We start from the raw sequence: 72089 nt of genomic DNA, 5'->3' as shown, positions 1-72089 counted from the left end.
TTTAGAGGAACAGCATTGAAACAGGCACTATGGCTCACCGAGACTGCACTGACCAATGATCGCCCATACAATAGTTCTATCCTACACACATGGTGACAATTTACATGTTAATTAACCTGGAAACCTGCACATCTTTGGAATGTGGGATGAAACTAGAGCACCCAGAGAAAACCCACGTGGTCACAGGGAGAATGTCCAAACTCCGTTCAGACAGTACCCAAGGTCTGGATCGAACCCAAGTCAAGTCAAGAGTGTTTTATTGTCATATGTCCCAGATAAAACAATGAAATTGTACAGAGCCCTAGTGAGACCACACCTATTGTGTGCAGTTTTGGTCCCCTAATTTGAGGAAGGACATTCTTGCTATTGAGGGAGTGCAGCGTAGGTTTACAAGGTTAATTCCCGGGATGGCGGGACTGTCATATGCTGAGAGAATGGAGCAGCTGGGCTTGCACACTCTGGAGTTTAGAAGGATGAGAGGGATTTTCATTGAAACATATAAGATTGTTAAGGGCTTGGACACACTAGAGCCAGGAAACATGTTCCCGATGTTGGGGGAGTCTAGAACCAGGGGCCACAGTTTAAGAATAAGGAGTAAGCCATTTAGAACGGAGATGAGGAAACACTTTTTCTCACAGAGAGTGGTGTGTCTGTGGAATTCTCTGCCTCAGAGGGTGGTGGAGACAGGTTCTCTGGTTACTTTTAAGAGTGAGCTAGATAGGGCTCTTAAAGATAGTGGAGTCGGGGGATATCGGGAGAAGGCAGGAACGGGGTACTGATTGGGGATGATCAGCCATGATCACATTGAACTGGCTCGAAGGGCCGAATGGCCTACACCTGCACCTATCGTCATTTGTCTATTTTCTCCCCGTATTGCCTTACTAGTTACCTTCTGTTGTTCCTTAAAAGCTTCCCAATCCTCTGGCTTCCCACTAATCCTTGCTATGTTGTACATCTTCTCTTTTAGTTTTATACTGTCCTTGACTTCCCTTGTCATCCACGGTCGCCTCCTTCTTTCCTTAGAATCTTTCTTTCTCTTTGGAATGAAACGATCCCGCATCTTCCGGATTATTCCCAGAAATTCCTGCCTTAGCTGTTCCACTTTGGATTCTCATCTGCCAGATATCTCCTTCCTCCTTTTTGCCCTCCTGATTTCCTTCATAAGTATGCTCCTCAGTCCCAGGGATACACTTGGAGACCTCATCACATGACAACCCTTCAAGATTGTGGCCCAGGCTGCTGGTTCAGCATTAAACCTGATTCACTGAGCAGCCTTGGTTCTCATCAGCAAACATCAGCTCAAACACGTTCGACAGGGATTCTGCCCACGGCTTTTTGTAATGTTTCAAAGGCAACTCATGCAACTTTTTAGTTTGTCCTTAGTTTATTGCTTTGATGTTGCCAATTTCCATCTACCCGATCACTTCAACTACAGTTATCAGGGTGGATCTCTATGATCAGCTCGAGCAAACACAGAATAAGTTGCTGGTGGGAGTCTCTCAGCTGCATCAGAACCTAAAATGCAGGTGTACGTACGTCTGGACAGCTCGTTCCCATTACTTAATCAGTGTAAGCATGATCAGTGACAATCACCAGTTCTTTGAGCCCGTTTCTAAACGTGGAGAGGATCTTCATTGCTCATTGGTTTTCATTCTTTCAGCCCCATTTTGTGTGGTAAACATTAACCTGTTGGTGCAAAACACAGCATCAGAATTGTATTTCAATATGTAAAGCAGCTTGTTTATCCTTTTCAGTAACAGCTCTGCTGGGAGGGCCCCCTGTTCAAATTAAACCTGCCTGTGCAACCTGAGAGGAAGTGTAAGGAGAAGGACTGGGTCTAAATGTTCTCAGAGTTTCAGACATCTGGCAGTTATTAATAACAAATGGTTGCAGCGATTCAAGTAAATCAATGGCTGTCTTTGATACCTCATGAAGTTTTCATCCAAGTTTATGCAAATGTTAATGTAATGAAATGTAATGCAGGTTCATGTAATGAAGTGGGTCTCCCTCCTCTTAAAACCCAGAGAAACGTGTGGCAGTCTGTGGCCCATGGGTGGTATTGTGAGGTGTTGATTTGTTCAATGGTTTATTTGGTTTCTGCAGGTTCAATTTGTCTGCCATTAGCAGTCATGATATTGTATTTTAGAATACAATAAAAATGATCTGCAGATGCTGCTTTGTACCAAAGATCGACACAAAATGGTGGAGTAACTCAGCAGGTCAGGCAGCATCTCTGGAGAAAATGGGTAGGGGATGTTTCAGCTCTGGACCCTTCTTCAGTCTGAGGAGAGAGGTGAGAGAGGGAATGCAAGGGTTACTTGAAGTTGGAGAAATCAATATTCATACCACTGGGTTGTGAGCTGCCCAAGCAATATATGAGGTGCTAGTTCTGCAATTTGCATGTGGCCTCAATCTGACAGTGGAGGAGGCCCAGGACAGAAAGGTCAATGTGGGAATGGGAAGGGGAGTTAAAATGTTTTGCAACTGGTAGGTCTCGTAGGCCAAGGCAGACTGAGTGTAGGCATGTCAGCAAAATGATCGCCCAGTCTGTGCTTAGTCTCGCCGATACATTGGTCCACACAGAACAACAGATACAGTAGATGAGGTTGGAGGAGGTGCAAGTGAACCTCTGCCTCACCTAAGAGGACTGTCGGGGTCCCTTGCATTCCCTCTCTCTCTGTCCCTCCACCATCCTAGTCAACTTGCTAGATTCAATGTTTGTATCCCTTTGTTCTCACATCATCCACAGCCAACAATGGACCATTGTGGGCTCCACCTTTCCTGAGTCATCGATGATGGCTCTCATTTATTCTGTACCTTTTCGTATATCTAGTTTCCCTTTCCCCTGACTCAGTCTGAAGAAGGGTCTTGACTCGAAACGTCATCTATTCCTTTTCTCCAGAGATGCTATTTGACCCACTGTGTTACACCAGCATTTTGTGCCTATTTTGGTGTAAACTAGCATCTGCAATTCCTATCAATACTCCCCCTCACCTCTATCCACCTATCACTTGCCAGGTTTTGTCCTACCCCCCCCCCCCATCCCACCACCACCACCACCACAATCAATGATGAAGAATCCCAACCTGAAACATCACGACCATGTTCTCCAGAGATGCTGCCTCACCCATTGTTACTCCAGCACTTTATTTTTTTGCACAGCCTTTAGTATTTTTAGTTTGAAGTAACAAAGGAAAGGTTATTTGTATTGAAAATACCTTTATTTTTTAAAATCCTGTCAGAAAAGTAACTTTCTTATTGCAAATCTGAAACGCTCTCGCCCCAAAACCCCCTTTTCCCCATTGGTATCACTGTCTTTACAACGTGATTGTCTACAACATGAAGCTTGTTCAGAACACGATTATCACATTGGAGCAGATTACAAGTAAACGGTCCTGAACAGTTTCCCATCAGCACTCCATAGCACATGCAGCACAGATCAGTACAGAGAACAGTTTCTGCCATTTTATAACATGATCATCTCCTGGAGATGTGAAGTGTTGGTTAAAATAGCGCAAGCTAATTCATCACCCACACCTCAGCTATGAGATTACACAGAAAACTGCGCACACACAGAGGACTTCATAGAACAATATATAGGGAATCAAGTCTAGGTTTTGGTCTGCAAAAATGTCACGGTTGCAGATTAACAGTTTCTTAGAGCAGGGCCACTCAACCCAACAACAAAGACTTGCATTTGTGTAGCATCTTTTCACAAGAAAACTACCACGATGAGTGTGTAGAAAGTGAGGGGATGCAGGGGATCAGAAATGGTGCAATATGGAATAATTGTAGAGCTGCAAATAATTCCAGGGCTAAGAGTGAAGTCATGGAGTGAGAACTCAATGTGAGGATTCCAGTTATTGGAACAGAGTCACTGATTCGTTGAGAGTCAACATAAACTTAATGTAGGATGAGAGGCAGGCTGGGAATCCACTAGATCAGTTGTGTCTGGGGGTAGCTTAAGGCAGGGTGACGGTACAAGTATCACATCAATGGAGCCGAGGCCACAGATGGTCAATGTTGCGGAGGTGAAGATCAGTCATTGTGATGGAAGGAGGCTGTGGTTGGCAGCTCAGCTGCCGTTCAGATTGGAGGCTGAGAGTGTGGCACCCCCTCCCCATCTCACATTCTCTTTCTGCTTCCCTCCCCACCCCCACATTCCCTCATTCACTCCCTGCTCTTTCTCATCTTTCCCACTCCTTTCCCTCACATACTTTTCCCTTCCTGACTTTCTCCCACACCCAATCTCTCTGTCAGGTGCTGCTGGGTAGCCAGTGGTGAGATTGCCATCTTACAATCGTAAGACTGGGGAGATTTTAAAAAACTGTCTTGAATACAGGCAACAGCTAGGTATGGAGAGGTATATGGATCAACAATGTCACCGGTAACAGGAATGGTGAGGGGAGAAACAGAGGTTGTTTGGTTAGTCACTCACGTCAAATCGAGTCGTCAAGAGAGTTTTATTGTCATGTGTCCCAGATAGGACAATGAACTTCTTGCTTGCTGCAGCACAACAGAATATGTAAACATAATACAGAACAGGAGATAAAAGTTCAGTGTGTCTATAGACCATAGATCATATATATACACGATAAATAAACAGATAGCGTGCAATAGGCTGTTATTGTTCAGAGCTTGCTTGATGGCGTGTTTAATAGCTGATGGCTGTGGGGAAAAAGCTGTTCCTGAACCTGGATGTTCCAGATTTCAAGCTCCTGTACCTTCTTCCCGAGGGTAACGGAGAGATGAGTATGTGGCCAGGATGGTGTGGGTCTTTGATGATGCTGGCAGCCTTTTTGAAGCAGCGACTGCAATAGATCCCTTCGGTGGTGGGGAGGTCAGAGACGATGATGGACTGGGCAATGGTCACAACTTTCTGCATTCTTTCCCGCTCCTGGACGTTCAAGTTGCCGAACCAAGCCACGATGCAACCAGTCAGTATGCTCTCTACTGTGCACCAGTAGAAGTTCGAGAGAGTCCTCCTTGACATACCGACTCTCCGTAAACTTCTCAGGAAGTAGACGCACTGATGTGCCTTCTTTATGATTGCATCAGTGTGCTGGGACCAGGAAAGATCTTCGGAAATATGCACGCCAGCTGTCAGACAGTGATTCCATAAGGACATGACCAATTGCAATGGGCACAAGAGCAAAGCAGGAAGGTTTGCTTTGTGTTGAGAGGCCACTGGTAGGTTTGAAGCTGAGCTTGAATTTAAACCAATGCTCTTGACGTGCCTCCGTTGATGGCAACGCTGGGATACAAAGGGGGTGGGCTTTATGCTGCTGTTTAATAGAGCTCTGGTTAGACCACATCTGGAGCTCTGGGTGTGATTCCAGGCAGCACCACCCATGAAGGATAGACAATAGGTGCAGGAGGAGGCCATTTGGCCTTCGAGCCAGCACCGCCATTCAATGTGATCATGGCTGATCATCCCCAATCAGTACCCCGTTCCTGCCTTCTCCCCATATCCCCTGACTCCACTATCTTTAAGAGCCCTATCAAGCTCACTCTTGAAAGTATCCAGAGAACCTACCTCCACCGCCCTCTGAGGCAGAGAATTCCACACTCACAACTCTCTGTGTGAAAAAATGTTTCCTCATCTCCGTTCTAAACGCCTTACCCCTTATTCTTAAACTGTGGCCCCTGGTTCTGGACTCCCCCAACATCAGGAACATGTTTCCTGCCTCTAGCGTGTCCAAACCCATAATAATCTTATATGTTTCAATTAGATCCCATCTCCTCCTTCTAAATTCCAGAGTATACAAGCCCAGCTGCTCCATTCTCTCAGCATATGACAGTCCCACCATCCTGGGAATTAACCTTGTGCACCTACACACAATAATACTCCAGGTGCAGACTCACCAGGGCCCTGTACAACTGCAGTAGGACCTCCTTGCTCATTTACTCAAATCCTCTCGGTGTGAAGGCCAAAATGCCATTAGCTTTCTTCACTGCCTGCTGTTCCTGCATGCTTACTGTCAGTGATTGATGTACAGGGAAACCCAGGTCTCGCTGCACTTCCTCTTTTCCTCATCTGACACCATTCAGATAATAATCTGCCTTCCTGTTCTTGCCACCAAAGTAGATATCTTCACATTTATCCACATTATACAACATCTGCCCACTCACTCAACCTATCCAAGTCATCCTCCTCGCAACTCACACTGCCACCCAGCTTTGTATCATCCGCAAACGTGGAGATGTTACGTTTGATTCCCTTGTCTAAATCGTTAATATATATATTGTAAATAATTGGGGTCCCAGCACCAACCCCGCTTGTCATTGCCTGCCATTCTGAAAAGGACACGTTAATTCCTACTCTTTGCTTCCTGTCTGCCAACCAGTTCTCTATCCATGTCAATACCCTACCCCCAATACTGTGCTCTCATTTTGCACATGAATCTCTTGTGTGGGACCTTGTTAAAGGCTTTTTGAACGTCCAGATACACCACATCCACTGGCTCTCCCTTATCCATTCTACTTGTTACATCCTCAAAATATTCCAGAAGATTAGTCAAGCATGATTTCCCCTTCATAAATCCATGCTGACTGACCGATCCTGTCACTGCTTTCCAAATGCGCTGCTATCACATATTTAATAATCGACTCGAGCAACTTCCCCACTACCAATGTAAGGCTAACTGGTCTATAATTCCCTGTTTTCTCTCTCCCTTCTTTCTTAACAAGTGGGGTTACATTAGCTACCCTCCAGTCAATAGGAACTGATCCAGAGCCTATAGAACATTGGAAAATGATCATGAATGCACCCACGATTTCTAGGGCCACCTCCTTGAGTACTCTGGGATGCAGACCATCAGGCCCTGGGGATTTATCGGCCTTCAGTCCCAACAGTTTACCCAACACCATTTCATGACTAATGTCAATTTCCTTCAGTACCTCCATCACACCAGATCCTCGATCCCCTAGTATTTCTGGGAGATTGTTTGTGTCTTCCTTAGTGAAGACAGAACCAAAGTACTTGTTTAACTGGTTTACTATTTCCTTGTTTCCCATTATAAATTCATCTGTTTCTGACTGTGAGGGACCTACATTTGTCTCACTAATCTTTTCCTCTTAATTAACCCCTTTGTCCTCCTCTGCTGAATTCTAAATTTCCCCCAGTCCTCCGGTTTGCTGCTTCCTCTATCCAATTTATACGCCTCTTCCTTGGATGTAACACTATCCCTAATATTCCTCGTTAGCCATGGTTGAGCTGCCTTCTTTGGTGATTAAAGGACATAGAACCAAGGTGGATAAATGGAGTTCAAACACAGATCAGCAGAGAGTGGGGATGGGCTGGTGGGCTGAAGAACCTGCTGCTGATCCTCTATGCATGGGACAAATTTAAACACAATCTCTGCGTGCAGCTGTTGATTTACCAGAAACACGTTTCATATTTTGACTGTTGACGGGTGTGTGAAACTGGACAGTGATGTGGGGGCTATTTCCTTCACCTCCGATTTCCTATAGGAGATGGCAACTTGTCTTAATCTGAACAGGGGGCCTCCCACAGGGGAACAGACTTGCTAAAAAGAACAAGCTGGCTGCTTGACATATGGAAATATGTTCCTGACTTACGGCCCAACACCTACAAACAATTCTTACGTTACTGAAAAGATAACCGACCAATAGGACTGAGTCTGAAGACAGAGGACGATGAAGACATGAGCTTCATGCAAGTGTGGAGAACATCAGTCATTTTTAGATAAACAACTCAGCATTTGGTCGGATTAAACCTCATTTTCCATTTCTCTGCCCATTTCTGAGCTGATCTATACCCTCTATACTTTAGAGTGCATCTGCCCACTCACCCAACTTATCCAAGTCACCCTGCAGCCTCATAGCATCCTCCTCGCAGATCTATACTTTAACATCCTTGCTCACTGTCCGCAGATCCCTGTAGCTCAGCTGGTCACATACCTCCAGTCTGAATAATGCCCTTCACCACAACCCTCAGTCTTCTAACAGTAAACCTGTATTGAAGCAGACAACAAAATCACTATGAATGCCGTGCATTTTGACCTTCTTGGGACTCTAGATCTAGAGGAGCAAGATAGACCACTCCTCCGAAATCCAATGGACTGACGTGTAGTACGTAATGGATCGTCACGGCCGCCATTTGTTTATGCCAAACACGACATCTTTGGTAGCGGGGACGGACTCCACAGTTATACAATCTGCTCTTACATCCGGTCGCAGGGAAGAGCAAAGATACTAGAGGCTCCTCTAGTATCTTTGGGGGAAGAGTTTCCTCCACTCCTGAGTTGATCCAGGACGGATTCTCGGTCCCCCCCATACCAGATGAAGGCGGCCGGCACTAGGCTCTCTGTCCGGCGGGAGAGCCTCAAGCGTCTGCTTCGGCTCTCCCGAGGCAGCGGGCAATGCTCCTCTAGTATCTTTGGTGTAATCTGGTCCAAAGATTGATCCACTCTATCATCTTTGGTGTAATCAGTGTTGTAGGGAACAGTGTTTTATACAGCATCCATCACTTCACATATTTAGTTAATATTATTGTAAATTTTATCAATATTATTGTAAATTGCAGCTCAATAAAATGGCGTCATGTTAAACCCATGTCATACTACGTTTTTTTCGCAGAGTGGCGCATCTTGCTCTGCTCGATAATCTTTGCTTGGGACAACCAACCATGGAGAACTTTCACAAATGCCTTACAAAGGTCCATATAGACAACATCCATAGAAACATAGAAACATAGAAAATAGGTGCAGGAGTAGGCCATTCGGCCCTTCGAGCCTGCACCGCCATTCGATATGATCATGGCTGATCATCCAACTCAGTATCCCATCCCTGCCTTCTCTCCATACCCCCTGATCCCTTTACCCACAAGGGCCACATCTAACTCCCTCTTAAATATAGCCAATGAACTGGCCTCAACTACCTTCTGTGGCAGAGAATTCCACAGATTCACCACTCTCTGTGTAAAAAATGATTTTCTCATCTCGGTCCAAAAAGACTTCCCTCTTATCCTTAAACTGTGACCCCTAGTTCTGGACTTCCCCAACATCGGGAATAATCTTCCTGCATCTAGCCTGTCCAACCCCTTAAGAATTTTGTAAGTTTCTATAAGAACCCCCCTCAATCTTCTAAATTCTAGCGTGTACAAGCCGAGTCCATCCAGTCTTTATTCATATGAAAGTCCTGCCATCCCAGGAATCAGTCTGGTGAACCTTCTCTGCACTCCCTCTATGGCAAGAATGTCTTTTCTCAGATTAGGAGACCAAAACTGTACGCAATACTCCAGGTGTGGTCTCACCAAGACCCTGTACAACTGCAGTAGTTCCTCCCTGCTCTTATCCACTGCCCTACCTTCAGCGATCACCTTTATCACCTCCTCAAAAAAATCATTCAAGTTAGTAAGACATGATCTGCGGCGTACAAAGCCATGCTGATGGTCCCTAACTAGCCCATTGTCTTCCAAATGGTAGTAAATCCTATCCCAAAGAATCCTCTCCAATTGCTTCCCTACCACTGATGTGAGGCTCAACGGCAAAGCATTCTTTGGAATACAAGTGGAACCAAAACATTCATACCCCGGGAGAAAGAAAATACTGAATGTCTAATCTATCTCTGTCTTCTGTAAATTAGTACGGCCTGTGTATATGTCTAAATGCCTATAAATAATTGCTGTCATATCTGCTTCCACAACTTCCCCTTGTGATGCATTCCAGACATCAATGTTTTGTAGAATCTTCATAGACATTTATCTACTGTTATACGCCTGAGGACATCGAGCACCTCCATGTCCATAATACGCACCGTCCTCAAGACGTCTCCATTAACTCCACCACCCTCGGAGGCAGAGAATTCCACACTCACCACACTCTGTGAGAAAAAGTGTTTCCTCGTCTCCGTTCTAAATGGCTTACTCCTTATTCTTAAACTGTGGCCCCTGGTTGTGGACTCCCCCAACATCGGGAACATCCCGCCTCTAACGTGTCTCTCCCTGGGATTTCCTGTTATTGACCCGTCCAGCAGCACTTGGCTGCCCCCTTGACTGGGCAGCCTCCCGATTGGACTTGTGGATGGAGAGGAGAGCGGCTGACGTGGATCTGAGGGACCGTGAGGGTTGGTAGGGGGAGAGGAGGTCAGTGAGATATGGGGGGGCCAGATGGTGGAGGGCTTTGTAGGTGAGGATCAGGATTTTGTAGGTGATCCGGTGGGAGATGGGAAGCCAGTGAAGTTGTTTGAGGACTGGAGTGATGTGATGCCAGGATTTGGTGTGGGTGATGAGTCGGGCGGCTGCGTTCTGGACCAGTTGGAGTCGGTTGATGTAGGTGGAGCTGATGCCAAGGAGAAGTGAGTTGCAATAGTCCAGTCGGGAGGAGATGAAGGCATGGATGATAATGTTAAAGGAATCAAGGAATATGGGGAAAAAGCAGGAACGGGGTACTGATTTTAGATGCCATGTTCAGAAGGGCCAAATGGCCTACTCTTGCATCTATTTTTCTATGTTTCTGTTCTACAGTGACCAGTATCTCCCAATCCCTTTCTCTCATGGGGATATCTGTACACTGACCAGTGTCTCTCAGCCCCTCTCTCTTGGCATATTTGTACACTGACAGCTAGTGCTCTCTCCCTCTCCCTCTCCCTCTCCCTCTCCCTCTCCCTCTCCCTCTCCCTCTCCCTCTCCCTCTCCCTCTCCCTCTCCCTCTCCCTCTCCCTCTCCCTCTCCCTCTCCCTCTGCCTCTGCCTCTGCCTCTGCCTCTGCCTCTGCCTCTGCCTCTGCCTCTGCCTCTCCCTCTCCCTCTCCCTCTCCCTCTCCCTCTGCCTCTGCCTCTGCCTCTCCCCCTCTCCCGTCTGTAAACAGATCGCTCTCCCTCGTTCCCTCTCTCTTGGGACATCTACACTGACCAGTGTCCCACTCTCAGGGGTATATCTGTACACTCTTTCATGGGATCTTATAGAAACTTACAAAATTCTTAAGGGGTTGGACAGGCTAGATGCAGGAAGATTGCTCCCGATGTTGGGGAAGTCCAGGACAAGGGGTCACAGCTTAAGGATAAGGGGGAAATCCTTTAAAACCGAGATGAGAAGAACTTTTTTCACACAGAGAGTGGTGAATCTCTGGAACTCTCTGCCACAGAGGGTAGTCGAGGCCAGTTCATTGGCTATATTTAAGAGGGAGTTAGATGTGGCCCTTGTGGCTAAGGGGATCAGAGGGTATGGAGAGAAGGCAGGTACGGGAACTGAGTTGGATGATCAGCCATGATCATATTGAATGGCGGTGCAGGCTCGAAGGGCCGAATGGCCTACTCCTGCACCTAATTTCTATGTTTCTATGTTTCTATATCTACAGTCTGACACCATTATAGCAGCCAAGCTCATCACCAAACTCGAGCGACATGGAGTCATTACTCACCTCTGCAAATGCATCATTGACTTCAGTTCAGTTCAGTTTAGTTTATTCTCATGTGTACCGAGACACAGTGAAAAGCTTTTGTTGTGTGTTAATCTGTCAGCAGAAGGTCGTAGCCTGGTGTAGGTAGTTGCGCCAACTGTCGCCAGCTGTTCTAGCTTGTCGCTGATATGGTCATACATTGTCGTAGATTGTCGCCGATATAGGCCTAGATGGACTTCATTCATAGCATCACGACTGGCTGTTGTAGCTTGACTTCTGTGCTCTATCTACCTCATTGGAGACCCTCCCACTATCTTTGATCGGAATTTACTGGTTTTATCTCGCACTGAACTTTATTCACGTTATTCCCTTCATCATGTTTCTGCTCACTGTGGATGCCTCGATTGTAATCATGTATTGTCTGTCTGTTGTCTGGTTAACTCGCAACTAAAGCTTTTCACTTTACCTCCGTACATGTGACAATAAACTCAACTCAAACTGACCGGTGTCTCTCAGTCCTCTCATTGATGTGGATATCTGCACTAACTGGTGTCTCTCAGTCCCTCTCTCTCACCAGGATATCTGTACACTGACCGGTGAACCTTAGCCCCTCTCTCCCAAGGGGATATCTACATTGACAGGTGTCCCTCTCTCTCAGGGGGATATCTGTACACCGACTTTTAACTCAGCCCCTCACTGGGGTATCTGAGTGTCCTCTTGCTCCACAAAGTGTTCAGCGTTGTAATGAGTGGATGGAGCAGAGTGTGATCAATCTTTAATCCGGATCTCATCATTGCCCCCCCACCCGCCGCCTGTTGTGGAGACAAACATATTTTGGGGAATTGAACTGTGTGCTGTGGGCAGGGACAGGAAGCCTCTGATTTCAGTGGGTGGGAACCTGTTCAAGCCGCGGCTACCTCTCTCACACACACACTCACTCACAGCTCACTTCCCTATTTAAACAACGCTGACTGCGGCTCCGGACAAAGCCGGCCTGAGCTGAAGCCGCCCATTCCTGGAGTGTCCAAGTGTGTGTCAGTGCTCAGAGTGATGGGGGTCGCTGCTTATCTCTGTCTCCTTCTGTCCTGTCTGACAGGTGGGTGTCGACCCCACTCGGGGCCGGGCTGCTTCTCGGACACTCTTTGACCCTCTGCCTCTTCAACTGTTTATTAAACTTGTTTTTCTCTTTTATTGGCAGGCGTTCGATCCGCGGTCGTGCTGGATCAGACCCCGACCGCGGTGGCAAAGGCCGGAGGGTCCCTCACACTGACCTGTGCAACCAGCGGGTTCAATTTCAGCAACTGCGACGTCAACTGGGTGAAACAGGTCTCCGGGAAAGGGCTGGACTGGGTGGGGGTAGTGAAGTACGATGGTGTCAACGTATACGCGCCTGTCTTCAGAGGCCGATTCGAGGTTTCCAGGGAGAGCAGCAACGTCTATCTCCAAATGAACGGCCTGACACTGGGCGACACGGCCACCTATTACTGTTCGGCGTGCAACAATCTTTACAACTGGGGTGCAGGAACTTCGCTGACCGTGACTTCAGGTAAGACCAATTCCTCAATTCCATTTTACCCAGTTGTGTTTTATTAATTCAAGATCTTTGCGAATTCTGTAATTGACCTGAACTCGGTGAGATATTTGGAACAATTGCACGGATTTCCCGGAGATAGGCGGGTTTCTCCAGAGTTAGAATCTACCCAGCAACAGTACATTTCCCACCGCGTTGAACTGCCCCACATGCTGTTCTTTCCCTGAATCTCGCCATCATCTGCCTTCAGTCCATCTTGTGCATGCCGACCAAGCTGGCTTTCTGGGCTCGTCCCATTGGCCACATATTCTTCTCATCCATATACCGGATTTGTTTGATAATCGGAATTCTATCTGCTTTTATAGTTTCCTCTGGCAACTCATTCCAGATACTGCCTACCCAATGTGAATAAATATGCCCCTAAAGTCCCCTTTTAAATCTCTCCCCACTCACCTGCCTGTGCCCTCCTGTTTTAGAAACCTCTATCCTGGGAAAAAGCATATGAGCGTGCACCTTATCCATGCCCCTCATGATCTTGTTCACCTCAATAAGGTTGCTGCCTCGTGTCCTTTGCTCCAAAGGGGAAAAACCCACCTTATCCTCCCTCTCCCTAAAACAGAACCCCCACATGTCCAGACAATATCTTGGTGAATCTTTTCCAAGTCCTTTCCAATATAATGACATCCTGTAGCTGGGTGAGCAGAACTACACACAGTACTTACTCCAAGTGTGGTCTCACCAATGACTTGTACTGCTGCATCATTATGTCCCAACCTTTATACTCAGTGCCCTTCCCATTGAAGGCAGTCTGCTAAAAGCCACCTCAGCTCCCTGTCTACCTAACTCACCACTCTCAGCGAACCATGCCCCTGTATTTCCCCATCTGTCTGTTCTACAACACTCTCCAGGCTCCACCATTTACTGTGTAAGTCCAGCCCTGGTTTGATCTACCAAAGTTCAACACCCCCTCACTTGTCAGAGTTAAATTTCATTTGGCATTCCTTGGTTCCCCTTCCCAACTGATCCAGATCTTCTTGTAAACTTATCCTTCTCACTGTCCAGTCATGCACTGATTTTGGTGTCATCTACAAACTTACTATCAATGTCCACTATATTGTATGGCAAACTGTTAATGTAGATAACCAACAACAATGGTCTCAGCACTGACCCCTGCAGCAGTCCACTTCCTCCAAGCTAATTTAGCTCATGTTGAGTTCCATGTGATCCAACCTTCCACACCAGCCCAACATGCCAGACCTTGTTGAACCCTATCAGGTTCATGAGACACAATTTCCGAAACACAAGCCATGCTGTCCCTAATCCTTGGCCCACCCTCCCAAGTGATCTAGATCTTGTAAATTTAGGACTATCCCTAATCAGTCCGTGCCTATCCAAATACTGGTAGTTCCTGTCCCTAAGGACATTCCCACCAATGACGTTAGGCTCACTGGTGTAGATCCCTGGCTTGGCCCTAATGTCCTTCTTCAATTATGCTTCAGTATCAGCCACCCTCCAGTCTTTTGGAGATTAATCTGCCTGTTTCCACACTATTAATCTATGACTCTATGACTCCAGTACCTGCTCCCACAAAGCGATCCCATCAAACACATCCAGGGCAGACAGAGCACGAGTCAAATACAGAATAAATCTCCCTGTGTCACTGTGCTGTCAGCTACAGATTAGATACAAAATTCCATCTGTCCTGTCCCAACGTTCCCAGGGAAGGGACAGCACAGGTCAGACAAGGAGTGAGGCTCCATCCAACCTGTCCCCACACATACCCAGGGTATGGGTTAGTCACTGAGTGAAGTTCCCTGTACAGTTACATACTCCCAGTGCAGGGACAGAGTGTGTGACAGAGTCAAGCTCCCTCTATATTGCTCTGTCAAACACTCCTTGTGTAAATGCTTCAGAACACAGAACGTTCTCTAGATTGTAAAACAAATTGATGCTGTTTGGTTCAAAAACAAAGGTTGACAATAATTAATGTTTGAACATAATGAGAGAATGTTGTACATGGTTCTAGATGTGGGTTTCAGTACACCAGGTTTTCTTTGCATCTTGTATTGAATTTCAACATTTAGAGATCCATAGTAAGTCAATACCTTTTATTCTTCATTGTGAATTGACTGATGCTCGTAGTTTAGATTCTGAGTCAAGCTGCTTGGTGTTTTTGACGTGAGTTTTGCTGCACAATAGAACTGCTTTTTCCCAGTTCACAGATGGAGGAACGGCTCTAATTTCCTGCCCTCTTCCGTCAGCCGACTGGGTTTGTCCAACAAGTGCTTTGTTCCATTAACCAGGGCTGCTGGTGTCTCAGTGAATCTCAGTGGTCATTCACAGAGCATAGAAACATAGAAACATAGAAATTAGGTGCAGGAGTAGGCCATTCGGCCCTTCGAGCACCTTTCACGGTGTCCCCGAGCCCTTCACAGGCAGTGAGGCATGTTCACAGTAGAGCCGTGTTGTAAAGGAGGGGCTGTGGATCCACTCTGCTCACAGCAGAATCGGCAAACCACTGGTGAGGGGGAAATGTTGTCCGAGACACCACAGATACACTGATCCAATGGACGGGCATCAGGCTGCAATCAGACCCCAGTTTAATTCCGCAACAACTGTGGAATTTAAACTCGGTTCATAATCTGGGACAGATTGGACCTGTGTCAGATTTCCTTTTGTTAGTAACCTGGATTTTGTGCACGAATCCACAGTAATGATGACCTCTCAGTTTTCCTGCTGTCCCTCAGTGGAGGAGATCTGTTGTCCTTACCCAGTCGAGCCTATTTCTGATCCCAGCAACGTAATTGGCACTAAATGCCCCCAGGATGGCAACCCAGTTTATTGCCCCTCCTCATTCCAGCACCCAGCTCCTCACCCCAGCACCCAGCTCCTCACCCCAGCACCCAGCTCCTCACCCCAGCACCCAGCTCCTCACCCCAGCACCCAGCTCCTCACCCCAGCACCCTGCTGCTCCACCCCAGCACCCTGCTGCTCCACCCCAGCACCCTGCTGCTCCACCCCAGCACCCTGCTGCTCCACCCCAGCACCCTGCTGCTCCACCCCAGCACCCTGCTGCTCACCCCAGCTCCGCACCCCAGCACCCTGCTAGACCCAGATCCTCACCCCAGCACCCTGCTGCTCCACCCCAGCACCCTGCTGCTCCTCACCCCAGCACCCTGCTCCTCACCCCAGCACCCAGCTCCTCACCCCAGCACCCAGCTCCGCACCCCAGCACCCAGATACTCACCCCAGTACCCTGCTGCTCCACACAGCTCCTCACCCCAGCACCCAGCTCCTCACCCCAGCACCCTGCTGCTCCACACAGCTCCTCACCCCAGCACCCTGCTCCTCACCCCAGCACCCTGCTGCTCCACACAGCTCCTCACCCCAGCACCCTGCTCCTCATCCCAGCACCCTGCTGCTCCACACAGCTCCTCACCCCAGTACCCTGCTCCTCACCCCAGCACCCTGCTCCTCACCCCAGCACCCTGCTCCTCACCCCAGCACCCAGCTCCTCACCCCAGCACCCAGCTCCGCACCCCAGCACCCTGCTAGACCCAGCTCCTCACTCCAGCACCCTGCTGCCAGTATGATGTGTTTTCTAGTCCCTGACCCACCTCCTGACCACATTAGGAACATTGATACAAATTAAACTGCACTCACCACCTGCTGATCCCGGGATGGAAAACACTGTGAGCTGCAAATCTCACCGCCTGACATTATTGAGCCTCCTGCACGAAACACTCGGCAGCTCAGGCAGCACCTGTGGGGAGAGAAGCAGAATCACTTCAGTGCTCTTTCATCAAACTCTTTCAGTACAGTTTCTGACAACCATACTATTTCCACTTATATTTGATGTTATTTATTTTGTTGGTTTCCACAACCCCATGACATCTCAAAGCATTTCCCAGCCCATTAATAACTCAGAGACATAGAGTCATACAGCACGGAAACAGGCCCTTCAGCTCAGCTCGTGCAAGGCAGCCTGATGCCCCATGTATGCTAGTCCCACTTGCCCATGTTTACCTCATGTCCTCCAATCCTTTCCTATCCATGTATCTGTCCAAGTGTCTTTTAAATGCTGTTATCGTACCCACTTCAACTGTTTCCTCTGGCAGCCTGTTCCATATACCCACCACCCTGTGTGTGAGAAAGTTCCCCACACATTCCCATTAAGTCTTGTTCCTCTCATCAACCTATCTTGATTCCCCTATCCTGTGTAAAAGGCTATGCATTCACCCTATCTATTCCTCTCATGATTTTATACAGCTTTATAGGATCACTCTTCTGCCTTCTAGAGGTATAAAGGAGTAAAGTCCGAGCCTGCCCTACTTTTCCCTCCAGCTCAGGCCCTCGAGTCCTGGCAGCACTCTTCAAGCCTAATGATATATTTCCTCGAGTAGCTTGATGAAAACTCAACCTTGTTTCAGCCGCATCGATTTCTTGTAACACTCTAATATAACATCCAACTTCTGAACTCTCATTTTAACGGACCATGGTGTTGGGGGATTGTATCCGTTATTGCCGAATATCCGCTTTAAACGAGTATGAGTTTTATCCATGTATGTAGTTGAAACAAAGAATGCAGATGCTGGTTAATATACAAAAAGACACAAAGTGCTGGAGTAACTCAACTGTTCAGGGAGCATCTCTGGAGAACATCGATAGGTGAGGTGGGGACTCTTCTTCAGATGGATTCAGTCAGCTGGGTTACTCAAACACTTTGTGTCGTTTCATCTTAAAACCAGGCGCCAATGCCTCTGCTCTGCACCAGCGAGTCCTCCTTCATCCACCGCACGGTCCGGTGACATGGCTGTGGTTGTGGCTCACATTGTAACCTCTGGCTGGCAGTGCTTTCTTCAGGCCGCTGCTATTGACAGGGTGCACGGTCACCATGGGGCACCCTCTCCTCTCACCAGCTGCTGCTTCCAAGGTGGGGTATGTTGGTGACTCCAGGGAGAAGGAGGAGGAGATGGCGGTGGAGGGGGAGGGGGAAAAGGCCGAGTGGACAGAGCGAGGGGAGGACGAGGGGGACATGGCGGTCGAGCAGGGAGTGGACAAAGTGAAGAGCCGACAGGTTGAAGCGGCAGCAGGTGGGAGGGGAGGGAGCCTCATGGTGACCACACATGTCCTGTTGAGGACGGCAGCTTGAAGAAAGCGCTCATCTTGGGGGCTCCTTGAGCTGCAACAACAGCAGCATCACGGACCATACAGTGGGTGAAGAAGGGCTCACTTGTGAGTTGGGGGTGGAGTTGGAAGCCGGGGCTCTAAGCGGTCAGGAGCCATGCGTGGCAGGGTGGTATCGGCAGGTCTGTCCGCTATATCCTAAATCTGTTATAAAGGGGTCCGTTAAAATGAGGGGTTACTGTATGTCAATTCCCTGACTCATGAAGAGCTTTTTTTACCAACCTATTTACCTGTGACAATGCTTCCTGGGATCTGTGTACCTGTACTCCAAGATCCTTTAGTTGTACAACACTCCCTGTGGCCCAGCGTGAGGAAGGTCCACAACAGGCCAGATCCAGCACCATTTGGCCCGGTGGTTGTGGATATGGTCCATCTGGCACCTTACCATGTGCTTCCTGACCTGGGACACATCACCCACAGTACAGGCCGGTTTGTCCCTCTGGGTGGCAGAAGTTGCCTCCACTGTGGCCGGTGTGAGATCAGCATTTCACTACTTGGTCATGCACGTTGTGAAAGGGATTGGGAAATAAACCATTTCTCTGCTCTGCCTGGCTTTCTCTCAGCCTGAATCACCTGCATTTACTCAGCAATCAGCATGAACCTGTTACACGTGCTGGTAATAATCCATTTACTACAGAACCAACTGTTAATTAATTTACATTTCAGAGATTAAGACCTTGCCTTCAGTCCACATCACCTCTTCCTGCAACACAGAATCTGAGCAAGAGATCAGCATACTCTGTCTGGTCAAGGACTACCAGCCTGAGATCATCAGTCAGACATGGTCCACCAGCAGTGGGGACATCACCACTAGAATCACAAAGTACCCACCAGTGTTGGGACAAAACAACAAGTACACGATGAGCAGCTTGCTGCGAGTCCCTGTGGCAGATTGGAACAGGAAAAATGTCTACTACTGCAAGGCAGGATACAAGCCGGACAACATGGTGAAAACGGAGATCCAGAAGCCTCAAGGTTAGTATGAGATTTTGTTGTCTATTTAAAGCTGACGATAGAACTGAAGTGGAAGACTTTGTCGAACAATGAGGGAGGAAGCGAATTAATTATGTTGCTCATTCATTCTCCTCCTATCAGCCAGAGTGCTGCTGCTCAAGGAAAAAGACAGTGAGAATTTATGTGGATGGAGATAATGGTGGGGGGGGGGGATTCACGGAGGAAGCATCTCGTCTTGATCTGCCTCCATTCTATCCACTGCTTTGTCTAATTTCTGCAGCCCTCTACCACCCCAAACACCTCCCTCCAAATCAGCTGCTGTGCACAGAGCCACACCTATTGTGCCCGTGCACAGTGTGGAGATTTAAACCTTCCTCACTCTTCCTGCACTTTCCTCTCAACCCTGCAGCCGACCCCTCACCAAGTGAAATCCAGTCTCCTTGTGGAAATGACATGAATCTGCTTCCACTCACACTTTTAACCACTGCGTTCCAGTTCTGATCAAATCATTGCTGCCACATAACAAAATAAGTTTCTCTTGTCCATCTGACCTCCTTTCCCATTGAACTTAAAGTTGTGTAGGAAGGAACTGCAGTTGCTGGTTTAAAGTGAAGATAGACGGCTAGAGTAACTCAGTGGGTCAGACAGCATCTCTGGAGAAAAGGAGTAGGTGATGTTTCGGGATGAGACCCTTCTTCAGACTGAGAGTCGGTGAAAGGGAATAGAAAGATATAGACGGTGATATAGAGAGATTTAGAACTAATGAATGAAAGATATGCAAAAAAGTAATGCTGATAAAGGAAACAGGCCATTGTTAGCTGTGGGCTAGATGAAAACGAGTTACAGACAAAGTAGAGGTGATGACAACTTAAAGTTGTGATTCCCAAACCTCCTGCCAGTGGAAACAGTTGTCACATCTGTTCCTGCTCACTGGAACCAGTGATGGCCATGCTGTTCCTGTGTCTGCTCCAACACACACTGAGATCACGGATGGTCTGTACACCACTTACCCACCGCCACTTACCACTGCAGAGTGGCCCACATTGCTGTGGAGGCCTTTGTTCTAACCCAGCCTCCCAATCACAGCTCTGACCAGCATCTGACTGTGGGACCCACCGTATAAACACATCACCGGCATATCACCAGCATTGTGGGGAGGGCTGGTACTGGGGCACTTGTCCCAGATGTTGGGAGAGTGGAATCCTACACTGTGGCTGAAGGAATCATGTAATAACAGATATTAAATATGTTACAGCTCCACAGCTCATCCCCCTTGTTCCATCCGCGGAGGTTCTCCACAATCAAACAACTGCTGCCCTGGGCTGCATGATATCTGGATTCTTTCCTGACAATATTAAAGTTTCCTGGAAAAAATCTGGACTTAATCGAGCGGGCGTCGTTCTCCCGTCCACTCAGGGAACTAACGGTAGATTTGAAACAGTTGCTTACCTGCCGTTGCGGGTGGAGGAATGGACCAACAAACAGGAATATACTTGTGAAGTGACTCACGCACCTTCCGGCTTCAGCGACAGGATCAACATGAGATATCAAGAGGGTGAGTGGTGTCTGTTAATTTACTAACAGTATTAAACAATCTTACTGACATTTCCACCAAATTCCTGTCCCTGAGATCAGTCCTGTTGAGCAATGTATTATCTTCAGATTTGGCTTTTTGTAATTTAAACCAATGCTTTCCATCAGTAATTCTAACTCATTCTACAGGACATGTAGACAGGAAGGTGACCAGTGTGTTTACTCTCACTCCTCTAGTCTAGTTGCCTGTGTGTCCAGTGGTAAGAAAAATGGGACAGTGAAACTACCACAGGTCCCATCCGATATCTGGAGAAAATCTCACTTCCCTTCTCACTGTCTTCTTTGTGTTAGTTTATGGAAATCCATCTTTTTCCACTGTTTCCTGAGAGTCTGTTCTGTAAATTTCCACTTTCATTGAAATGTCGGTGCCCTGGATTATTTTTGAACTCATCTCCACCATCTTTAAAGTGTTGTCTGATCCTGGACAAAGTGAAGCAGTTTATCGTGGTCGGCATAAATCTCATGCTGATAAATACTGAGGACACAGACTGGGAATATGTGGATCTCCTGTTTCCTCAACACAGGAGGTGAAAACCTCTTCACATTTAAACCAATGAATTTTCCATTTCCAGGTGGAGAATATCCCGGCTGTTCCAAGTGTCTGCCAAAGTTCATCTACCAGAATAATGTCAATGTGACATTCTCAGATGGTTCTACCCGGCAGTATCATTGTTGGGCAGGAAAGTGTGAAATAAAGTAATTGACTGCGTATGGAATTTGTCATTCTATTATTACAACCCATTTATAAGATTCAAATCCAACCTCTGGTATCCATTGGGATCAAAGTGTACCAGAGTGGGGGGAAATACCCAATTCAAGCTGCCTCCTTCTCCCCTCCACTCGTTGCCTGTATACTCATTCATTTGCAGACATTGCTGCTTCACATCCCAGTGCCACTGGCCAGATTTCTTCATGCTCAGACTCTAGTCAGCAAGGACCACCCAGAGATGTTTAAGGTGAACGGTGTGAAATGTCAAAGTGGTTCAGTAAAAAATTGGGTGACCCTTTAATAAAGGCAAACTGGTGAGGCAAGATCCAGGGCTCTAACTGGTCTCCTGTCCTATACTGGCTTTGGGTGAAAACTGTGGTTAGCACAAATAGCCACAGATTTATTAACCCACCTCCCGGACACAGACCTCAGTCCAAAGGAGAAACTCAGGGAATGCAAGGAATGTTGCAAGGAATGGACATGTTTGGTTATAATCATCCAAGGATAAGCAATACAAAATGTCTCTTGTGGAAGATACCAATATTTGACAGCATGGAGAGTATCCATACTCTGCCAGGTTTCATATGAAGCGATTTCCCCCCAATGGTGGAACTACACGATTGTCACTGATATGGGACGGGATTGAGCATCTTGCAAACACATATGTTTAACAATATCACATTGCTGATTAAAACAAGATTCACAAAGCAAGAACAATGTACACTGTTACACTAGGCTTACAAATTTCTGATGATACTGCAACAACTGTCATCCACACTAATATCACGCACATAACTATTTGTGAAAGGAATTTGTTTGCCATTTTGCTTAAAGGGGTTGTGAAATAGACAACATCGTACATTGGCAAATGTTATGTCTCCTGTCAGACAGACATAGAAACATAGAAAATAGGTGCAGTAGGCCATTCGGCCCTTCGAGCCTGCACCGCCATTCAATATGATCATGGCTGATCATCCAACTCAGTATCCTGTACCTGCCTTCTCTCCATACCCTCTGATCCCTTTAGCCACAAGGGCCATATCTAACTTCCTCTTAAATATAGCCAATGAACTGGCCTCAACTACCTTCTGTGGCAGAGAATTCCACAGATTCACCACTCTCTGTGTGAAAAATGTTTTTCTCATCTCGGCCCTAAAAGACTTCCCCCTTATCCTTAAATTGTGACCCGTTGTTCTGGACTTCCCTAACATCGGGAACAATCTTCCTTCATCTAGCCTGTCCAAGCCCTTAAGAATGTTGTAAGTTTCTATAAGATCTCCCCTCAATCTTTTAAATTCTAGCGAGTACAAGCCGAGTCTATCCAGTCTTTCTTCATATGAAAGTCCTGCCATCCCAGGAATCAGTATGGTGAACCCTCTCTGTACTCCCTCTATGGCAAGAATGGCTTTCCTCAGATTAGTGTATATGACACAGTATATATGACTCTTGTTTAAGAAGGAACTGCAGATGCTGGAAAATTGAAGGTAGACAAAAATGCTGGAGAAACTCAATGGGTGAGGCAGAATCTATGGAGCGAAGGAAATGGGCGACGTTTTGGGTTGAGACTCTGCTTTCTACGCAGCTGAAGGCTTTGACCTCCAGGCTCACTGAAAGTTTCAATTCTGACACAAATGTAATCACCCTCCACATTAAGTATTTGAGAGCAAAAACAGCTCATGTGGCCCAAGTGACTGAGTGTGTAAACAGTGCACACACAAGAGTGAGCTGAGTGGAACTAGACTCATGATGCTTCTTCAGAAGACAAGTGGCAGTGCAGGTCAGTCAGGGGCAATGAATGAATAAATCATTCTCTTCCTTGCCCAATGATTCTGAAGTGAAACGGGAAAATACATCCAATGCAGAATTTCATCCCAATCTGCAGCAGGAGGGGGACCTTGATACTTCAAACCATTTATGATTTGTTCTGCTGTCGCTGGAGAGTCAGTCACTAATTTATTTCAGATAGTTTCTATCAATTACTGAGACGCCTCAAAGTCTTCACTGGAGCACAGTCACACTAAACTGACACTAGTCTGTAGCCATTTTGCTACAGGTGTGGAGTTGCGACTGGCCAGAACAGATATGATGACACAGTCCCTTCCGTGATGTGCAGAAGTGAACTATCGACATGCGTCACCACCAATGGAAGCGTTTTACGTCAGAATACATTTATTAATAGAATTGAAATTCCCAGATCACGGGTTGGAATATTGAGCTCATGTCACCAGATCGACAACTTCTGGATTGACATTTACCGTCACTCTTCATTTCAAGGAGGATTGATGGGGGGAGGGGGGAGGGGGGGGGGGTCTGCTGAGTGAGTTTTGGTCTTCTTCTTGCATATGGCGTGCACATCCTAAAGTTGTAGGATAACTTGTTCTATTTGATCTTATTTGAATGCCAGGTTGATTGCATTTGTTGAAACAGTGCGGATCACGTGAAGGTTGCAATCTCCCCCCCCCCCCCCAGTGAGCTTTGGTGCTTGTGAGCAACACTGCAACGTGACACAGCAAGTGGTACAAAGGTGAAAGGAGTGCGGCCTTACGAGTGCCCAGAGTTGGAAGAATGCCACCTTTACTGAAGGTTGTGTTTGTGGTGAAGGTTTCAGAGATGGTGAGACACATGGTCAGAGTAAGACTGCGATATCAGCATGTGACATTTTAAACTGAGGGAATCCCAGGCTTGGCCCCACTGGCAGAAAAGTTGCTTTTAGTATAGTATAGTATAGTATATCTTTATTGTCATTTTCCTGAGTACTCACATACCCAGAGGAAACAAAAAAATGTTGCTCAACCAGTGTCCAGTCAGTGTGCAATAAAAAATAAATAGAAAAATAAAAACATATATCATGAACAAATTAAACACTCTACTCTCTACTAAACATCAACAGGCGTTCCGATCGGCAGCGGCACGACAGTGGCTCTGCTGCAGTGTGTCCAGGTTGGTGGTTGGTGCGCGATACTTTGGCAGGGGGCAAAGTCCGTTCATCAGTCTTATAGCCTGCGGGAAGAAGCTGAGGAGCATCCTACTGGTTTTGCAGCTAATGCTCCTGTACCTCTTCCCAGATGGCAGGATGGAGAATATGTGATGCGATGGGTGGTAGGTGTCTTTGATGATGGAGATGGCTCTGCTGATACATCTCTTCCTATATATGTCCAGCAGGAAAGGGAGTGGAGCACCAATAATCCTGCTGGCGGTCTTCACAATCCTGTCTAGTTGGTGCCGTTCGTACGCCTTGCAGCTCCCGAACCAGGAAGTGATGCCATAGGTTAATGTGCTCTCGATTGTCCCCCTATAAAAAGTTCGTAGGTGTGTAGTGGGGAGACCTGCTTTCCGTAGTCTTCGGAGAGGGTGTAATCGCTGCTGGGCTCTCTTGACCAGTGCTGTGGTGTTGGTCGTGGACGTCAGGTCATCTGACAGGTGGAGTCCTAGGAACTTCACGCTGCTGACCGTTTCCACATCAGCTCCATCGATGTGCAGAGGTGTATGGTGTTGTTTTCCCGCCCTCCTGAAGTCAACCACCATCTCCTTAGTTTTTCCCACGTTGAGAATGAGGTTGTGGGATTTGCACCATCCTGTGAGCAGCTCCACCTCCATCCTGTACGCCGACTCATCATTGTCACTGATGAGACCCACCACTGTTGTGTCATCAGCGAACCTGTTGATGAAGTTACACAAAATTGCTGGAGAAACTCAGCGGGTGCAGCAGCATCTATGGAGCGAAGGAAATAGGCGACGTTTCGGGCCAAAACCCTTCTTCAGACTGATGGGGGGTGGGGGGGAGAAGGAAGGAAAAGGGGAGGAGGAGGAGGAGCCCGAGGGCGGGCGGATGGGAGGGTGGGAGGAGACAGCTAGAGGGTTAAGGAAGGGGAGGAGACAGCAAGGGCTAGCAAAATTGGGAGAATTCAATGTTAATACCATCCGGACGCAAGGTCCCCAGACGGAATATGAGGTGCTGTTCCTCCAATTTCCGCTGTTGCTCACTCTGGCAATGGAGGAGACCCAGGACAGAGAGGTCGGATTGGGAATGGGAGGGGGAGTTGAAGTGCTGAGCCACCGGGAGTTCAGGTAGGTTATTGCGGACTGAGCGGAGGTGTTCGGTGAAACGATCGCCCAACCTCCGCTTAGTCTCACCGATGTAAATCAGCTGACATCTAGAGCAGCGGATGCAGTAGATGAGGTTGGAGGAGATACAGGTGAATCTTTGTCGCACCTGGAACGACTGCTTGGGTCCTTGAATGGAGTCGAGGGGGGAGGTGAAGGGACAGGTGTTGCATTTCTTGCGGTTGCAACGGAAAGTGCCCGGGGAGGGGGTGGTGCGGGAGGGAAGGGAAGAATTGACGAGGGAGTTGCGGAGGTCCCCGGTGGCTCAGCACTTCAACTCCCCCTCCCATTCCCAATCCGACCTCTCTGTCCTGGGTCTCCTCCATTGCCATGGTGATGGGAAAGAGAATCAAATCCCAGTTTACGGCTCCTTTGTTCTGTTTCTTCAGTCAAAACACCCAACCTGCTATTTAACATGAGTATTTCTGCTATTCTGTTTGCAATAAATCTAGCCAGTGTATCTTTGATCTGTTATTGATCAGTCTTTTATGTGATTACATAAACATCTTAAAGTTCTTTATACGACACCTATTTGGATTTCAGCCCTGGCTTTCCAGAAAGGGCCTGTCCCACTTACGCGACTTTTTTCGGCGAGTTGCCAGCACCCGACAGAGTCGCAGCAGGTCGCCGAAAATATTCAACATGTTGAAAATTCAGCGGCGACCAGAAAGACTCTTTGGGCGACTGAGGAGACTGCTCACGACCATACTGGCGACATGTCGCGGGGTGAAGCCTATATGGTCATGAGTAGTCGCCAATGAGTCGTACCTTGTTCTGGTCGCCGCTGGATTTTCAACGTTGAAATTTTTCAGCGACCTGCAATGACCTACGACAGGTGCCGGCAGTCGCCGAAAAAGTCGCGTAAGTGGGACAGGCCCTTTAGTAACAGATGAGTCTCAACTAAAATTCTGAACTTTTCCATTTCTGATCCACAGAATTGTCCGTCTTCATTCAAAATCCTGGCATGAAAGAGATTTGGATCAACAAGACCGCTACGCTGGTGTGTTTAGTGATCTGTAGTGATCTGAGCCAGGTCCATCTCACCTGGAAGGTGGGAGGAAAGGAGAGAAGTGAAGGAGTTGTGACCCGTACACCGAGCCATGAAGGCACCCGAAACCCAGTGACCAGTGAACTCCGGACCAGCGTGGAGGAGTGGACCAGCGGGGTGGAGTTTGTGTGCTCCGCCCAACAATCTCCATCATCCTCACCAGTGTCAGCGCGGACCAACCATAACAAAGGTGGGCAACAGATCAGTGATTAAATGGCCGTGACAGAGAGAGAGAGGGTACAGAGAGGATTTACAAGGATGTTGCCAGGGCTAGAGAGCTATAGGGAGAGGTTGAGTGCGCTGGGACTCTATTCCTTGGAGAGTAGGAGGATGAGGGAATATCTTATTGAGGTGTATAAAATCATGAGAGAAATAGATTGGATAGATGCACAGTCTCTTGTCCAGAGTAGGTGAATTGAGTACCAGAGGACATAGGTTTAACTTGAAGGGGGAAAGATTGATTAGGAATATGAGGGGTAACTTTTTCATGCAAAGGGTGGTGGTTGTATGAAACAAGCTGCCAGAGGAGGTCGTTGAGGCAGGGACTATCATAACATTAAAACAACAGACAGGTACATGCATAGGACAGGTTTGGAGGGATATGGACCAAACACGGCAGGTGAGACTAGTGTAGCTGGGACATTTTGGCTGGTGTGGGCAAGTTGGGCTGAAGGGCCTGTTTCCACACTGTATCACTCTATGACTCTATGAGAGAAACATAGAAACATAGAAAATAGGTGCAGGAGTAGGCCATTCGGCCCTTCGAGCCTGCACCGCCATTCAATATGATCATGGCTGATTATCCAACTCGGTATCCCATCCCTGCCTTCTCTCCATACACCCTGATCCCTTTAGCCACAAGGGCCACATCTAACTCCCTCTTAAATATAGCCAATGAACTGGCCTCAACTACCTTCTGTGGCAGAGAATAGTAAGATTAAACGAGAACTTACCAGTTTGAAGTTTGAACTGTATTTTATGAGGAGTTACGATGAGGGATTACGTGAAGAACCCCGCCAGGACGCATGCGTGTCATTCTTCAAAGCAGCGGTGTGAAATCACAGATAACAGGGGTTGCGGGTAATGAAGTAGAGTTTCAAAGTCTACAGAGAGATTTATGCCAGTTGGAAGAGTGGGCTGAGAGATGGCAGATGGAGTTTAATGCTGATAAGTGTGAGGTGCTACATCTTGGCAGGACAAATCAAAATAGGACGTACATGGTAAATGGTAGGGAATTGAAGAATGTAGGTGAACAGAGGGATCTGGGAATAACTGTGCACAGTTCCCTGAAAGTGGAATCTCATGTAGATAGGGTGGTAAAGAAAGCTTTTGGTGTGCTGGCCTTTATAAATCAGAGCATTTGAGTATAGAAGTTGGGATTAATGTTAAAATTGTACAAGGCATTGGTGAGGCCAATTTCTGGAGTATGGTGTACAATTTTGGTCGCCTAATTATAGGAAGGATGTCAACAAAATAGAGAGAGTACAGAGGAGATTTACAAGAATGTTGCCTGGGTGTCAGCAACTAAGTTACAAGAGAAAGTTGAACAAGTTAGGGCTTTATTCTTTGGAGCGCAGAAGGTTAAGGGGGGACTTGATAGAGGTTTTTAAAATGATGAGAGGGATAGACAGAGTTGACGTGGAAAGCTTTTCCCACTGAGAGTAGGGAAGATTCAAACAAGGGGACATGACTTGCGAATTAGGGACTGAAGTTTAGGGGTAACATGAGGGGGAACTTCTTTACTCAGAGAGTGGTAGCTGTGTGGAATGAGCTTCCAGTGAAGGTGGTGGAGGCAGGTTCGTTTTTATCATTTAAAAATAAATTGGATAGTTATATGGATGGGAAAGGAATGGAGGGTTATGGTCTGAGCGCAGGTATATGGGACTAGGGGAGATTATGTGTTCGGCACGGACTAGAGGGGTCGAGATGGCCTGTTTCCGTGCTGTAATTGTTATATGGTTATTATATGGTTATAACTGTAATGACTAAACATAGTAAGATTAGAGAAGAGATACCAGTTAAGTATATGATCAAGGGTGGGAGCGGAGGGCACGTAATCCCTCATCGTAACTCCTCATAAAATACAGATCAAACTTCAAACTGGTAAGTTCTCGTTTAATCTTACTATTTTACTTCGGAGTCACGTGAGTGACTACGTGAACATTTTAAAGCTCTGTGATTTCATGCCGTGGAAACGAGTCCATGCATCACGTCTGCCTTGACTGGGAGAAATAGTGTTAACATAATTTGGACATGAATTCGTCATTGAACTCATAAATTTATTAACACAAATTATAACCCCTTTTATGGGTTAAATTAATTTACAGAACTTAAAATTTTTTCTGCAAATGTTCCAGATTTCATCACTGGTTTATTGTAAAATAACTGGAATGTTCTTTCCCCTGACCATCCTGCTGCTTCGAGGACTTGGTCCATGGGCACATCCAGTTGTACTGCTGCCGATGTAGCTGCAGCCCTGGTGGAATGAGATTTAAAAACGTTAGTATCCACCCCAGCCTGTGTCAGCACCTGTTTCAGCCATCTCGAGATGGTCTGGACCGTCACTCTTTTGTGTGGTTGTTTGTGGCTGATCAGAAGTCCCTTCTCATTGCCTCTTAGGATTTTTGTTTTCTCTATGTATAATGACAGGTGTCTAACTATACAGAGACGGTCATCTGAAGGGTATGACCTAAATAGTATATTGAGGCCTGCTGATCCCTGTCTGTCCTGCTTTACTAGTTCGTTGATGTGGAATGTAATATCGTCAGGTGAGGTCATGTTGTCCAGTCTAAGTTTATGCAGTGACTGAACCCTCTGTGCCGTGACCAATGCCATTAACATGACTGTTTTTAAAGTTAGTCTGTGTAGGGACAGAGTTGATGCTGGAGACCAGTTCCGGAGCGTCTTCAGGACAATGCTTACATCCCAAATTTGGGAGTACCTGGTTTTTGGGGGATTTGTATTAAATATTCCCCTCATGAGCTTAGTTACCAGCGGGTGAGTCCCTACAGTGTAACGCTCTGTCCCTTGCCATAGGTAAGTCGACAGGGCACTTCTGGCGCTGTTGATGGCACTGTAGCTGAGCCCCTCATCATAGTGGAGGCCAGCCAGATATTCCAGAACAGACGGGATGTTCATGTTTCTGTTGGTGATGTTGTTCTTTTGGCAGTACATTTCCCACTTCCTGATGTAGACCAGATATTGTTTTTTAGTTGATTGTCTTTGGGCCACCGAGATCATGTTCGCTGTTCGGTCCGTTAGTTCCAGTTGTAGAAGTGGTGTCTTTAAACTCTACAAATTAACAGGTTCAAGCATTTATGGCATGGGTAGCTATCCCCTGTCACAGGATGTAGCAAAAAGTCTGGTCTATGTGGGATGGTAATACATGGTTCTAACACCATGTTTGGTACCACTGGGGACCATGGTTGTGTAGGCCAATCGGGTACTGCCAAAATACCAGACGCAGAGTCTTGTTGTATTTCCCTTAATACCCGACTAATGAGGCAGAAGGAGGAATCCGTAAATAAACAATTTCCCCCCCAATGCAGCGAAAATGCATCTGTTGCTGCTGCCCCAGGGTCTGGTTCCCATGAAACATAGTTTGGTATCTGGTTGTTTAGTCTGGATGCGAATAGATCGATATCTGGTGTTCCATATTTTGCTGTAATATCAGCAAATACTATTTTGTTCAACATCCATTCGGTGTTTTCATTAAATTTGCATGACCTGGTGTCTGCCACTAAATTTAGTCTCCCTGGTAGGTAAGTGGCTGATATCCAAATATCTCTTTCTGGATGCACCATTGCCAAATTGAATTAGCCAGATTGTCACATGATATCGATTTGTTACCACCTATGTGGTTGATGTATGCTACCACGGTGGTATTGTCTATTTGTAATCTAACATGCTGGTGATATGACCCAGTACAATACGACTTAATGCCATGGAATGCACCCAACATTTCCAAGTAGTTTATGCCCAGTGTGAGTAGGAAAGATGCCTCCTGTGCTGTCCATCTACCTCCACAGCTGGTGATGGTATTGGTGGCTCCCCACCCAAGTGCACTGGCATCAGTTTGTAGTACCATGGAAGGGTTACTGACAATGATTGGGTTGGAACAAAGCCAGATGTTATCTATCCACCATTTTAGTTCCATTTTAGCTTGGATTGGTAGTCTCATAGATCTGTCTCAGTGAGATTATTGCAAGCCTCTATTAAATCTCTAGCCTTTCCCTTAGGCAGAGTCACCGACATGTGAACTGAGTCAATGGTGAAACCCTAGATAGTCCATAGTAGTGGAAGGCGTTAGTTTAGATTTAACTGGATGGAAAGTGAATCCCAGTTTTCCAAATAACTTTTTTGTGGCTGTTACAGTTTGTTTGGCCAATTCCAAAGTTTTGCCCACAATGAGTATGTCATCTAAATATGCCATGACCATGTGTGTATGTTTCCGTAGAAACGCTAGGGCTGGTTTCAAATTTTTGTGAACAGCCTGGGGCTGATGATAACCCATTTGGCAGTGCTTTATACTGTCAGAGTTGTCCCATCCAGTTGAATTTTAAGTAACACCTGTGGTCACCTCGTATAGGCACTGAATAGTAAGCAACTTTAAATCGATGCTGGCCATTGAAGTAACCTTTGGAAGTTAATTGTTAAGCAGTAACAAAGGTATCTATTTTGTCAGATCTATGATGATGCGATAACCATCATCTTTTTTGTTTTTGGTAAATATATTGGACACGAATTCTAATGGTTCGTGTTGAGTTTTCTCAATTACACCTTTTATGTAAAGCCGCTTCAGTTCAGCTTGCGCTTTTGATTTCCCTTTATCAGAAGGCACGAAACATTTGGTTCAGTATATTTTGAACTGGAGGGCTGTACTTGTGTTTAAACTCTATTGTATATCCCTGAATACTGCTTAAGATGTAAGTATCGCTTGTTATCATGCTCCATGCATTCAGAAAGAGTGTAATCTCCACCCAACCTCCATGCTCCCTGTATATTATAGGGAACCAGACCCACCTACCTCCATAGTTACCAGTGACAGGTTTACTTTTTGTAGGTTCTTCGCTGCTGTTGTCGCGCTGGGGTCTGGTTTTCAGTTTGGTTGGCGTTGGGGGTCCCCGCATCTACCAAGAAGGCCGGTCTGGGCCATGGCCTAAAAGACTCATGTTTTGGGTACCGGACCTTCGAGCTTTCACCAGTTCTACTGGTGGGTGCGTGGGGGTGCTGTCTTTGGCCGTAGTGGGTTCCAGTAGGTTCTCTTGTTCCTGCACCCCATGCACACTTGTCTTTCCTTCTGCGGACCCGTCTTCCAGGTCAGCCCAGAACTGACCCGCAGTGCTCCCCTCTGATGAGGTAGAAGCTCTGTGCAGCCCTTCAAGAGGTACTGCTGTGGGTTTATCATAGGGCCCACAGTGGCCTGACTCCATCTCCCGGAGTCTGTCACGTTGGAGCAAAGCTCCATACACCGCTCCATCCGGCTCCAGCGCTCTCGGGCGCTGGCCGCCTGCGGTTGTTCAAAGTCGGACTCCTCTGAGTCCACGACCTTGTTTGTTTTGTGTCTAGCCTTTCCGCCCGGCCGCGTGGATCTGGCCGGTGCGGAGGCGACATCGGGCACAGCTGATCCCACTATCGGTGATCCGAGTGCCGCTGGCTGCTGCTGGCTGCCCGCTGCTCCGCGGTCCTCCCTCTCCAGCTTTGTCCTTACTGTCCTTCCGTGGAGTGGATCTGGCCGGTGTGGAGGCGACATCGGGCACAGCTGATCCCATCTAGCCCACCAGCTTTGTCGCAGCCCGTTGGTTTCTCCACCTGTAATTTAGCATGGAAAAACACAAAAAAGATCGCAGCTCTTACCTGCAGGTCCAGGTTAAAATTGTTGCTACGGGTGAACGTCGTTCCACCCCGTCTGCTGCCGTTATTGACTTGTCCAAAAAGTCAACGGCCCCATTTGAATAGTCTCCCACCCGGCCGTGGTGTTCTGGCCGGCGCGGGACCAAAAGTCGGCACAGCTGATCCCTTACTGGGCTTGTGCCTTCAGCTGCTGCTGGCTCCCGCAACTTCGCGGTCCTCCCCAGCCAGCTTCCTAGCAGCACTTGTGGACACTATTTTGTCCAGCTTCCCCCCCCTGTGGAAAAACCAGCGCGGGGAACATTAGTTTTGCTTCCCTCTCCCGCCCGGCCGGGTCCGGTGCGGGAGCGAGTCGGGAGCGAAAGTCGGGCACAGCTGTTCCCATTACGGGAGCTTAGTGTGCCTTTGGCTGCTGCTGCCGGTTGCCCGCAACTCCGCGGTTCTCCCCCGCCAGCTTTCCCGCAGCCTTCGTGGATCCGGCCCATGTCTCCACCTAACAGGTAAGTGGAAGGAACGCAGAGTCTTCTTACCTGCTGCTCCCGACTTTCAATTCTGGAACGCAGAGTCTCCTTACCTGCTGTTCCTGGCTTTAAAATGTTGCCGCTAGGGGAACGTCGTTCCCCCTTGCTGTGATTTGTTGCAATGCGTGTAGCGATATGACACTCATGCGTCCTGGCGGGGTTCTTCACGTAGTCACTCACGTGACTCCGAAGTAAAATTCCACAGATTCACCACTCTCTGTGTAAAAAATGATTTTCTCATCTCGGTCCTAAAAGACTTCCCTCTTATCCTTAAACTGTGACCCCTAGTTATGGACTTCCCCAACATCGGGAATAATCTTCCTGCATCTAGCCTGTCCAACCCCTTAAGAATTTTGTAAGTTTCTATAAGATCCCCCCTCAATCTTTTAAATTCTAGCGTGTACAAGCCGAGTCTATCCAGTCTTTCTTCATATGAAAGTCCTGCCATCCCAGGAGTCAGTCTGGTGAACCTTCTCTGTACTCCCTCTATGGCAAGAATGTCTTTCCTCAGATTAGGAGACCAAAACTGTACACAATACTCCAGGCGTGGTCTCACCAAGACCCTGTACAACTGCAGTATAACCTCTCTGCTGTTATACTCAAATCCTTTTGCTATGAATGCTAACATACCATTTGCTTTCTTCACTGCCTGCTGCACCTGCATGCCTACTTTCAATGACTGGTGTACCATGACACCCAGGTCTCGTTGCATCTCCCCTTTTCCTAATCGGCCACCATTATTCCCGGTGGCCTGAGTCCGGGGTTCGGCCGCGGGCCAGCGGCTGCGACAGCAGGACTGGTGAGCGGCAGCTTCGACCACCCCGGGCCGCGGTGTTTGAGCCGCGGGACAGTTGTAACATCGCCCGGGGGGTATCGCCTCAGCGCAGAAGGAGAAGAGGAGGGAAGAGACTGGAGACCCAAGACTTTTGCCTCCATCACAGTGAGGAGATGTTGGGTGGACTCACTGTGGTGGATGTTAATATGTGTTTATTGTTGTTTTTTATTGTATTGTATGTATGACTGCTTCAATTTCGTTCAGACTTCGGTCTGAATGACAATAAAGGCTATCTAATCTAATCTAATCTAATTCAGGTAATAGTCTACTTTCCTGTTTTTGCCACGAAAATGGATAACCTCACATTTATCCACATTATACTGCATCTGCCATGCATTTGCCCACTCACCCAGCCTATCCAAGTCATCTTGCAGTCTCCTAACATCCTCCTCACAGCTAACACTGCCCCCCCAGCTTCGTGTTATCCGCAAACTTGGAGATGTTGCATTCAATTCCCTCATCCAGATCATTAATATATATTGTAAATAGCTGGGGTCCCAGCACTGAGCCTTGCGGTACCCCACTAGTCACTGCCTGCCATTCTGAAAAGGACCCGTTTACTCCAACTCCAACTTCAACTTCCTGTCTGCCAGCCAGTTCTCTATCCATATCAATACTGAACCCCCAATGCCGTGTGCTTTAAGTTTGCATACTAATCTCTTATGTGGGACCTTGTCGAAAACCTTCTGAAAGTCCAGATATAACACATCCACTGGTTCTCCCTTATCCACTCTACTAGTTACATCCTCGAGAGTTTAACATTTATTTTCCTCTGTTCCAGTTGAGCCAAAAAACCCTGAAGTCAGACTGCTGCTTCCAGCACACGAAGAGACCAAGCGTAGCCACATGGTCACCCTCGAGTGTGTGGTCTCTGGATTCTACCCAGACCTCATCAACGTCACTTGGAGTAAAGACGGTGCCCTGATCTCCAACAACACCAGCGCTGCACCAACTGCTCTGGAGCAGGGGGGCACTTTCAGTGCCAGCCACTTCCTGACCATGAATACAGAGGATTGGAAGTCAGGCTCACACTTCAATTGTACAGTGTATCATGGCGCCTCCAACACCATCATCACGAAGGATGTGAAGAACATCCAAGGTAGGCTCCTGGGATTCACTCCATTCTCCACATTGTAAACTGTGCCACACATGGGCAGCACTGTAACATGGTGTAGTCCTGTTGTGGGCTTGTCAGTGAGTCTGGCCACAGAAATAATTGTATCTTTGACATTGTTTTAAGTTGTGAGATTCAAATTCACAAATGCTCAGTGACAAAGTCAGAGAAACAAGTTTATCTCATTTATTACATTTCTGCGCAGAAAAGGGTGTCTCTCCTCTATCGCCCTCTAGAGACACACTGAGGATGTAGATGCTTTCTATCTTTATACATTTCATTTTTCTATTGTCACACCCTCATCCCTCCCCATTGAGCTTCTTCCAATCATAACATAAAGCCCAGATTCCCACAAGAACGTCAAAGACACCTCCCCTATCATGCATCGCATGTGCATTTAAATTAGGCATCTTGTCATAGTGGGCGTTGTCTTCATATTCATGTAATCTCATTAGGCATGCGTGGATATGTTTGACCTTTTGTACTTTTCCACTCTGCTCTAATTTCTCTTAAAACTCTTGCTGAAGTCTTTCTATTGCTACTTTTTATCTAGAATTTCTCTCTGTTCTTTATATCGTTACTTTCTATTCTACTAGCAGTCTGGCTTCTGCTGACACCTTATTTCTTTCTAAGTTATATTTCAGAGTTCTAGTATAAATCAACCATCTCTATTAACCCTTTTCTCACAGTAACTTGAGGGCAATCCAAGCCAGTCAACAGGCCAGACACGGTGGAGATCCACAATACTCTTCTTCAAAACGGTCTTTCCCTCTGCCTTTGTACTTAATGGCAGTGGGTGCCTCAGCTGTAACAGTGTGTCCAGCAGAGCAGCTCTCTCCCTGCCCCAGCGTGGCAACAGTCAGTCTGGGCAATGTGTAGCAGCCTCTGGAACAGGCCGGCTGCAACACACAACATTCTGACAAAGCAACAGGACAGTTTAGTTACACCTCATGGATACAAACTGCATTCAAACAGTTGTGATTAAATGAAAGGACACAAAGTGCTGGAGTAACTCAGCAGGTCAGGCAGCATCCCTGGAGGACATGGGGAGGTGAGGTTTGGGGACGAGACCCTTCTTCACCCCACTCTGGACCACTCACGACTAAATAAAATATTGCCGCTGCTTCTATTTTATAATATAAAGTGAAGAATTTTCCGCTGACTGGTTAGCACGCAACAAAAGCTTTTCACTGTACCTCGGTACATGTGACAATAAAGTAAACTAAACTGCACATTTTGACCTCGAACATTAGCTCGATTTGCCTCTCCAGAGGGAATTTTATACATTTCATTCAGTAAATAACTGATAACAGGTTCAGTGATCACAAAACTGTCAAATAATGTAAAAGTCAATGTGTTGATTCACATTGTTTAGCAGGGTTTCCTTGTGGGATCAATAGGCCTTTACCACCTCAGGCAGCTGAGGAAATTCAGAGTCTCTCTGAGGATCCTTCAGTGCTTCTACTCTGGGGTTGTAGAAAGCATCTTGTCCGGCAACATCTCAATCTGGTTTGGGAACAGGTCTGCCCAGGACAGGAAGGCTCTGCAGAGTCGTGCGTTCGACCGAACGCACTATGGGAACTACACTCACCCCCCTGCAGGACCTATACACCAGGAGGTGCAGATCCAGGGCCAGCAACATAATGAGGGACCCCTACCACCCCAGCAACGGACTGTTCCAGCTGCTACGGTCAGGCAAACGCCTCCACTGCCACGCTGTGAAAACAGAGAGGATGAGACACAGGCCATCAGGACTAAACTCTCTTCTCACCAGGGACTCATTTACTGTTGTGTTGTGTCTTTTTTTTTAATTTTTCTAAAATGTAAATACTGGTTCTGATCTATTCTGTTCTGTGCTTTGTTGTTTTTGCACAATCCGCAGGCATTGTCACTTTCATTTCACTGCTCATCTTGTATGTGTGTGTGATAAATAAAGTTGACTTGACTTGAGGAAGCTTCATTCCTACACCAATGTAGATAAATCTCACTGATGTTGATGGCACCGGCATATCATTCGGTGGAGATGAGCACAAAATGTTTGAGTGACAAGCTGCCCCATCAGGGAACTATGACATAATAATTGTGATTTCTCCCAGATGAATGTTCACATACCCGCCCCTCGGTCACTTTAAGCAAACCTTCCTTTGAAGAGATCTGGATCAACAAGACAGCCACCGTTCTGTGTAAGGTGGTTCACGGTGATTTAGAGGGATTCAGGGTAACCTGGCAAGTGAATGGAATGAAGAGAGAAGACGGGGTGACAACTCATGGTGCAGAGAGGATCGGAGATGCAAACACCATCACCAGTGAACTGACGGTCCCCGCTGCAGAGTGGGAGAGTGGGGCTCTGTACACCTGTGTGGTGGAGGACAAGAGTTTGCCAACACCGGAGAGGAAATCCTTGGAGAAGCCGACAGGTACGTGTGGACAGAGGTTGGTGCGAGTCTGATCTGAGCAAATGAACAGACTTATCACATCCAGCATAGAAAATAATTGCAGGAGCAGGCCATTCAGCCCTTCAATCCTGCACGGACATTCAATATGAGCACGGCTGATCATCCATATTCAGTACTCACTTCCTGCATTCTCTCCATATCCCTTGATCCCTTTACCCTAAGAACTGGATCCAACTCATTCTTGCATATATTTAATAATTGGGCTTCAGTGCTGTCTGGGGCAGAGAATGCCCAGGTTCACCACTGTCTGGGTGAAGACATTTCTCCCCCTCTCACTCCTACACACCTTCACCTCAGACTGTCAGCTCCTGGTCTGGATTCCCCAATATCTGAAACATTCTTTCTCTGCCTCACCTGTCCAATCCGGTTAAGAATTTAATAGTTTCTCTCAGACTGAGTCAGGACTGGAAGGGCAGGGAGCTTGAGGCAAAGACCAGCAGATCATTTGAGCAGAAGGGGAGATGGAACAGACAGCGCAGGCCAAGGCAGGTCCAAGGACTGAGTACCACTTTGTCTCAGCATTCAGCGGTTCCTGTTGATTAACTAACCAATTTAAACTCACTAGAAGCTATAGTTCAGTTTAGTTTAGAGATACAGCGCAGTAACAGGCCCTTCGGCCCACCAAGTCTGGGCCGACCAGCGATCCCAGCACACTAACACTACCCAGCACACACCAAGGACAATGTACAATTAAACCAAGCCAATTAGCCTACAAACATGTATGTTTTTGGAGGAAACCGGAGCACCCGGAGAAAACCTACACGGTCACGTACAAACTCCATACAGACAGCCCCATAGTCGGGATCAAACCCCATGTCTCTGGCATTGTAAGGCAGCAATTCTACCGCTGTGCCACCATGCTGCCCTGTAAAATGCACTAGAGGCCTGATTTCTATTCCACACATCCCTACAATGAGCAGAAAGGGAAAGCCTTCAGTTTCAGGTGAACTGAGGTCCCTCAGGATGTAAACGTTGTCCATGTCATTATAAGATTGGAATGTATTGGGTAAGTACAGAATTACCGACAGATTCAGTCTAACTCAGGTTCTCTCTGTTCCCAGATGGAAATGAGAGTCGTCCTCAAGTCTACCTCCTCCCCCCTTCATTGGATGAGGTGAAGACGGATGAGACGGCCACCTTGACGTGCCTGGTCACCAGATTCTCTCCTGCAGACATCTATGTGGCCTGGATGGCCAACGACACCCTTCTGAAGACAGGGATCGTGAACCAGCCTGTGACCAAGGACACCAGGAATGGGTGGAACACCATGACCAGTCAGTTGAAGGTTTCTCCAGAGGAGTGGAACAGTGGCACCACCTTCTCCTGTGTTGTGGGACACAGCTCCATCACAACCAATCTATTCAGAAGCATCAATAAATCTCACAGCAAACCCACCCTGGTCAATGTCTCACTTGTTCTGACTGATAGCTTTAAATCTTGTGTATAACATGTTTCATTTCTCAAACATTCGTTTTGTTCATTTCTGGATTTATGAACTGACCCAGAGGATGATGGGTTAGCTCCTTAATACATCATCAAAATGTGAACCTTTGTAAATCATTAAAAACAAAATTCCATACGAGATACAAATTAAGCCGCAGCCATGATTCACCACAAATGTCTGTGCTTCTGGATACATTTACAGAACTTTTACTGCCATGTTTGATCAGATTTCAACCCTGTATGAGATCACACGAGGTATTAAATCTATGTATGTGTCAATGTACCAATACAAGTTCAATAAATATGATGTGAAACAGGTTTTGTGTGCGTGTCCTTGACTGGTGTGTTTTGGCAATAGACAATAGGTGCAGGAGGAGGCCATTCGACCCTTCGAGCCAGCACTGCCATTCAATGTGATCATGGCTGATCATCCCCAATCAGTACCCTGTTCCTGCCTTCTCCCCATATCCCCTGACTCTGCTATCGTTAAGAGCCCTATCTAGCTCTCTCTTGAAAGTATCCAGAATACCGGCCTCCACCGCCCTCTGAGGCAGAGAATTCTACAGACTCACAACTCTCTGTGAGAAAAAGTGTTTCCTCGTCTCCGTTCTAAATGGCTTACCCCTTATTCTTAAACTGTGTTCCGGACTCCCCCACCATCGGGAACATGTTTCCTGCCTCTAGCGTGTCCAAACCCTTAATGATCTTATATGTTTCAATAAGATGATGTTTTGTTCAACAAGATAATGTTTCAATGCAGTACATGAGTAAGTTGGGATGTGAGGTGTGCACATTCTAGCAGAAGCACATTCTGGGAGAAATAGGTGTTGGATCAATGTGTCCAAAACCTTCCACCATTGGGTGTTCTCACACCCACGCCTGGACCAGTTGAAGACAGAGATGGATTGTGGTCGTTGGTTATTAACTCCATTATCACTGTGCCATGCGACTGTCAGGGTGACACAAGGTGAACTTATTAGACCATGGTCTTTCCCAGCCCAGCTGTGACAATGTACCTGATGCAAGCTCCCACACGGCAAACCAAATCTGGCCAGAACTCCTGCGTCAGGTAGCCCTTGCTTTCTCCCTCTTTCCCCTCCTCTTCCCAGCTCTCCCACAGCCCACTGTCTCCGCCTCTTCCTTTATTCTTCCCGCCCCCCCCCCCCCACTCCCCCATCAGTCTGAAGTTGGGTCACCTATTCCTTCACTCCATAGATGCTGCCTCACCCGCGGAGTTTCTCCAGCATTTTTGTCTACCTACGATTTTTCCAGCAACTGCAGTACCTTCTTAAACATCCTCCATTTCGCTGTTTGGTTTCAGGATAAATATTAGCTCAGGACTCTGAGCAGAACTCTTGTGGTCATATCGTGGCATTGCTGACATCTACCTGAGAAGCACCTCCTTAAAGCCTCGGCCCAAAGACAGCAGCTTTCATGAGGTGACATTGCTCACCACTGAGTCACACATGACATCTGTGTCTAACAATGGGGATGGTTGTTTGAGGAGTCTCTGGCCTCAGTGAGTGTGCACGGATGTTGAATAAAGGAGACAACTCATCATTGGTAACTCTTCTATTCCAATGTTACAATTAAACATCTGCCTCTCGGTGCTTAAAGTAAATCTGTTCTTGAATCAGCTGCTACGTGCTTTCAAGCTTCTTGTATCTTCTGGAGAGGGGAGAAGAGACAATGACTGGGATGTGAGGGTTCCTCGATGATGTTGGCTGCTTTCCTGAGGCAGCGTGAAGTGTCGATGGTGAAAGGAGTAATGGTCTAGGGTGGGGGATGCAATGCCCATTGTGTGGGCCGAGGGTTGTTTAGTTTATTGTCACATAGACCGAGGAACAGAGAAAATGCTTTTTGTTGCGTGCTAACGTCAGCGGAAAGACTATATAATTACAGTCAAGCCATCCACAATATACAGACACATGATAAAGGGAATAACGTTTTGTGCAAGGTAATGTCCGCTTAAACATAGTCTCCAGTGAGGTCGATGATAGTTCAGGACAGCCCTCTAGTTGGTAAGTATCTTCTACCTGAAGGTACCAGGGAGATGAGTGTGTGGCCAGGATGGTGTGGGTCCTTGATGATACTGCCAGCCTTTTTGAGGCAACGACTGCGATAGATCCTCTCAATGGAAGGGAGGTCAGAGCCGATGATGTGTTTACTACTTTTTGTAGTCTTTTCCGCACCAGGGCGCTCAAGTTCAGATTCAGATTCAATTTTAATTGTCATTGTCAGTGTACAGTACAGAGACAACGAAATGCATTTAGCATCTCCCTGGAAGAGCGACATAGCAAATGATTTGAATAAATAATAATAAGTGTCCGGGGGGGGGGGGGGGGGGGGGTGATTGGCAGTCACCGAGGTACGTTGTTGAGTAGAGTGACAGCCGCCGGGAAGAAGCTGTTCCTGGACCTGCTGGTTCGGCAACGGAGAGACCTGTAGCGCCTCCCGGATGGTAGGAGGGTAAACAGTCCATGGTTGGGGTGAGAGCAGTCCTTGGCGATGCTGAGCGCCCTCCGCAGACAACGCTTGCTTTGGACAGACTCATTGGAGGGGAGCGAGGAACCGGTGATGCGTTGGGCAATTTTCACCACCCTCTGCAATGCCTTCCGGTCGGAGACAGAGCAGTTGCCATACCATACTGTGATGCAGTTGGTAAGGATACTCTCGATGGTGCAGCGGTAGAAGTTCACCAGGATCTGAGGAGACAGATGGACCTTCTTCAGTCTCCTCAGGAAGAAGAGACGCTGGTGAGCCTTCTTGATCAGAGTTGAGGTATTGTGGGTCCAAGAGAGGTCATCGGAGATGTTGACTCCCAGGAACCTGAAGCTAGAAACACGTTCCACCTCCGTCCCGTTAATGTGGATGGGGGTGTGCGTGCCGCCCCTGGACTTCCTGAAGTCTACAATGAGCTCCTTGGTCTTCTTGGAGTTAAGGGCCAGGTTGTTGTCAGCGCACCATGCTGCTAAGTGCTGGACCTCCTCCCTGTAGACCGACTCATCGTTGTTGCTGATGAGGCCAATCACCGTTGTATCATCTGCATACTTGATGATGGTGTTAGTACCATGTACAGGTGTGCAGTCATAGGTGAAGAGGGAGTAGAGGAAGGGGCTCAGCACACAGCCCTGTGGAACGCCGGTGTTCAGGGTGAGGGTTGAAGAGGTGTGCTTCTCTAACCTAACAGACTGGGGTCTGTTGGTTAGAAAGTCCAGTATCCAGTTGCAGAGGGAGGGGTCGATGCCCAGGTTATCGAGTTTGGTGATCAGTTTTAATGGTATAATGGTGTTGAATGCTGAGTTGTAATCGATGAACAGCATTCTTACGTAAGTGTCTCTGTTGTCGAGGTGGGAGAGGGCGGAGTGAAGTGCCGTTGAGATGGCATCCTCCGTACTCCTGTTCTTGCGGTAGGCAAACTGATAGGGATCCAGTGTGGGGGGTAGGCAGCTTTTGAGGTGTGCCAGGACCAGCCTCTCGAAGCACTTGGTGATGATGGGGGTAAGTGCAACTGGGCGGAAGTCGTTGAGGCTTGCCGCAGTGGAGTGTTTTGGCACTGGCACGATGGAGGTGGTTTTAAGGCACGTGGGAACAACTGCTTGGGCAAGTGACAGGTTGAAGATGTCAGTCCAGACGTCTGTCAGCTGCGCGGCACAGGCCCTGACCGTCTACGCAGTCATGAGTTGCCAAACCAAGTCACGATGCAACAGGTCAGCATGCTCTCTACTGTGCACCTGTAGAAGTTAGATAGAGTCCTCCTTGACAAACCGACTCTCCGTAATCTTCTCAGAAAGTAGAGGCGCTGATGTTCTTTCTTAATAATTGCATCAGTGTTCTCGGACCAGGAAAGATCTTCAGAGATGTGCACGCCCAGGAATTTGAAGCTCTTGACCCTTTCAACCATCGACCCGTTGATATAAACCGGAATGTGGGTCCCCATCCTACTCCTTCCACAATCAGTTCCTTGGTTTTGCTGGTGTTGAGGGCCAGGTTATTGTGCTGGCACCATATGGACAGTCGCGCGATCTCTCTTCTATACTCTGACTCATCCCCATCAGTGATACGTCCCACAACAGTGAACTTGATGATGGAGTTTGCACTATGACCGTCTACGCAGTCATGAGTATAGAGTGAGTATAGCAGGGGGCTGAGCACGCAGCCTTGAGATGCTCCCGTGCTGATTGTTATCGAGTATACAAGCCCAGCTCCATTCTCACCATATGACAGTCCCACCATCCCGGGAATTAACCATGAAAACCTACGCTGCATTCCCTCAATAGCAAGAATGTCCTTCCTCAAATTAGGGGACCAAACTGCACACAATACTCCAAGTGTGGTCTCACTAGGGCCCTGTACAACTGCAGAAGGACCTCTTTGCTCCTATACTCAACTACTCTTGTTAGGAAGGCCAACATGCCATTCGCTTTCTTCACTGCCTGCTGTACCTACCTACATTTTTACTTTCATGATGCTGAATAAGTTGTCATTTAAGAGGCTAATGGAAGATTTGTTCGATGTTTTCACAAAGTAATAGGAGCTAACAGGATGGATTATCCTGGGATGATCTATTTACACACCTCCACATTCAGGGACAGTTTCTTCCCAGCTGTTATCAGACAACTGAATCATCCTACCACAAACAGAGAGCTATCCTGAACTACTATCTACCTCATTGGTGACCCTCGGACTATCTTTGATCGGACTTTACTGGCTTTACCTTGCACTAAACGTTATTCCCTTATCATGTATGTATACACTGTAAATGACTCATTTGTAATCATGTGTTGTCTTTCCGCTGACTGGTTAGCACGCAACAAAAGCTTTTCACTGTACCTCGGTACACGTGACAATAAACTAAACTAACTAGATAGGATGAATTATTTTTTACTTGTGTACAGTGTTCCCTGGGTTACAAATGATCTCCCTGATTTATGGAAATCCAACTTTATACAGAGTTCAGGGTCTAAAAGTAATAATAATAATAATAATAATAATCTTTATTGTCATTGTACAAGACAACGAAATTTTGTTGGAGCAGTCCTCCAGCTGCACAGGAATATGAGTATAAAAAATACGTTTAAAAAAGAACTATTAAAAAATTAGACTATAAACATACAGGAGTATGGGCGGGTGTGTGAGAGAGAGGGGGGGAATCAGTGTGGGAGGGGGATAGAGTTCAGTAGTGTCACAGCTCTATGGTAGAAGCTGTTTTTTAGTCTTGTCGTGCGGGCGCTCAGTGTCCTGTATCGTCTTCCTGAGGGCAGGAGGGTGAAGAGGCAGTGTCCAGGGTGTGTGCTGTCTCTAATGATGCCCTTGACCCTCCGGATGCAGCGGGTCCGGTAGATGTCCTCCAGACTGGGGAGCTGGGTGCCAGTGATCCTCTCAGCAGTTTTAATGACGCGTTGGAGAGCTTTCCTGTTCTCTGCGGTGCAGCCAGAGTACCATACTGTGATGCAGTATGTGAGAACTGACTCGATGGCTGACCTGTAGAAGCTCACCAGCAGCTGTTGTGGGAGACGTGCCCTCTTCAAGCACCTCAGGAAGTGAAGCCTTTGAAGTCCTTTCTTGGCCGTCGCCGTGATGTTGACGGTCCAGGTCAGGTCGTGGCTGATGTTGACCCCGAGGTACCTGATGTTCTGCACAGCCTCCACTGTCTCGCCGTTAATGGTGATGGGCTGATGGACGAAGGTCTTCGGTCTCCTCCTGAAGTCCAGGATCATCTCCTTTGTTTTTGCTGCGTTGAGGATCAGGTTGTTCTCACGGCTCCAGCTCACCAGGTTCTCTACCTCTGTCCTGTAGGCGGCCTCGTTGTTACTCGCGATCCTGCCTACCACGATGGTGTCATCTGCAAACTTTAATATGGTGTTGGCCTCGTGGGTGGGTTTGCAGTCGAGAGTGTAGAGGGAGAAGAGGAAGGGGCTCAACACACAGCCCTGTGGTGCACCGATGTTCAGGGTGATGCTGGAGGAGACCTGCCTCCCCATGTGCACAGTCTGTGGTCGGCCGGTGAGAAAGTCCAGGACCCAGCTGCTCAGGTGTGTGTTGAGGCCCAGGTGGTCCAGCTTAGTGACTAGTTTATGGGGGGGGATGGTGTTAAAGGCGGAGCTATAATCTATGAATAGCATCCGCACATAACTGTCCCGCTGGTCAAGGTGTGTCAGGGTGGAGTGGAGGGCCAGTGATACTGCGTCCTCCGTCGACCTGTTTGCCCTATAGGCAAATTGGTGGTGGTCTAAGGAGGGGGGGATGCTGTTCTTCAAGTGTCCCAGTACCAGACGTTCGAAGCACTTCATCACCACCGGTGCCAGCGCCACTGGCCGATAGTCGTTGAGGGACCTGATGGCTGATTGTTTTGGCACAGGGATGATTGTGGCTGTCTTGAGGCATGTGGGGACGGAGGCCTGCAGCAGGGAGGTGTTAAACAGGTCCATGAGCACCGCAGTCAGCTCCCCTGCGCAGTGCTTCAGAACCCGCCCTGGTACTCCGTCAGGTCCGGTGGCCTTGTTGGGGTTGATGTGCTGCAGGGTCCGTCTCACGTCGTGGGGGCTCAGAGTCAGCACCGGTGGTGAGGGTCCCTGCTGTGCCCGTATGTTGTCACTGCTGTCGACGCAATCAAACCTGGCAAAAAAACAGTTCAGGTCGTCAGGGAGGGATGAGCTTTGTGCGTGTGTGGAGCTGTTGTAGCCGGTGATGGTTCTGATGCCCTGCCACACGCGTCGAGAGTCTGAGCTGTTAAAATGCTCCTCGATACGCTTCGTGTAGCGGTGCTTTGCTTCCCTGATGCCCTTCCTCAGACTGGACCTTGCTGTTCTGTAGGCCTCTGCATCACCTGAGTGGAAAGCTGCATCCCGGGCCTTCAGCAGACCAGTTACAGTGCCATTCATCCATGGCTTATGGTTGGGGAGTGTCAGTATTGTCCTCTGTGTGGTGACACTGTTCATACAGAAGGTGATGTAATCCAATACTGATGAGGTGTAGGTGTTGAGGTCTGTGTGGTTGTTGTGAGCGGCAGCCTGTTTAAAGATGTCCCAATCAGTGTACTCAAAGCAGTTCTGTAGCCTGTCCATGGCTCCTTCTGGCCAGACCATGATGGTGCGAACTGTTGGCTTTGTCCTTGCAATGAGGGGTCTGTATGCAGGTGTTAAGTACAGACTGATGTGATCGGATCGGCCAAGATGGGGGCAGGGGGACGCTTTGTAGCTCTTGGCAATGTTGCAGTAGACCTGGTCCAAGATATTGTTTCCTCTGGTCAGAAAATCAATAAACTGGTGAAATGTTGGCATTACAGTCTTCAGCTTGGCGTGATTGAAGTCTCCTGCTATTAAAAACACGCCGTCTGGGTGGTTGTTTTTCAGCTGGTGGATAGCATCATGCAGACTAGCCAGTGCTAATTTAGCGTTAGCTTGCGGTGGTATGTAAACAGCAGTGAGGAACACCACTGTAAACTCCCTTGGCAGATAAAACGGTCTGCATTTCACTGTAATAAACTCTAAGTCCGGGGAGCAAAAAGTCTCAACAATGTCAGTGGTGGTGCACCATGAGTTACACACATATATGCACACACCACCGCCTTTATCCTTACCGGAGTCAGCTGTTCGGTCTGCTCGATAAACAGTCCGGCCTGCTAGCTCAATAGCAGCGTCAGGGATGTTCGGATTCAGCCAGGTTTCGGTGAAGAAGAAAACACAGCTACTTATCCTGTTTGAGTGAAGCCTCAGTCTGAGTTCGTCGATCTTGTTGACAATGGACTGGGCATTCGCTCGTAAGAGGCAGCCATGCTGCATGGAAGAGGGTCATGGCGTCTGAAGAAGGGTCTCGACCCGAAACCTCACCCATTCCTTCTCTCCAGAGATGCTGCCTGTCCCGCTGAGTTACTCCAGCTTTTCGTGTCTATCAGAGGCTGATGGAAGTTTGGACACAGTTGGCATTTGGTTCCAGGTCTGAAGGTGATTTTAAATCTGAGATTGCAGAGTTTGACTACACGAGATGATAATGGATGTGGGGGAAAGTCAGCTCAGTGGAGCTGGTGATAGATCTCCACATATCATTGAACGGTGGAACTGGCCCGAACCTCCTGTCTTCCTGTCCTCCTGTTGTCTTCATTTTATTCACACGTTGTTGATCTTCACAAAACATCGGCGGCAAACTGACTGTCTCACCTTCTCATTTGTCCTGAAGCCGGCACAGACTTGACAGGAGAGGAAGGGAAGGAGGAACTGGGGGACTTGGATGGAGATGAAAATGTGTTCGCAGTTGCTGTCTTCGCCACTCTGTTCATTATCAGTTTCCTCTACAGTACTTTCGTCACCGTTGTCAAGGTAACGATGACCAACGACAGAGATACTTTGTGACCCCCCCCCACTGTGACCATCCATTCCTCACTACATTGTGTTCTCTGACTGACCAATCCACACCACACCACGGCCCACAAATGATGCAGTCTGGGACCCTTCACATCCCCCTGGTCTTTGAACCTTTCCTCTTTACTCCTGTCCTCTGGCCCTTGATACAGCAAACATTCATAGAGCGTTGGGTATTTGGGGCAATGACCCTGGGCTCAAACTAGGAAATCAAACAAACGTTGTATTCATGTCAAATGTTGGGTGGCACGGTGGCGCAACGATAGAGCTGCTGCCTTACAGCGCCAGAAACCCAGGTTCCATCCTGACTACGGGTGCTGTCTGTACGGAGTTGGTACGTTCTCCCCGTGACCTGCGTGGGTTTTCTCCGACATCTTCGGTTTCCTCCCAAACTCCAAAAATGTACAGGTTTGTAGGTTAATTGGCTTGATGTAAATGTAAAAAATTGTCCCTAGTGTGTGTAGGGTAGTGTTAATGTGCAGTGATCGCTGGTTGGCACAGTCTCGATGGGCTGAAGGGCCTGTTTCCATGCTCTATCACTAAACTACAACTAACAGGGTACTCAGTATATGAAACCTAAGCCCAAGTTCAGGACTTCTCTTCAGCCCACAACTGGTATTCAGACTGTGTATCCCTTAGAGTTGACCTGGGCCACGAATGAAAGACCACCTGTCCATGAGGGTCCAATAGACAATTAGTGCAGGAGTAGGCCATTCGGCCCTTCTAGCTAGCACTGCCATTCACTGTGACCATCCACAATCAATACACCGTTCTTGCCTTCTCCCCATTTCCCTTTCTTTAAGAGCTCTATCTAACTCTCTCTTGAAAGCATCCAGAGAACCGGCCTCCACTGCCTTCTCAGGCAGAGAATTCCACAGATTCACAACTCTCTGGGTTTAAATGTTTGTCCTCATCTCCGTACTAAATAGCCTACCACTTATTCTTAAACTGTGGCCCCCAGTTCTGGACTCCCCCAACATCGGGAACATGTTTCCTGCCTCTAGTGTGTCCAATCCCTTAATAATCTTATATGTTTCAATAGGATCCCCTCTCATCCTAAATTCCAGAGTATACAAGCCCAGCCACTCCGCATATGACAGTCCCGCCATCCCAGGAATTAGAAACATAGAAACATAGAAAATAGGTGCTGGAGGAGGCTATTCGGCCCTTCGAGCCAGCACCGCCATTCATTGTGATCATGGCTGATCGTCCCCTATCAATAACCCGTGCCTGCCTTCTCCCCATTACCCTTGATTCCACAAGCCCCCAGAGCTCTATCTAACTCTCTCTTAAATCCATCCAGTGACTTGGCCTCCACTGCCCTCTGCGGCAGGGAATTCCACAAATTCACAACTGTCTGGGTGATAACGTTTTTTATCACCGTGGATAACCTCACAAAGTGGATAACCTCACATTTATCTATATTATACTGCATCTGCCACGCATCTGCCCACTCACTCAACGTGTCCAGGTCACCCTGCAACCTCCTGATCACCAATGAGTCCACTATTTCTATAGCCACCTCCCTGAGGACCCTGGGGTGCAGGCCATCAGGCCCAGGGGATTTATCATCCTTCAGTCCCATTAGCCTACCTAATACTATTTCTCGCCAAGAAAATTTATTTCTGTTCCTCTACCCCCTTAGATCCTCTGTCCTCCAGTACATCTGGGAGATTGTTTGTGTAAATTAACCTGGTGAACCTACGCTGCACTCCCTCAAATGCAAGAATGTCCTTCCTCAAATTGGGAGACCAAAACTGCACACAATACTCCAGGTGTTGTCTCACTAGGGCCCTGTACAACTGCAGAAGGACCTCTTTGCTGCTATACTCAACTTCTCACATTATGAAGGCCAACATGCCATTGGCTTTCTTCACTGCCTGCTGTACCTGCATGCTTACTTTCAGTAATATCCAACTTTCCTTGTGTATATTACAGGTGCAGCAATGGCCAGCCGACACACGCCACATTCACTCAAGAGATCGCCATGCAGCTGCTGCCATTGGCAAATGAGGTCTCCCTGCCTCTCACTCACTCGGGAATCCGAGGCTACTGCACTGCAAACGCTCATTTGGAAATTTGGAAATGCACCGGGGATGCTGGGGAAGATGCTACTTCCACTGGGTGGCGCCACCAGCACTGGCTGCCTCGCCAACAGTCTGTCTGTCCTTTCTACTGTTTTTATGATTTTAAGTATGTTTTAAAAGTTTTAGTGTTTCTTGGTTTGTTTTATGTGGGGGGTGGGGAGGGGGGAATTGAGGGAAACTTTTTTCAGTCACTTATCTCAACGGCGATTCGGTTTTTCTCCATGACGTATCTCCGTCCCCCCTGCGGCCTAACAATGTGGAGCGGTGCGGCCTTTCCTGAAGACCGGCCCGTGCTTCAAGCCGCGGGCGCGCGGACTTTAACATCGTGGAGCCTGTGATCCTTTGCCGAGGATCGCCTGTGAAGAGCTCCAACCGCGGGGCCTGTGGACTTTAACACCGTGAAGCCCGCGGTCTCCGGTAAGAAGAGGCCGACTCGGGAGCTCCATGCTGCGGAGATTTCCAATCCGTCCCGACGCCGGAGTTTCCATCATCCCGACGCGAGGGCTTCGGACATCGGACCGTCGGCAACGGAGACTGCGGAGGGTTCTACAGCCTCGACCACGGGTGAACAAAGGAGGAAGATGATTGAACTTTATTACCTTCCATCACAGTGAGGAATGTGGATTCTGCTGTGGTGGATGTTGATGTTAAATTTTATTTTATGTGTCTGTGTGTCTTGTTGCTTTTTACATAGTATGGCTGTATAGTAACTCCAATATCACTGTACCTTAATTGGTGCATGTGACAATTAAATTGAACTTGAAACAGGTTGGGACTGAGGGGGGGGGGGGGACAGGATAGGACATTACAGCTGGAAAAGGTCAGGGTATGAGACACTGTAGTGGGTGGCATTCAGGAGTGGGAGAGGAAGTCAGGATTATTGTTTGGGAAAGGGGAGCAGGGGGTGGGAATGTGATGAGTGAAGGAGAAGAGGGGAGTGTGGGAGGGGGAGGAATGCGCTGATATTGTGGAGCAAGATGGGGGCATGGGGAGGGGAGAAGGAACAGGAAGCAATGTGGTGGAGGGGGGCGGGTTGATGCTCGGGGACTTGCTCAATCAGATTTTGTGAATCAGATGTTGTTTAACATTGCCGCTTATTTTTTTATTTTTCTGCTGAACTGCATGTTTTCATATGAAATTAGATACATAAATAAAAGAAATAACAAGAACATGAAATGTTTGGATGTGATCACATCTAGTTCAGCCTGAACCTGCCAAAAGCATCACAGAGCAGACCAACCACACCTCTTTTAAAAAGTCAATAAAACCCAGCAATAAAACTTGGTTTCTGTTAAAAAGAACACCATAACCAAGTTGCTCTGTGTAGGAAGGAACTGCAGATGCTGGTTTAAACTAGATAGACACAAAGAGCTGGAGTAACTCAGCGGGACAGGCAGCATCTCTGGAGAGAAGGAATGGGTAACGATTCGTGTCGCGACCCTTTTTCAGACTAGTTAGGGGAAAGGGAAACGAGAGATATAGATGATATGGTAAATATATGGCATATATATAGTCGATATGGCAAATGTGATGTGTCAAATACAGTAATTATGGGAGACTTTAACCTTTACATGGACTGGACAAAACAAATTTGCTGTAACATGGCGGAAGATGAATTAATGGAATGTACACAAAGTGCATTTCTAGATCAAAATGGTGAGAATCAACTAAGGAAACTGGTGGATTGTGTTCCCAAGGAAAAAGGCGAAATGCAGTAGTAACCCAGTGGGTCAGTCAACATCAACCAAGGAATGGGTGACGTTTCGGGTCGAGACCCTTCTTCAGATCATTCTTCGAGTCTGAAGAAGGGTCTCGACCTGAAACGTTACCCATTCCTTCTATCTGGAGATGCTACCTGTCCTGCTGAGTTACTCCAGCATTTTGAGTCTATCCTCAATCTAAACCAGCATCTGCAGGTCCTTCCGACAGTATTTCGCTGTCATTCCCTATGTGTTTTCTCCATCAATTTGAAGTCAATCCAGGCACACCTGTGTCGATCATGACTCTATGGGTAGTTTGGGGGGGACCATTAAGAATGACTATGTTCCTCATTCACAACCTTCCAGCTATCTGGTACATTTTACATGAGAGGAGGACGAACAAGAATGGTACACAAGTGATTCCCAGTTAGATGACTTTGCAAATCTGGAAAATACATCACAATTTTTCCCTGTGAGCTGGAAACCCACCACCACAACGGCAACCACAGACCATTATTAATAACAGTTTTATGATGACCGGAAGATTTCACTGAAAAAAATGGTGTTTTCATAGCAACTGGGAGTGATTTCACCACAGAACTTTGTTAATGCAGGTTTAATGAAGATGGGAAATTTGCACTGAAGAGTCCTTTGGCAATTGAATAAACAGCACGTTGACTGGAATATTAGGAAATGTTTAGATATTTCCAAGAAAAACGCAGAAATCCCCAATAGCCAAATAGTCTTGGATAGCATTCATTTTATCACTATGAGTAGGTATGATACAAAACTTACCTTCAGCGGCGCTGCAGTTCTGCCGTTGCCCGTGTGCACGACTTTGGCGCCTTTGAGAGGGGGGCGGGTTTAAAATGCGATTTTTCTGCACCCTATTCAAATCGATCTCTGTTAGGCTGTTTAGTTCCTAAAGTAAAATCGCTTCGACTGCCGTTTTATTAAGTTTATTAAAATTAGCGCTGGATCATTTGATTGTTAGAGTAAATTAAAAATCATCTTCTAAAGCCGCGAACGCCGACAACGGGACGGATCTCACGTAGGGGACAAGGCAAGGTAGGCTGTTTATTTTTACATATAAAAGTACTTCTTAAGATGCCTTTAATCAAAATTTTAAGTTGCGAGATGATAACTTGGAGTCCATCCGAACCGACAGCATTTTTCATGCAGACATGGGCTTCAAAATCACTGCAACCGCAACGTTCCAAACCAGCGCGTTCCACAAAATCCCACTCGCAAGATGATTTAAATGGCCATTAATTTACAGCAATTAAACACTAAATTCCTTCCATTTGGCCTATAAATTAATGACAATGAGATTTTAAAATCATGTTATATTGTGAATTCTTTTGTGAATGTTATTTGGACATTTAGGCTATTTAAAAATGTAAATCTTTTCTTAAGAAATGGATCGATGTTTAGATCTAGTAATTGAAATTTGGAATTAGCTACAATTGGGTAACTAACTTAAGGGGTTGGACAGGCTAGATGCAGGAAGATTGCTCCCGATGTTGGGGAAGTCCAGGACAAGGGGTCACAGCTTAAGGATAAGGGGGAAATCCTTTAAAACTTTTTTCACACAGAGAGTGGTGAATCTCTGGAACTCCCTGCCACAGAGGGTAGTCGAGGCCAGTTCATTGGCTATATTTAAGAGGGAGTTAGATGTGGCCCTTGTGGCTAAGGGGATCAGAGGGTATGGAGAGAAGGCAGGTACGGGATACTGAGTTGGATGATCAGCCATGATCATATTGAATGGCGGTGCAGGCTCGAAGGGCCGAATGGCCTACTCCTGCACCTAATTTCTATGTTTCTATGTTTCTATATGCTTTAATTTCCGGTCATCCAAGTAAGATTGTTTAATATTTGTTTCAGAATGCTTCAATCTATAATAACTGAAAATGTCTTTCAGTTCTCTTAATCTTTAATAAAGTTATGGCCATTTGATCACAGCTTTTGTGTTAAGTCAATGGAAAAGCAATAGGGATCAAGATGCTAATTTCCAAGTATGAAAATGGCCATAACCTTTTTAATACTGAAGATATGAAAGTGAATTAGGTGTCATATTAAACTTCGTTTTATGCTTTATCTGATGGGATAAATTGCAGACTTGATTTTTTAAATCTCAAAATTTTGTAACATTGCTACTATGAGAAGAAACGGGATTAAATCAGTGCTTTTTTTTAAGACAAAAAGGTACAGTTACAGGTGGTGTTACTTGCTGTTAAAGCTGTTTAAAGGCCTAATTGCCTAATTTAATTGTAAAGGGAGAAATCTTTTAGGACCGAGATGAGAAAAACATTTTTCACACAGAGAGTGGTGAATCTCTGGAACTCTCTGCCACAGAAGGTAGTTGAGGCCAGTTCATTGGCTATATTTAAGAGGGAGTTAGATGTGGCCCTTGTGGCTAAAGGGATCAGGGGGTATGGAGAGAAGGCAGGTACAGGATACTGAGTTGGATGATCAGCCATGATCATATTGAATGGCGGTGCAGGCTCGGAGGGCCGAATGGCCTCTACTCCTACACCTATTTCCCATGTTTCTATGATTGTGATAATCTTGTTTTTCACTGATCACATTTGGCCATATAGCTCTAGCTTGCGTCTCCTCCCAGGATGCCAGTGTCATTTTTGTTTCCATGAACATCTGCACATGTTGCGCGTACAAACCAAATGTTTGTGACCTCCCATGTATCTCCCATGTATCTCCAGCTCACCAACCTAGCCAGTTGGTGGAATAGCTGACAACTACCAACTAAATGCAGTTGTCTCACTGTTCCAGCAATCAAATTTGAGGAAGGACGTCCTTGCTATTGAGGCAGTGCAGCGTCGGTTCACGAGATTGATCCCTGGGATGGCGGGACTGTCATATGAGGAAAGATTGAAAAGACTAGGCTTGTATTCACTGGAGTTTAGAAGGATGAGGGGGAATCTTATAGAAACATATAAAATTATAAAAGGACTGGACAAGCTAGATGCAGGAAAAATGTTCCCAATGTTGGGCGAGTCCAGAACCAGGGGCCACAGTCTTAGAATAAAGGGGAGGTCATTTAAGACTGAGGTGAGAAAAAACATTTTCACCCAGAGAGTTGTGAATTTATGGAATTCCCTGCCACAGAGGGCAGTGGAGGCCAAGTCACTGGATGGATTTAAGAGAGAGTTAGATAGAGCTCTAGGGGCTAGTGGAGTCAAGGGATATGGGGAGAAGGCAGGAACGGGGTACTGATTGGGGACGATCAGCCATGATCACAATGAATGGCGGTGCTGGCCCGAAGGGCCGAATGTCCTCCTACTGCACCTATTTTCTTTGTTTCTATGTTTCTATCCAGACCTCATCTCTGGTTAGAGTTTGAACATACTCCACACGACCATATGGATTTCTTTCAAGTACTCTAACACCATCTGCTTTAGAATCATCTGCCAACGTACTAACCATATCATCTCCCCTGCACATTTTTCCCTCTAATTCCTGTTGACTATTCGGGTGTCAAAAATACAACTCCCAGCAAGGTGATCATTCCCTTCTTATTTCTCAGCTCCATCCAGAAAGCCTCACGGTAATGTCGCTTTGGACAACTGCCTTGATGTTCTTCTCAATCAATAAAACAACTCCCCCTCCTCTTTTACTCCCACTTGTATCCTGCCTGCCAGCGATGCAGCTGCCACTTTGAGAACCACCCTGTTAAATGTTTATTGGTTGGCATCGTGCCGTCCCGCTCCTTATCAGCTACAATTTAATTCTACATCTGAAATAAATGGGATGAAAGACTCATCAGGGTTACGACATAGAAAAATAGAAAATAGGTGCAGGAGTAGAGGCCATTCTGCCCTTCGAGCCTGCACCGCCATTAAATATGATCATGGTTGATCATCCAACTCAGTATCCTGTACCTGGCCAATGAACTGGCCTCAACTATTCACATTATACTGCATCTGCCATGCATTTGCCCACTCATCCAGCCTATCCAAGTCACCTTGCAGCCTCCTAGCATCCTCCTCACAGCTAACACTGCCCCCCAGCTTCGTGTCATCCGCAAACTTGGAGATGTTGCATTCAATTCCCTCGTCCAAATCATTAATATATATTGTAAATAGCTGGGGTCCCAGCACTGAGCCTTGCGCTACCCCACTAGTCACTGCCTGCCATTGTGAAAAGGACCCGTTTACTCCTACTCTTTGCTTCCTGTCTGCCAGCCAGTTCTCTATCCACATCAATACTGAACCCCCAATACCGTGTGCTTTAGGTTTGTATACTAATCTCTTATGTGGGACCTTGTCGAAAGCCTTCTGAAAGTCCAGATATAACACATCCACTGGTTCTCCCTTATCCACTCTACTAGTTACATCCTCGAAAAATTCTATAAGATTCGTCAGACATGGTTTACCTTTCATAAATCCATGCTGACTTTGTCCAATGATTTCACCACTTTCCAAATGTGCTGCTATCCCATCTTTAATAACTGACACTAGCAGTTTCCCCACTACCGATGTTAGACTAACTGGTCTGTAATTCTCCGTTTTCTCTCTCCCTCCCTTTTTAAAAAGTAGGTTTACATTAGCTACATTCCAATCCTCAGGAACTACTCCAGAATCTAAAGAGTTTTGAAAAATTATCACTCATGCATCCACTATTTCTGGGGCTACTTCCTTAAGTACTCTGGGATGCAGCGTATCTGGCCCTGGGGATTTATCGGCTGTTAATACATTCCACGACTGGGTATGACTGGAGATTACACATTAAAAGGTGATTTCAATGAGACGTGTGTCATTTTGAGGAACTACAGAAGAAATGCTCAGAGGCCTGGAGAAAATCTTTATGGGATAGAGCAGTCATTAAGCAGTACATCACAGTAGGAATAACATTCAACACTACCCAGTGACCAAGACCTTGACTGCTACTAAATGACCATCATCCATGTTCCTTCACATACAGAATTGCAAAGTATGCCACCAGGTCAGGCGAGGTTCATTATTGTCACATGTACCAAGGTACAGTGCAAAGCTTTATTTTGCATGCTGTCCAATTAAATCAGATAATATTACATGTCAATACCATCAAACCAAACTCAAGTACAATAGGTAAAGTGAAGGGAAAAATCCAGAATGCTGAATATCGTTTTCAGCATTGTAGTGCACCAGTGCCAGAGACAAGGTCCAATATTCGCAATGAGGTCGAGGGGAATTAGACAGTTCCCTAGCCTATGGAAGGTTCTTCCTGATTCCAAAGGAGAAGAAGCAGTTCCTGAGAATGGTGGTGAGCGTTTTCAACTTTCTGTATCTTCTGCCCGGGTGAGGTTAAGAATGAATGGCTTGGGTGGGAAAGGTCTTAGATCATGTTGACTGCTTCCCCCTCTTCCCCCACCCCCCCCATACACTCCCCCACCCCCCTCTCCACCCACACACACCGCCTATCCCACACACCGCCCCTCCCCCACACCCACCCTCCCCCTCACCCACACACCCCTAACCCACCCCCCCATACACCCCCCACCCCCCTCTCCACCCACACACAGCGCCTATCCCACACACCCCCCTCCCCCCACACACCACTTCCCCCACACACCCCACCTACCCCATACACCCCCATCCCCCTCTCCCCCCACACACCGCCTATCCCAAACACTGCCCCTACCCCACACACACACACCCTATCGCCCACACTCCCCTCCCCCACAGCCCCCACCCCATACACCCCTCACCTCAAACACCCCCCCTCCCCCACAACCCCTTCCTCCCACACACCACCCTCCAAACACAGACCCCCCCAACAGCCCTCTCCTCCACACCCCCCCTCCCCCACACGACCTCCTCCCCAACAACCCCCCTTCCCCCACAACCCCCTTCCCCTCCCCATACACCCTCTCTCCCACACGCCCCCCCCCCTCCCCCACACGCCCCCCCCCTCCTTCACACACATCCCCTCCCCCACACATGCACCCTCCCCCACACATGCACCCCTCCCCCACATACCCCCACACCCCGTTGGGGAACGGGTTGCATTGGGGGACCAGGGTCTCGTGTGACTGGGACCCAATGGGTCCCACTTGGTCTAGTTTTCCTTTAATTTCCCTCCAAATTAATTTCTTCCACACAAACAAAGATTTAATATCAAAGCTAACATTATTAATGTCAGGTAATAATTAAGAATTATAACTAATTAAAATAATAGAATAGAATCAAAAGATACATTGACAAAGATGAATTAAAAACTTAGAAATCAAAATTTTCAAAATATTTAAAATGACATTCATTTTTAGACAGATAGATTTATGATTTGCAATGTAATTGTGGTGATGCATGGTGAGCAGATGTTGTTACCTTTTATTGAAAGGGCACATGTGTGAAAGAAACACATCTATTTCATTCTTGATTATAATTTGCAATGGGTGAATGTTATGGGGCAGGTAGTGGGCTATGGTCATTGCCCATGCATCCACAAATACTACTTTGATGCCCGCAAACATCGTTCTCAATACTAAATGAAGTTGAAAAGTGAACCAGTCGCTGTAGTTAAGAATTACATCTGGTACATAGGCCCGTACATTCCCAGTCTTTATAACGACCACCGTATCTGGATTCCTGCTGAGCAGCTGTAGAATCGATCTTCGAATATGCTGCAGCCTCCTGATGTACACTTCAACTGGGAAAGTGCAGAAATGGGCACAGATACCAATGATAATAACTGTGTCTTTCCCTCCTTCAATTTCATTCAGTTTATTTGAAATGTAGTTCACATGCTGGCTTGAAAAAGGGACGAAATAGATTGGCGGGCCATGAGTAAAATACTCCAGCATGATGTTGTTCTGTATGTCGAAGGCACAGTGAGGGCCAGCCTCTTTAGGATTGCCAAGGTCAAATATTCTAATACCTAAACAGAAAAATACCTGAACACTTAAATTGATAAGTCACAATATTGGTAATGTTAATATTGAAGAAACTGGGATGGGCACTTCAATCCAAACAACATCACACCAAAGGGAGCTGTCAATTTACCTGCCACCCTAGGTAAAGGTTGAACAAAGGGAGAGAATTTTCACAGTGGGGATGGTGGGGAGGACAGTATCTGTAATGGGCTAAACAATGTCCACCACTTACTGCATCCTCCTTCGTTCTTGAGCGTTTGATGTACCAAACTAAAAAGTGATGCAACCATCTTTTTTTTTTATTTTTTTTTTTTTTTTTTTTTTTTTTTATTAGAAGTACGGTAAATTACAATAACACACAACACATATATCTTAATACATTTTTTGTACCGCTTCATTTTTTTTTTTTTTTTAAAGCTTTAAGAAAAAGATAGAAGTAAGGAAAGTAAAGAAGGTGCGCAAGAGTTGTGAAGTGCAGAAGAGTGTTGGGAAAAGAAAGCCCCTTAGAAAAGAAGTTAGAGAAGGAAGTAAAGTAAGAAAGTAGACCCTAGAAAAGAAAGAAAAAGAAAAAGAAAGTAAGGACAATCGCTCTATTATAACATTAAACTCCGCAGAAAGACTACCAACCAAGTCTGTTTTTGTTGTTTTATCTCCCAATGCCAGGTCCTGATACCATTTATTTATTTATTTATTTTTAAAAATTACTATTGCACCTCATGCTTGTAATAGGTCCATAAACGTAGACCACGTCTTTTGGAATTGGTTTGCTTTATCTGCTAAGAGGAATCTCATCTCTTCCAGATGTAATGTTTCAAACATATTTGATATCCACATTTTTATTGTTGGTGTGGGCGCATTTTTCCAGAATTTAAGTATGAGCTTTTTTCCCATTAGCCCGTAATTGAGTAAATTCTTCTGATACACGTTTAATTCAGGGATACCTTCCGATATCCCAAAAATGATCCATTCTGGTTTTGGTACCAGTTTTATTTTAATTAATTTTGAAAAAATATCAAATATTCCATGCCAGAATTTTTGGATTTTTGTACAAAAAACAAAAGAATGCGCTATGGTAGCTTCTTGACACAGACATTTATCACAGATTGGTGAAACATTGGGAAAGATTTTATTTAATTTAGTTTTTGAATAGTATAGTCTATGTAATGTTTTGAATTGGATAAGCGTATGTCGTACATTGATCGAGCATTTATGCACCTGTAGTAAATGTTTATCCCAGCTCTCTTTTGAAATTTTTATAGCTAATTCTTGTTCCCAGTCTCTTCTAATTCCATCTGTTGTGGGTATTTCTATGTTTAAAATGATATTATATAAGTACGATATTAAGTTAGCTGATTCCGCCTTTGTCTTCATTGCTTCATCCAGTAAGTCGGAAGGCATATTATGAAAGTCTTTTGCGTATTTTTTCAAATAATCACAAATTTGAAGATATTTAAAATATTGGTTATTTTTCAAATTATATTTCAGTTGTAGTTGTTGAAATGATAGTAATTTTCCCACTTCATACAGATCTTCGAGCGTTTTGATTCCCATTCTTTCCCAATGTATAAATGATTTGTCTATGATTGATGGTTTAAACGATGGGTTATTGGCTATTGGTATTGAGAGAGATAGGTTTCTTAATTTTAGATTCTGTTTTATTTGTTTCCATGTTCTAATTGTGCTATGTATAATTGGGTTTTTATTATAATTTTTATTATTCAGATTTATTGGTGAGAGGATAATCGCTCCTATATTACTCGGGGAGCAATCCCCTTTTTCCATTACAATCCAGTCCGCCTGCTGGGCAGAATTGTCCAGCAGGTGAATCATATTTTTAATATTTACTGCCCAATTATAATACATAAAGTTAGGGAGCGCTAGACCCCCCCACTCTTTTCGTTTATTAAGGTGTGTTCTTTGTATTCTATGGGGTTTATAATCCCATATGAAATTTGTAATGTCTGAGTCCAATTTTTTGAAAAACTTTTTTGGGAGATATATAGGTATTGATTGAAATAGGTATAGAATTTGTGGTAAGAAAATCATTTTTATAGCGTTTATTCTGCCTATTAAGGACATCGGAAGTGTTTTCCAGAATTTAATCAAATTATTTAATTTCTTAAGTAGGGGATTATAATTGGCTTTAAACATATCCTGGTAATTTCTAGTAATTTCAATTCCCAAATATTTGAATTTTTCTGTAGCTATTTTAAAGGGGAATTTCCTGAGATGTGTTGAGTCTTTTGGTTTTATCGACATAATTTCACTTTTGTTCCAATTTATTCTATATCCTGAAAAGGATCCAAAGTCCTCAATTAAATTTAATATATTCGGTATACTAATTTGTGGTTTTGTGATGTACAGTAGTACATCATCGGCATATAGGGATATTTTGTTATTTGAATATTTTGTATTATAACCGTAAATATCCAGGTGTGTTCTTATTTTTTCAGCAAGGGGTTCAATTACCAAAGCAAATAACAGCGGAGATAATGAACAACCTTGTCTATTGCCCCTTGATAGTTCAAATTTCGAGGATAATATATTATTAGTTAGTATTCTAGCCGTAGGTTTGTTATATAATAGTTTTATCCATGCAATGAAGTTCTCTCCCAATTGGAATTTTTGCAATACTTTAATCATATAATCCCATTCTACTTGATCAAACGCTTTTTCTGCATCCAGTGAGATGATAGCTAACTCTTGGTCGTGAGATTTATGTGAGTGCAACCATCTTTATGCACCCCATCTAACACTGCCATTGCACCAGAGGCATCTATATTCCACCTAGGCTCCATAGAGGATGTACTTGGTCAGGCTATTGGGAATTATCCACCTTTAAGTGCTTTAAAACCATCAATACCTTCTCTTTGATAAATCATACATGGTCCAAGACATCAACATCTATGTCCCAATTGCTTAGCTTCCACGACCTTCTCCTCAGTAAAAAAACTGATTAGACATTTTCATTTAATACCTACCTCAACTCTTGTGGCACTACGCAAAGATGGCTGTGCTAATACCTAAGGAATGGCGGTGCAGGCTCGAAGGGCCGAATGGCCTACTCCTACACCTATTGTCTATGTCTATGTTTCTACTGAATCACAGAGCTATAGAGCATGGAAACAGATTCTTCAGACTACTTTGCCCATGTTGATCATTCTGGGATTCTGAGCTAGCCCCATTTGCCCACATTTAGTCTAGAACTGTCAAAACCGTCCCTATCAAGTTCTATCTTATTAAAGTAGCAATTGTATCTTCTCCTGTGTCAGCCCTCGGGCTCGTCTTCCTTTTTCCTTTCTTCTCCCCGCCCCCCACCCCACCCTCCATCAGTCTGAAGAAGGGTTTCGGCCCGAAACGTCGCCTATCTCCTTCGCTCCATAGATGCTGCTGCGTTTTTCCAGCACTTTTGTCTACCTTCAATTTTCCAGCATCTGCAGTTCCTTCTTAAACAATTCTTCTGTAGCCTTATCAGGCAGCTCATTCCAGAGAGAAAATGATGCCCGAGATTATTCTTACCCTAGGCTCTCTCAAACCTCACAGTAATATTGTAGTACATAACAGAATAGATCAGTTGGGGAGGTGAGCTAAGGACTGGCCAATGGAATTTAACTGTGATAAGTGTAATACATTGCATTTTGGTCTGTCAACCAGGGCTGGACTTGCACAGTAAATAGTAGAACCTTGTAAAATGGTGCAGATGGAGTTACTACAGATAAAGTATATCAAATTATGTGAGGCAGCAATAAAATGAACACCCAGTCTTTATCCCAACTTAGAGGACTCTAAAGTTAGAGAGCATAGGGTAAGAAAGATCTCAGAGGCATATATTTCACTCTGGAATGAACTGCCAGAGGAGGTGACAGAATTGCTACTTTAAAATGTCATATCACCAAAGTGATTAGTAACAGGTTAACCAATAATACTTCAAGCCCATACCTTTCCTGTTCAAAAAGTTAACACCTTCATTTATTGGTACAGCTGCTGTTGAGAGCTGGCTCGGTGAACTCAATGGAAGAACTGCACTGTTTGATGTATATTGGGTGATGATCTGCCTCCACTACTGATGGTCCACACCAGGAAAGAGGGTTCAGTCCCAGAAAAATGCAGTTTTATCTTAGATTACATTTTCAACCATCTATTAAAATTATAAAAAATACAATTGGCAACCATATCTCCTATAAGAATAAATGGATTGTATTGGTTGAGAAATGACAGGTGCATAATATTGAATCAATACTAGCCCTGGAAAATAATACATTTTGTTGAATAAATTATAACTTCAATGTTCTTCAAATTCAAGAAAGAACTACATGTTCTTAAGCGGTTGGACAAGCTAGATGCAGGAAGTTTATTCCCGATGTTGGGGAAGTCCAGAACAAGGGGTCACAGTTTAAGGATAAGGGGGAAATCTTTTAGGACCGAGATGAGGAAAACATTTTTTACACAGAGAGTGGTGAATCTCTGGAATTCTCTGCCACTGAATGTAGTTGAGGCCAGTTCATTGGCTATATTTAAGAGGGAGTTAGATGTGGCCCTTGTGGCTAAAGGGATCAGTGGGTATGGAGAGAAAGCAGGTACAGGATACTGAGTTGGATGATCAGCCATGATCATATTGAATGGCGGTGCAGGCTCGAAGGGCCGAATGGCCTACTCCTGCACCTATTTTCTATGTGCTGTAAAGTTATATTTTGTTTGTAAGGTCTGCATATTTATAGCGAGGAACTGCTTCATTATTCTATTATTATTTCCTCCAATACACTAGACTATAATATTTTTAGACATGATTAAAAATGATCTTACTTGGTTGATGTGATGGCTGTACGATTATATAACCCAAGGCACAGGGTAATATGGGCTTCTTGACATTGACATTTCTGCAAATGTTAATACCATTCATTAAGTCACTGTGTCAATATAAAATGTATACAGGGGACAGTCCCAGAAAATAATCTACTTATCCAACCTAGCCCAACGTAGCTCCCACAAGTTTAACTTTAAAAATGTCATCTTCAGAATAGTATGGAACCTGTAATTTAGCAAATCCATCTAAATCCAAATAGATCTACGTTAAATTACATTATTCTACTGGTAACAATTGATTTTCTTAAAATATTAGACTCTGTAACTAACAACTAAAACCTCAGGTTAGAGGATAATCAGAGATTATTCACAATTCAAGCAAAACTGGTTTTCTAGAACAAGGTCCGAAGCCTGGCAGGTCACAGCTGTTCATGCACATGTGGGTGACAAAACTTCTCATATCCAGTCATTGTTCCAGTAACTCATTTACATTTTTATGGTCTGCTAAGAGAAGAGTCTCTTTCAATTTGCTCCTCCAGGGCCTTCATAATTTAATCCACTTCAAATCTACCCTACTTGTTTCCCTTACCTCACATAATTCGATATCCTTCTCCTTGGTGAATACCGAAGAAAAGAAATTGTTCAATATCTCCCCCATCTCTTTTGGCTCTGCAGATAGCTGTCCACTCTGACTCTCTAATGGACCAATTTTATCCCTTGGTTATTGGTTATAAGAAGAGGTTGGACAAACTTGGATTGTTTTCTCTGGAATGTCAGAAGCTGACGGGCTACCTGAGAGAATTATGTGGGTTGGGAGATTGCAACCTTCACGTGGTCCACCCTGTTTCGACGAATGCAATCAACCCCGCGTGCACAAACAGATCAAACAGAACAAGTTGTCTTACAACTTTAGGCTGTGCACGCCATACGCAAGAGAAAGATAAAATTATGTTAATTTATGACAGATAATGATAGGACAGATTATCAGAATCTTTTTTCCAGGGTGAGATACTTAGCACTTGTCCGACTTAAATTCCATCTGTCAGTCCCCAGCCCAAGCTAATACAGATCCTGTTGTTATCTTACATAACCTTCTTCACTTCACTATACCAAATATTTTGGTCTCACCATGCCACCTACACGTTCAGCCAAATCATATCGTTGAGAAACAACAGATCCCTGTGGCACATCATTGTTCATAGGCCGCCAATTTGATCAACAACTCTCCACTATCACTCTCTGACTTCTACCACCAAGCCAATTTTGTATTCAATTTTGCTAGCTCACCCTGGATCCTATGTGATCTAACCTTCAAGACCAGCCTGCCATGTGGGAGCTCATCAAAGACCTCACTAAATACCCTGCAGTCAATGTCTACTAATTAACCTGCCCTTGTCAATCCTCTGCCACCTCTTGAAAAAACTCAATCAAATTTAGGAGATGCGATTTCCCATGCATAAAGCCATGCTGGCTATCCATAAATCAGTCCTTGCCTTTCCAAATGCTGGTGGATCCAATCTCTCAGATTTCCCTTTCCCACTTTCCCACCACTGATGTTGGGCTCTCCAGGCTATCGTTCCCTAGCCTATCCTCTCCTTAAATAAAGGCACAACTTTTAGCCAGCCTCCTGTCTTCCGATACCTTACCTATGGTTAACGATGAATCTGTGGCCGAACCCCTGCAATTTATTTCCTCCCATCCCACAATGTTCTCGGATATACTCGGTCAGGCTCCACCTTCATGTGTTTTAAGGCAGTCTTAATAATAAGCAACTGACCGACCAACCAGCGTGTACTTGGGATACGAGAGGAAACTGGACTACCGAAATTTTTATTAATAAGTTAATAAATACTATAAATGACTAAGAACTCCATAAATAAACATAGAAACATAGAAAATAGGTGCAGGAGTAGGCCATTCGGCCCTTCAAGCCTGCACCGCCATTCAATATGATAATGGCTGATCATCCAACTCAGTATCCTATCCCTGCCTTCTCTCCATACCCCCTGATCCCTTTAGCCACAAGGGCCACATCTAACTCCCTCTTAAATATAGCCAATAAACTGGCCTCAACTACCTTCTGTGGCAGAGAATTCCACAGATTCACCAATCTCTGTGTAAAAAATGATTTTCTCATCTCAGTCCTAAATGATTTCCCTCTGATCCTTAAACTGTGACCCCCTAGTTCTGGACTTCCCCAACATCGGGAACAATCTTCCTGCATCTAGCCTGTCCAACCCCTTAAGAATTTTGTAAGTTTCTATAAGAACCCCCCTCAATCTTCTAAATTCTAGCGAGTACAAGCCGAGTCTATCCAGTCTTTCTTCATATGAAAGTCCTGACATCCCAGGAATCAGTCTGGTGAACCTTCTCTGTACTCCCTCTATGGCAAGAATGTCTTTCCTCAGATTTGGAGACCAAAACTGTACGCAATACTCCAGGTGTGGTCTCACCAAGACCCTGTACAACTGCAGTAAAACCTCCCTGCTCCTGTACTCAAATCCTTTTGCTATAAATGCTAACATACCATTTGCTTTCTTCACTGCCTGCTGCACCTGCATGCCTGCTTTCAATGACTGGTGTACCATGACACCCAGGTCTTGTTGCATTTCCCCTTTTCCTAATCGGCCACCATTCAGATAATAGTCTACTTTCCTGTTTTTGCCACCAAAGTGGATAACCTCACATTTATCCACATTATACTGATCTGCCATGCATTTGCCCACTCGCCCAACCTATCCAAGTCACCTTGCAGCCTCCTAGCATCCTCCTCACAGCTAACACTGCCCCCCATCTGTTGTCATCCACAAACTTGGAGATGTTGCATTCTATTCCCTCATCCAGATCATTAATATATATTGTAAATAGCTTGGGTCCCAGCACTGAGCCTTGCGGTAACTCACTAGTCACTGCCTGCCATTCTGAAAAGGACCCGTTTACTCCTACTCTTTGCTTCCTGTCTGCCAGCCAGTTCTCTATCCACATCAATACTGAACCCCCAATACCGTGTGCTTTAAGTTTGCATACTAATCTCTTATGTGGGACCTTGTCGAAAGCCTTCTGAAAGTCCAGATATAACACATCCACTGGTTCTCCCATATCCACTCTACTAGTTACATCTTCGAAAAATTCGTCAGACATGATTTACATTTCATAAATCCATGCTGACTTTGTCCAATGAATTCACCACTTTCCAAATGTGCTGCTATCCCATCTTTAATAACTGACTCCAGAATTTTCCCCACCACCGACGTTAGACTAACTGGTCTGTAATTCCCCGTTTTCTCTCTCTCCCTCCCTTTTTTAAAAGTAGGGTTACATTAGCTACCCTCCAGTCCTCAGGAACTATTCCAGAATCTAAAGAGTTTTGAAAAATTATCACTAATGCATCCATTATTTCTGCGGCTACTTCCTTAAGTACTCTGGGATGCAACTTATCTGGCCCTGGGGATTTATCGGCCTTTAATCCATTCAATTTACCTAACACCACTTCCCGGCTAACCTGTATTTCACTCAGTTCCTCCATATCATTTAACCCCTGGTCCCTTGCTATTTCCGGCAGATTATTTATGTCTTCCTTAGTGAAGGCAGAACCAAAGTAGTTATTCAATTGGTCTACCATGTCCTTGATCCCCATTATAAATTTGCCTGTTTCTGACTGCAAGGGACCTACATTTGTTTTAACTAATCTTTTCCTCGTCACATATCTATAAAAACTTTTGCAGTCAGTTTTTATGTTCCCGGCCAGTTTTCTTTCATAATCTATTTTCCCTTTCCTAATTAAGCCTTTTGTCCTCCTCTGCTGGACTCTGAATTTCTCCCAGTCCTCTGGTAGGCTGCTTTTTCTGGCTAATTTGTACGCTTCATCTTTTGTTTTGATACTATCCCTGATTTCCCTTGTTATCCACGGATGCACTACCTTCCCTGATTTATTCTTTTGTAACTTCAAAGCAAAAAGCTGCAAATGCTAGATATCTGAAATAAAAACAGAAAACACTAAATGGAAATATCAAAATATAAAGATGAAATGTAGGTGGAATACCTTTGGAAAAAAACCCTCTCTTCTCCAATTAAAACCCCTTATAACTCCACCCCGAGCATGATTGATTCGAGTAGAACACGGAAGATTTTCTGGTTTGTAACAGAACCAAGGCTCTCCTGTCCTGAGATCAGTAAAGTTACATAGTGGTTTAGTTGGAGTTAAAAACAGATTGCAAACAGTAGTCTTTGAAATTGCTCCAGCTTTGAAAGTGCTTTGCATATAAATTCGATCTGGTCGTTCTTCACGCAGCCGTTTTAGTACTTTGATCCCTTCACTGGGATGAACGAGGGAAACTGACACTTGGACTTTACCCGGCCAGGATAAAGTAAAATGAATGTAATAATATCCATTTTGGTTATCTATAACTGTCCCTGCTGAACCAGCCTTTAACTCTGGGCTGTGAATCCGCGCTTGCAGGTAGTCACCTCCATATTGTTTTGGATTTCCATCAAAGTCAAACATTCGCAGCATCACCTGCAATTTATCTCCAACGTGGAAAGTCTTCTCATGATTTAAAATGATAAAACAAGTATGCAGTGGGTCGCTGCTTTTCCTAAAGGGCACACTGGGATCGGGAGGCATTGGCCATTCAATCATTTTCATCAGTACTGTACCCTCTGTTTTTTCTTCAAGGGTGAAGCCATGAGTCTGATAGCCATACTGCATCAGCTTGTGGATCCATTCAGTCTTCGGAATTGAAAATTGCGCAAACTATGGAAAACAGCAAATTCAATTAATTTTTTTTTTCAAATTGTTTTACAGCATTTATAATCATCAAGACTAAAAATTTCAAATTTTAGTTTCAATAATTTTTACAATGTGATTAGAATGTTATTATTCAAGATTCAAGAGTGTTTTCTTGTCATATGTACTAGAACGGAACAATGACATTCTTACTGGCAGCAGCCGCTCAACAGGTTTGCAACACAATACTCAATAGATAATATAATAAACAAACAAAAAAAGATAGACAATAGACAATAGGCGCAGGAGTAGGCCACTCGGCCCTTCCAGCCAGCACCGCCATTCAATGTGACCATGGCTAATCATCCACAATCAGTACCCCGTTCCTGCCTTCTCTCCATATCCCTTAATTTCGCTATCCCTTAGAGCTCTATCTAGCTCTCCCTTGAAAGCATCCGGAGAACCAGCCTCTGAGGAAGAGAATTCCACACACTAACAACTCTGTGTGAAAAAGTTTTTTCTCATCTCTGTTCTAAATGGCTTACCACTTATTAGAAACATAGAAACATAGAAAATAGGTGCAGGAGTAGGCCATTCGGCCATTCAATATGATCATGGATGATCACGTCTCTCAGTCTGAGCTGTGAATAACACTGAACACACGTCAATATTCTTAAACTATGGCCCCTGGTTCTGGACTCCCCCAACATCGGGAACATGTTTCCTGCCTCTAACGTGTCCAAACCCATATTATCTGATATGTTTCAATAAGATCTCCTCTCATCCTTCCAAATTCCAGAGTATACAAGCCCAGCCGCTCCAATCTATCAACATATGACAGTCCTGCCATCCCGGGAATTAACCTCGTGAACCTACGCTGCACTCCCTCAATAGCAAGATGATTTTTCCAATCGATTAAATATAAAAGGTTATTAGTGTTTAAAAATGTTGAGGTTCTCTCTCCTGAAGGCCACACCCCTTTCGGAGGGACTATAAAACCTGGAAGTGTTGAGTGTCTCAGTCAGTCTCTGCAAGATGGGGGAGCGAGAGGGTCACGTCTCTCAGTCTGAGCTGTGAATAACACTGAACACACGTCTACTAAACTGTGAGTGGTTTTACTGACCTGTCAGTGCTCTTAATGTGGTTTGAAAATATAGTTTGGAAATGCTAAAGCTGTGTTGCCTTTGGTTTGGAAATGCTAAAGCTGTATTGCCTTTGGTTTGGAAATGCTAAAGCTGTGTGCCTAATTAAAGTTGCCTTGCCTAATTAAAGTTGCCTTGCCTAATTAAAGTTGCCTTGCCTAATTAAAGTTGCCTTTCCATCTACATAATTAAAAGTCTAAACTTGACCACTTCCTGTTTGCGCTTTATATTGATTTTAGAAAAAACGCTGCCACGTACGGCTGTGATTTTTGGCCATCTTACTCAGAGTCTCCCTCCGCTCATCAGGTGCTGAGAATTTTTCCCATCGATGAAAAATATAAGAAACATAGAAAATAGGTACAGGAGGAGGCCATTCGGCCCTTCGAGTTATTAGTGTTTAAAAAATATTGAGATTCTCTCTCCTGTCAATCACGCCATGAAGGCCACGCCCCTTCTAGTAGGAGGGGGAGGGACTATAAAACTCAGACGTGTGGGCGTGGCTCAGTCTCTGCAATATGGAGGAGGGAGAGGTCACGACTCGTTGTCATTAGTGGCCTTGCACCCTGCTTGAAATGGTATGAAACTGCACTTGAATTTGGTGGCCTTGCACCCTGTTTGAAATGGAATTTCAAAGAATAGCCGTGAGTCAACTGCCAGCCGTGAGTGAGTGAGCTGCCAGCACAACAGGCTTGAGTGACTGAGCCGCTAGCCCAAGAATCCATTCGGCCCACAATGTCCATACTAGTCCTCTGGAAACCAGACTCTTCAACCCACAGCACCCATACTAGCGCTCCAGAAAGCCCCCCTCCCCCTTACTGGCCACCAATATTGGAATTGGTGGAGAGGCGGAATATTACGCTGGGGGACCAGCCTTCAACGCATCACCGGTTCCTCACTCCCCTCCATTGAGTCAGTCCAAAGCAAGCGATGTCTGCGAAGGGCGCTCAGCATCGTCAAGGACTGTTCTCACCCCAACCACAGACTGTTTTCCCTCCTACCATCCGGGAGGCGCTATGGTCTCTCCGTTGCCGGACCAGCATGTCCAGGAACAGCTGCTTCCCTGCGGCTGTTACATTACCCAACACTGTACCTTGGTGATTGCCAACCACCCTCCCCCGGACACTCCTTCCACCAGGAAAAAAATAATAATTGCACTACTATGACTGTATTGTAAATATTTTGTTTATTGGTCATATTCTATGTTGCTCTTCTAGGGAGATGCTAACTGCATTTCATTGTCTCTGTACTGTACACTGCACAATGACAATAAAGTTTGAATCTGAATCTGAATCTGATGCTGGGATCCAACGGGTCCCACTTAGTCTAGTTTTACATATAATCTTGCTTCTTGGGATGGCTTTAATCTAATTTTACATTGCGAAAATGTTATTTGGGCCCCATACGAACCGGCAGTGTCTTTCCTGCGATATGGGGTTCAAATTCACCGCAACCGCAACGTTCCAATCGATCGCGTTTCAGAAACACCTACTCATAAGATGATTTAAATGCTTTTTTTTTGTACCATCATGTCATAAGATCATCTAAATTGCCAATATTTTGTGTCATTGTCTATCCATAGTCAATATCTATATTACTAAAAGTAAGGTCTTGACCGCTTTTGGCTCACTGCGATGTGATTTCCGAGAGAACGCCGCCACTTACGGCCGTCATTTTTGGCCAGACTGGACCAGAGGATTTTTCCCATTGATGTAAAATCAGAGAGATATTAATGTTTTTAAAAATTTGCCATTCTCTCTGCTGCCCCTGCTGGTGGGAGGGGGGAGGACTGCTGGTGGGAGGGCTGTTGTTGGTGGTGGTAACTGCTTTGAAAGGCTGCACTGCAACAAAAAAAAGGCTGTTGGTGGTGGTAACTGCTTTGAAAGGCTGCACTGCAAAAAAAAATGGCTGTTGGTGGTGGAAACTTGACAACTTCCTGTTTGCACTGAATATTGATTTTAGATAAAACGCTACCACTTACGGCTGTTAATTTGGGCCATCTTACTCAGTTCATCAGGTGCAGAGGATTCTTCCCATCAATGAAAAATAAAAGTGTTATTAGTGTTTAAAAAAATGTTGAGAATCTCTCTCCTGTCAATCACGCCATGAAGGCCACACCCCTTCTAGTTGGAGGGGGTGGGATAATAAAACCCGTAAGTGTGGGTGTGGCTCAGTCAGGCAAGATGGGGGAGAGAGAGGTCACGTCTCTGTCTGAGCTGTGAATCAACTGAAAAAACTTAAAGTCTACTGAACTGTGAGTGTGGTGTTTATGTGGTGTTTTGTGTGGTTTTATAGTGGTTTTATGGTGGTTTCACCCTTCTTGAAGTGGTATGAAACAGCACTAGCATTTGGTGGCCTTGCACCCTGCTTGAAGTGGTATGAAACTGCACTTGAATTTGGTGGCCTTGCTCCCTGCTTGAAATGGAATTTCAAGAAATAGCCATGAGTCAACTGCCAGCCCACCAGCCGTGAGTGAGCTGCCAGCACATCAGGCTTGAGTGACTGAGCTGCCACCCCAAGAATCCATTTGGCCCACAATGTCCATACTAACCAGTCCCTTCAGCCCCCCTACACCCTCCCCCCCTCATACACCCCCTCCCCCCCTCATACACCCCCTCCTCCCCCCTCATACACCCCCTCCCCCCTCATACACCCTCCCCCTCCCCCCTACAACCTCCCCCCCTCATACACCCCCTCCTCCCCCCTACACCCTCCCCCCCTCATACACCCCCTCCCCCCCTCATACACCCTCCCCCTCCCCCCTACAACCTCCCCCCCTCATACACCCCCTCCTCCCCCTCATGCACCCCCTCCTCCCCCTCATACACCCCCTCCTCCCCTACACCTTCCCCCCCTCATACACACCCTCCCCCCTCATACACCCCATCCTCCCCCCTACACCCTCCCCCCTACACCCTCCCCCCCTCATACACCCCTTCCTTCCCCATCATACACCCCCTCCTCCCCCTCATGCACCACCTCCTCCCCCTCATACACCCCCTCCTCCCCCCTACACCCTCCCCCCCTCATACACCCCCTCCCCGCTCATACACCCCCTCCCCCCCTCATAACCCCCCTCCTCCCCCCTACAACCCTCCCCCCCTCATACACCCCCCCCCCTCCCCCCTACAACCCCTCCTCCCCCCTACACCCTCCCCCCCCATACACCCCCTCCTCCCCTCATACACCCCCTGGGACGTGAGCACACAGTTAGCTGCAGACTCCGCCCAGGACAGGAAGGCTCTGCAGGAACGGAAGGGACGTCACGACCGCGGTGCCACAGGTGCGGCCCGGGCTGTCGCCGAGGGAGGACGGACGGAGCCGCGGCTCGAGAGACTAACAGAGGTAAAGAGGTTTGCCACGCACTGCAAGGGAGCAGTGGACCAGACAGGAAGAGCGGACGGAATTACCACTAGACAGCCAAACCAATAGGTAATTTACGGCTGGGGTGAGTACTTTCCCATTTATAGGAGGTAGGATTATATAAATAAGGGGTGTATCAATACAGTAATCCGGGTAGGGGATTCTTAAGTAGGACCAGTTAATTACTTATATAAGATGGGCGGCCAGGAGATGTGCCAATACTGTGAGATGTGGGAATTTGTCGACACCATTGACGTAGAAGATCCCTACAGCTGCAGTAAGTGTTTGAGGCTAGCGGAACTCGAGCTCCGCATTGATGAGCTGGAGACCCAA

The 72089-nt window shown here is 46.1% G+C and overlaps 1 protein-coding gene and 1 gene segment (V, D, J or C); one reads left to right on the top strand and one right to left on the bottom strand.

Annotated features, from left to right (window-relative positions):
• The first annotated feature begins 12333 nt into the window (after positions 1–12333).
• On the top strand, positions 12334–39024 carry LOC116981403. The segment is given in 8 exon segments: positions 12334–12458; positions 12561–12908; positions 18747–19055; positions 20290–20589; positions 26376–26678; positions 34476–34793; positions 36905–37225; positions 38326–39024. Coding segments are annotated over 8 exon segments (2331 nt in total).
• Positions 39025–57176: 18152 nt separating this feature from the next.
• LOC116981472 (NXPE family member 3-like) lies at positions 57177–67236 on the bottom strand. Its single transcript, XM_033034524.1, has 2 exons — positions 66606–67236; positions 57177–57730 (listed from the first exon to the last, which is right to left on the bottom strand). Exons 1-2 carry the CDS (start codon positions 67234–67236, stop codon positions 57177–57179), a joined length of 1185 nt encoding a protein of 394 aa, XP_032890415.1.
• Positions 67237–72089: the final 4853 nt, after the last annotated feature.

The sequence above is a fragment of the Amblyraja radiata genome, chromosome 15 (genome assembly GCF_010909765.2).
Source record: "Amblyraja radiata isolate CabotCenter1 chromosome 15, sAmbRad1.1.pri, whole genome shotgun sequence".
In the NCBI taxonomy this organism is placed as follows: domain Eukaryota; kingdom Metazoa; phylum Chordata; class Chondrichthyes; order Rajiformes; family Rajidae; genus Amblyraja; species Amblyraja radiata.
Note: the sequence above shows the minus strand (reverse complement) of the source record. Positions and strands in the feature narration are given on the sequence as shown.

Coding starts and splice junctions, on each gene's coding strand:
- LOC116981472 (XM_033034524.1), bottom strand. CDS start 67,236: ATGCAGTATGGCTATCAGACTCATGGCTTCACCCTTGAAGAAAAAACA. Junction 57,731..66,605: donor TCGGGGTGGAGTTATAAGGG/GTTTTAATTGGA, acceptor TTTTCTGTTTAG/GTATTAGAATATTTGACCTT.